General features: G+C 36.7%; 1 protein-coding gene across 2 annotated transcripts; it reads right to left on the bottom strand.

Moving 5' to 3' along the window:
• Window positions 1–224: 224 nt before the first annotated feature.
• On the bottom strand, window positions 225–33,486 carry SNX16 (sorting nexin 16). Of its 2 annotated transcripts, XM_072951769.1 has the most exons (9): window positions 33,334–33,486; window positions 31,404–31,651; window positions 31,177–31,316; window positions 25,911–25,997; window positions 18,794–18,942; window positions 10,599–10,668; window positions 3,670–3,806; window positions 3,025–3,144; window positions 225–2,269 (listed from the first exon to the last, which is right to left on the bottom strand). In XM_072951769.1, the coding sequence occupies exons 2-9, from the start codon at window positions 31,549–31,551 to the stop codon at window positions 2,173–2,175; spliced, it is 948 nt and encodes a 315-aa protein (XP_072807870.1). In that variant the 5' UTR covers window positions 31,552–31,651; window positions 33,334–33,486; the 3' UTR covers window positions 225–2,172. The 2 variants fall into 2 exon arrangements, with proteins under 2 accessions (XP_072807870.1, XP_072807869.1); XM_072951768.1 differs by having other exon boundaries at window positions 31,177–31,651.
• Window positions 33,487–60,948: the final 27,462 nt, after the last annotated feature.

Raw genomic sequence — 60,948 nt, 5'->3', positions numbered from 1 at the left:
TTATTAATATTGGTTACATTTGAAGTGCGCTGTCACCTATTTACAAAGACTTAAAATGATCAGTTATATAAGGTGCAAACTTAAAAAGAAAATCGCAGACTCATTCCACATCTGTAAATGCAGCAGTTAACGTTAATTAAATTTTCAATAACTGGAAAGGATAAGAAGAACACAGAAACTGGAGGAGAAAAATGGTATTCAAGATCCGAACAATACACATCTACTGTTGTACCGAAAAAATAATTTATTGAATCAGCATAATACTGGGAATAAAATGCATTATAAAAGTAAAAAAAGTAAAACCTAAATATAAATAATAGTGGTTTCCCTAATTAACAACTTTTTCTTCACTCATCCAAAATTTTAAATACAGTCTTCTGAAAGGTCAGATTTTGAAAGTGAACAGTTCACTTTAAAACAGACACGTATGTAGCACTGTAATATCTGGAATTTAGCAAAGCTCACCTTGCTTGATTAGACTGAAAGTGATGTTAATTTAAATGATTGTTCTTTTTAAACCTTTTTAAAGCCTAGATAGTATTTTGAAATGAACAAGTAGACCATTTTGTTATATACTCTTTCTGTCTCCCAGGATGGTAAACATATTTTTAATATACTTTGGGGAAAATATTCCGAGACAGAGCATACCCGTGCATTTTGATGAAGACTTGAAAGATTTTTGGTATTTAGGTAAAAAGCGGTCTCCTTCTCAGATCAAAGGTTAACCAGCCATTGTATCTGTTAATCTACATCAGCAGAATTTTAAACAACCACATCGTAATACATACCTCAAGATACTGATACACTTTTATGTAGTGAAGGGAAAAAATGGACATGGTTATTCTTTTTCCCTAGTAAGTTTCCTTCAGTTTTTAGAAAGCCTATGCAGTTCAATATACCAACTGGGATTTCAAAAATGCTAGCATGATTGCAATGCTTATTAACAGCAATACGCAAAGTAGTAGAAATATAATATAAATAAGTAACTTCATACTATAAAAATGAAACAAAGCACACTCCATAACTATATGCAAAGCAGAAATAAATTTTTCATATAGCAGACTCGCAGACCCTAGGAGACGTCTGTAAAAAGTGAAATAGTGAAGGCACTGCATAATTCTTTTTCCTAATTCCACTTACTAAAGAAATTCACCAATTAAACTTGGCACAAAAGAGTTTAATCACCATAAAGTGCATCACTTGGCTAAATACATTAAAAAGAAAATCAGCATCAATAATTATAGCGACATTTTCACATACACAGAAACAAAGATATAATGCCAGGAGTTGACATACAAGCTCTGCAGGATATATGGCTTTTTATCTTTAATTTTTTTGTACTACTGCCTATTTGCTTAGAATCTATATTTTCAACAGAGTATGCCTTGATTAGCAAAAAGAGGTAGTGTTCTGAAAAAGGCAAACCCACTGATTCTACGATAGAGCTTTAAGATAAAGATTATGTGGAAAATAAACAAGTATAATATATAATACACTGGTATACTTATAGTATTTTGATATTATTGAATTAGCTTTTAAAATCAAGGCTATTTTATCACTTTAGCTATATTATTACAGCTCTTTCGAAGAGTTTCCCTTTGGTACTAGAAAGTTTTCTTCTTTCAAATAGTAACATTCCAAATGAGCAACTTTCATTTAGAGATGACAAACATGTTAATATTTTAAACTCAGTTCATCTTTACCACTGATTTAAACCATCAACGAAAATATATCATCATGTCAGAGACACAAAGAAGTATATATCCAACCAGACAGCAACATGCAATTTATGTCCACTTAACTAATATAACTGTGATTTTAACACACACACACACACGCATGCACGTGTGTACACCCACATTAGTCTGGAGCAATATACTGGCAAAACACCAATATAATTTATGTACATTATTTAAGGGCCTTGATGGCAAAACTCTAACTAGACTTTTTTTTAGTGTATTAAATACAGTTTGTCTAAAAGACAATTAAAATAACAGTGAATATATTTCTTACCCCAATAACTTAAGAGAAACTTTTCTTTATGTAAACTTTATACATGTGCAATCTTGCTACTTTCTGTAATAGCTTCAGTCTCTTTTCTCTTTTTAAATATTTGCCACTCTACTCTACGTTTGCAGAAATGTAAAAATGGGAGGAACTGCTTGTGACGCATTAGTCTTCTTCGGCATTATATGCCACTTCCGCTACTTCTATGTCTGATACAGAATTTTCAGGCTCATGAGAACTTACGTATTGCTTATTATCAGCTCTGCAAAAAAAAGAAAAAAAAAAAAAGAGAGAGAAATAGATCAGTGAAGAGACTGGCTGCATGCTATTTCACTTCACTAGTACCTTTAAAATTTGTTACCTCATGTAAAGAATATTTAAATATTGAATGGAAAAATATTTAATAAAAAAGAATATTTAAGTTTTCAATCGGAAATTCATTATTTTAAAGTTGTCGCTGCCAGACTGCACCTTTGGAGATATATTTGCACCTCTTTCAGTTCTCTCAACTGCCATTTTTCAATAAAAATTAAGTTTGCAATGACCTTTTCCAACATAAAACCTCATACTTACAGCTTAACCACTACCACTGAAGTATTAATGGTGACCTTTTAATTTATATGTAATAAGAATTTGGTGTGCTTTCAAATACACTATCTTCTCATCATTCCTATTAGGTAAGCAGGGTGCTTGCTATTATAGTGTCCCACTCTTTGCAAGGAAAAGACTGACACTGAGAGAAATTGAAGTAATGTGTCAAGATAACAAAATTAAAAAATTGTAACTGAGTCACAGCTCAGTTAATACAGATGTTATCTTCAAAATAAGTAATAAAATTTAGAGCCTGGATGCCAAAGATTCATTTTAGGAACAGCCTAGAATAGCCGTGGTCTCTTTTTGCTCAGCAGACTCATGATACAGTAACACTGCGCTCATAAAAACACACTCTTAGAGTATTAGGACCATTTCCCTCCAGGTAGTCACATGATTAGATTATAACAAACCAAACCTATATACCTAGATTCTTCGTCCAAGACCTCTTGATGAACCTCAAGTGCAGAAGGCTCCGCCTTTAGGATCTGTCCACCTTCCGTTCCTGACATGAGCAGTGATTCTTCAGGTTCTAAAGATAACTCCCTAAAAGTAAAGCACAGCAACAAGCCCCTTTTATGAATAATAGGTGTGTATTTATCGCTGTGAATACACGTGGCTTTAGCAGCCTTCAGCTGTTCTTAACACAGTCATGCACCTGATAACCTGCCACCTCTGGGAGTCAACAGAGAAATCAGTGCTTAAGACTAATTTAAAATGATTCTTAACATCAATTCAAAATACGCTGACAAGAAGGCAAACCAGGAATTTCATCTGCGAAAAGTTGTCATAAATGCCTAGAAACAAAGGTACCATTTAAATAGGTTAAAATAAATCATATTTGTCTTGTTGAACACCTAGAGGTTTATTTTCCAGATGTTTCCTGTCCTTCAAATCTTCAGCCTCCTAAATAATCAAAAGCCAGACAATTCCCCCAATCTACAAGGAAGTACTCCAAAAGTCTAAGACTTTTAGATTCAGAAATTTCCTAAATTATATCAACATACAAAGGGCACGTATCCTAGAGCGCTGAGCTGAGTTAGTCAGACTAAAATCAGTGTCACAGCACACCTGAGTCTGTTTTCCAGCGTGTCTATATGAAGTTGCTTTTCACTGAGCAGTTTCTTCAGTGATTCCAACTCTTTCTGTTTTTCAAGTAGTTCTTTTTGGAAACGGTAGTTTGTCTCTTCTAAAGTTTCACAGAAAGCCTTAAAAACAAACAACAAATAAAAAACACAAGCAGAAAAATAAAATTCAATAGTTACACAGTATCTTTCTCAAGAGCATCACTGAAGAGTCAGAGAACACAGGTCAACAAAATAATATGAATACAATCCAACAATTTATTCCCTACCCTCATCTTTTTAGGTCTCTGCTATCTTAGACCCCACCTACTGGGGACTTAGAACGATATTTAGAACTACAAGTCCCCTTTCTTTAGAATTATTAAGTAGTAAGCCAGGGTGACTGAAATGAAGCTGATCTCTCTCCAGTGTATACTTGGGAAAAAAATGGGAAAAAAGATGACTGATAACCACTGTTTTAGTTTCTATTCTTCTTAGTCTGTTTTTGCCCAGTCCTGATAATTCAACTTAAAAAAAAAATTCAGCTATTGATTCCCTTAGAAGACATTCACTGTGATAATAACTTCCAGCAACATGTATAATGACCTTAAAGTATTTCTTAAAAGGCCACTATTAAAAAAATATCACTTATACTCAAGACAAGCCAATCAGAATGTCAAGACATGAAAAATATAGTTAATAACATTAAAATTGTAATAGAAGGATCAAATAATAGAATAATCCTCTCTGAAAATAATATAATAAACTACAGAACTAATAGTAAGCTAGAGTTACAAAAATTACCCAGAATGAAGCACACAGAGATGGATAGTATGAAGGAAAGGCTAAGACAGATAGAAAAGGAAAATAACTAAACAAACATTTGTAAACAGAATTCCAAAAAGAGAGAACAGAGAAAATGAGGAGAAGCAATACTCAGAAAACAGTCAAGAATTTTCAGAACTGATTCACAACCAATTCAGAACTGAAAACTAGCATTTTCAGATCTGGAAAGAATAACAAATACACCCCAAAGAAGACAAAAAATACCCCCCCCCCAGATACAAGACAGTAAAACTGCAAATGCCAAAATCAAAGAGAAGATCTCTGAAACACCAGGAAAATCTCCAGTTTATTATCAAGGGACAATAATGAACTGAGAATACATGTCTCATAGCCATAGTCTACGTCAAAGGCAGTGGAAAATACGTCAAAGTGCTGAGAAAAACAACTATCAAGGTAGAATTCTGACCCAGTTAAATCATATTTCAAGATGAGAGAAAGATTTTTAAAAATTTCAGACATTAAAAGCCTAAACACTGCCAATGATGCACTTTAAGAAGTTAACTAAACCCCAATGGGAAGAGTGACATGAAAAATTCATAATGATTAGGAAAGAGAGCGGCAAACATGCAGGTAAATCAAAAGCAGCACTGACTTAATAGAGCATAATGGTTAACTCTGGGGTGAGCTGTGAACAACTTGGTTCTAAATTATTTGATGAGAAAAATACATGACCCTTAAATAAAAGACAGTGAACACAGAGCTTAGAAACCAAGAACAGAGAAAAGAAGGAATGAAAGAAAACTCATTGAACATATAACAGGCAGGAAAGGAGAAAAAGTACCATTAGAAAAGCAGGGTGAATAAAAAGCACAAAATGAAATGGCAGAAATAAATATAAATATATTGGTAATTACTATATCCATAAGAATAAACTCACCAGTTAAAAAATAGATTTTTCTGATTTTATTTAAAAAAAAGATCTACTTCTCTGACGTCAACAAGAAACACACTGAAAATATAAAGGTTAAAAAATACTTCTCAGGCAATAGGAAAATCTGATCCTTCCCCCCAACAAAAGATGTAGTTTTCTTAGTATCAGACTGGATGTATTTCTAGGTGAAAAACATTATTAAGCACAAAAGGAGTCACTATATAACAATAAAAGGAATGATTCACCAGGAATACTTCAACTACAGAATTCCAAGGATAAATTTAATAAATACACAACCATAACCAGTGAATTCAATATACAACTTTTGGTAATCAATGGATTAAACAGAAAAAAAATTAGTAAATATTTAAAAGATTTGAACAATACAATTAACAAGCTTGATCTGATAGACATACACTGAACCCTAAGCACAACAATTTGGAAACATACTCTTTCCAAACATACGTGGGAAATTTAGAAAATTTATCACATACACGCAGATCATAAACATTACAAACCACGGCCTCAACAGTAACCATCAGTGTCATAGAACATATATTCTGTGACAAAAATGCAGGTAGATGAAGAAAGTCAAGAGTATAAGGAAAAAATTTAAAAAGCTTGAAAAATTTAAGAGAGTTCTGAGTTTAGGGGAAAGGAAGGTATTTTTAAAGAACACTATATAAAATATGAATGATAACAAAAATACTATTTATTAAGGCTCTTCTTAGGCCTCCCTAGTCCCCGAGACACAATAATATTGAAATTAGGCCAATTAATAACCCGACAATGGCCTCTAAGTGTTCAAGTGAAAGGAAGTGTTGTATGTCTTACTTTAAATCAAAAGCTAGAAATGATTAAGCTGAGTGAGGAAGGTATGTTGAAAGTCAAGACAGGCCAAAGCTAGGCCTCTGTATCAGTTAGCCAAGCTTGAAAACAGGGAAAGTCCATGCAGGAAGTTTACAGTGCTACTCCAGGGAGCCCGTGAACGTGAGACAGCGAAACAGCCTTACTGCTGACATGGACAGAGTCTGAGTGGGCTGGACAGATCAAACCAGCCACAACACTCCCTCCAGCCAAAGCCTAGTCCAGAGCAAGACCCTAACTCTATTCAATTCTATAAAGGCTGAGAGCGGTGAGGGAGCTGGAGAAGAAAAGTCTGGAGCTAGCAGAGGCTGGTTCCTGAGGTTTAAGGAAAGGAGCCATCTCCATAACATAAAAACAAAATGAACCTGATGTAGGAGCCACAGCAAGTTATCCAGAAGATCTAGCTAAGACAATTAATGAAGGTGGTTACATGAAACTACAGACTTGCAGTGTACATGCAACCACTCTGTATCGGAAGAAGATGCCACCCAGGACTCTCATAGCTGCAGAAGAGAAGTCAATGGCCAACTTCAAAGCTTCAAAAGACAGGCTAACTCTCCTGTTAGAGGCTAATGCAGCTGGTGACTTTACTGTTGAAGCCAGTGCTCACTTACCCTTCTGAAAATCCTAGGGCCCATCGGAATCATGCTAAGTCTACTCTGCCTACGCTCTGTATATGGAACAAAGCCAGGATGACAGCGCATCTGTTTACAACATGGTTTACTGAATATTTTAAGCTCACCATTGAGAACTACTGCTCAGAAAAATTCCTTTCAAAATATTATTGCTCATTATCAATACACCTGGTCACCCAAGCACTCTGAGATGGACAAGATTAATGTTGTTTTTGTGCCTAATGATACAACATCCATTCTGCAGCTCATGGGTCAAAGAATAATTTTGACTTTCTTATTATTTAAGAAAGTCTTATTGTTTAAGAAATACATTTCATAAGACTATATAGCTGCCATTGATAGTGATTCCTCTGATAGATCTGGGCAAAAGTCTGTTGAAAACTTGGGAAGAATTTACCACTCTGGACACCATTAAGAGCATTTGTGATTCATGAGAAGAGGTCAAAATGTTAACATTCACGAGAGTATGGAAGAAGCTGATTCTAACCTTCATGAATGACTTTGAGGCGTTTAAGACTTCAGTGGAGGGAATTTCTGCAGATGTGGTAGAAACAGCCAGAGAACTAGAATTAGAAGTGAGCTTTAGCATGTGACTGAATTGTTGTAATCTCACCATAAACCTTTAATGGATGAGGAGTTTCTTTTTAAGAATGAACAAAGAAAAGTGGTTTCTTGAGACAGAATCTACTCCTAGTGAAGATGCTGAGAAGACTGTAGAAATTACACCAAAGGATTTAGACTATTACATAAACTTAGTTGATACAGCAGTGGCAGGGTTTGAGAGGACTGACTTCAACTGTGGGTTAAAATGCTATCAAACAGCACTGCATGCAACAGAAAAATCATTTGTGGAAGAAGAGTCAGTCAATGCGGCAAACTTCATTGTTGTCTTATTTTAAGACATCACTACAGCTACCCCAGCTTTCAGCAATCAGCATCCTGATCAGCTGGCAGCCATTAACACTGAGCAAGGCTGTTCACCAGCACTAAAGATTAGGACTTGCTAAAGTCTCAGATGATGGTTAGCAATTTGTAGCAATAAAGTGTATTTTAATTCAGGGGTGTACATTGTTTTTTTAGACATAATGCTATTGCACACTTAACAGACTACAGAATAGTGTGTAAATGTAACCTTTATACGCACTGGGAAACCAAAAAATTTGTGACTTGATTTATTGGGATATTTATTTTATCACAGTGGTCTGGAACCAAGCCTCCAGTATCTCGGAGGTTCGCCTGTATTCTGAAGTAGACTACTGTAAGATGCATACTGTAACACCAAGAGCAACTACTAAAAAATAACTAAGAAAAATTAAAAATTTCCAGAGAAATCAAAATGGCATATGAAAAATATTTATTTCACACAAGAGTAGGCAGTAAAGGAGGAAAAAGATCAAAATTGATGAGACAGAAAACAAACTGCAAAATGGCAGATATAAAAGGTAGAGAGGTCAGACTGAGTAAAAGACAAAGACCCAATTATATCCTATGTACAAGAGACAGACCTGAGATTGAAAAATACAGGCTGAAAGTCCAAGGACGGAAAACAGAGTAATGGTGAGAGAGCTGTAATAAATAAGACTGCAGTACTGGCATAAGGACAGGTAATGAGATCAATGAAAGAGAATTAAAAGTCCAGAAGCAAACCCTTTCTTTCATGTTCATTTGACTTTTGATAAAGGTGCCAATACAATCCATATGGGGTGTCAACACAATTAGATATCTATAGAAACTTAAGATCCTTACCTCACACCTCATAAAAAAATCAGCTCAGGATGGATCATAGACCTAAACGTAAGAGCTAAAACTACAAAACTTTTAGAAAAAAAAATACGGGAAAATCTTTGTGACCCTGTGCTGGGCAAAGAGTTCTTATAATATCAAAAGCATAAGCCATAAAAGAAAAGTGATAAAGTGAACTTCATTATAATTAAAAACATTAGCACTTCAAAAGACATCATTAAGAAGATAAAAGGATACATACAGACTATGAGAAATGTTTGCAAATCATGTATTTGATAAAGGAGTTATAAACAAAATAAACAATTCTTACAACTGAATAAGACAAACAATCCAAATAAAAAAATAGGCAAAAGGCTTAAATAGACAATTCCTCAAAGAAAACATGAATGGCAAAAAAGTACATAAAAAAGTGATTAGTGTAAAAATCACTATGGAAATACAAGTTAAAACCATAATGAAATACCACTGCACACATACAAGAATGGCTATAATCCAAAAGACAGAAAATATCAAATGTTTGTGAGGACAGAGAGAAACTGGAACTCTCACACACTACTGGTGGGAATGTAAAATGGAACAGCCACTTTAGAAAACAGTCTGTCTCTTGAAAAAGTTAAACACTATTTGCCATATAACCAAACATTCTACTCCTGGGGATCAACCCAAGAAACATGAAACCTAAGTCCACACAAAGCCTTCTTTGAAACTGTTCATAGCAGCATTATTCGTAATAGCACAAAACTAGAAACAATCCAGATGTCCCTCAAGCGGTGTGACTGGATAAACAAAATGTGGCATATGTATACAACAGAAAACCATTCAGTAATAAAAAGCAATGAAACACTGAGAGACCATAACATGGATGATGCTCAAAAATGTTAAGTGAAAGAAACTACATGCAAAGATTATAAATACTGTATACTATATATTATGCATACCATACACACGAGATTATATATATTGCATATTGATTTTACACTTACAGATACACACACATATGTGCGCGTGCACACACACACACACACACACACACACACACACAGTATGATTCTATTTTATGAAATATCCAGAAAAGGCATATTTTCAGAGACTGAGAGCAAGTCAGTAGCTGTCTGGGGCTGTGAGTGTGGAATGACTGCAAACAGCTTGCAGAATTTTTTCTGAACTAATGGGAATTTCTAACACTGGATTATGGTGATGGTGGCACAACTCCATACATTTACTAGAAGTTACTAAATTTGTACATATACAATGAAATAGCAAACAGTAAATTTTATGGATGAAAAACTGACTTCAATAAAGCTGTTTTAAAAAAGCTATGGCATTCACTCTAAAACAACTGACTCAGTTTAACTGAAAACATTACAAACCTACCAATTAAATCTGTTTCATTTAAACACAATTAAACATTTGAGGGAAAAACTTGCATAAAATCCTAGCTAATCTATTATTACCAAATCTGTGAATCTAGCCAATTGCTTCAAGAAATAGGCCACTTTAACACGTCAATTAGTGTAATCTGAGTATCATCAAGCTTGAACTGAACTGTTTATAAGACAATGATTTCTACCTCTGAGGATTCTTTTTTTTAGATTTGATTTTTAACTGTAGGTTCTTTACTTTGATACTTAAATGGAAGAAAATTCAGAATGCAAATAATACTTTTAAATGTAAAATAAATTTCCAAATAATTTATCTTCTCTGAAACAGTAAAAATAAAGAGAATAAATGTAGGATTTAATTTTAGAGCTTCATTGACTTTATGACATGTACAAATTTTTATTTTTTCACTGAATTAGATTCATGTGTTTCAATGAAAGAAAGTTTTGACTCAAACATTAAAAGCTTTCTGTGCAAAACTACCATGGTCTAAAATTATAATTTTGCTGTTTGCTATTGCATTCAAGAAACAATGCAGTTATTGTACTGTATTATTTGTTCCTCTTTTCATGTGATATATAATACAGCACTTACCCTGCTTTCTTCTAGGCTATCAAATGGACCTGGTGGATCATCCAGACAAAGAAATTCTCTCACTGCAAGGCTTTCAAAGGAAAAAAAAAAATTAGCTGGGGTACAAATAAGTTAACAAAAGATAGCAGAAAGCAAAAGTTACTCTGAAGCAATAGTGTTTGAAGCAAGTTGGTTCTGCTGATAAAGGAAAATAAGCAAGATGGGTTATGTGTTTTCACACAAGTAACCAAATACAAATATTAAATCTATGGAAGAGACAAAGACGTTAGGTTATTTCTAAGATCTTATAAACATAAATAGAGAGTGTGAATTTATGTTACAAAGGCGCTATACAACATAAAACATAATTCAGAAAAATGGTACAGGAGACCAACCTAAGTGGGAAACAGACACAGTATTACTTTCAAAGAAATATTAATTTGAACTAGTCTAAAAAAGTCATCATCTTGTTATGAAGAAACACAATTTCTACTTATACTCCATTTGTTTCTTCTTCAGGAGATAATTCTGAAATAACTAAAAAGTATTTACTATGAAACAAGTTAAAGATTTTTTCTTGCAATCATGTTTATTATGTTAATTTAAATATTTTCCCTAGAGAGTTCAAGAGAAAGAATTCTGACCATCCCATTTCTGAATTACTATAAATTTCGGAATAATGAATATGGTATTGTTATATTTATACTTTTCAATGATCAGAAACAGGTTTAGAAGGTAGAAAACAGAACTTCCTTGTTACAAAATACTCCCTTTCTTATAAGGTAGTTTTGGACTGAGAGACAACTCTGTGTGTACGTTAAAACACAAATGTGATGCATAAAGGATGATGATGACAGGGGATGGTCATAAAGAGATCAACAGGATTTTCAGTAAAATCTTTCCAAGGAGAAAAAACAACATGAGTCAATATAGGAAAGTGTTAAGAAAGGAATTCAGAAGATCCCACAGATAGAAAAGAGGAAAGAAAATTTCTGGGCTATAAAGTCTTCATAACACAGATAATAAAAAACACATTCAGGGAAACAGAAAAAACTCGAGTATTCACAATTATGAAATAATAGAGATGGAAGGGATATTAAAGAAGATCTAGTTGAACTACCCACAGTGTGCTGTTTATTTCTTTTTTATGTTCAGCCAAGAATATATCTAAGTACTTTCAGAAATAGACAATATTTCATCTCTTAAAACAAACCATCCTATGTTTGAATAATACTGAAAATTAGAGAATGATTTCTTCACTGAGCTGGAATTTTTTTCCCAGAAGCTTCTATTCATGAGTCTTAGTTCCACTTTTTGAGGTTACTCAAGGTAAGTCTAAATCCTCTTTCACATGATAGCCCTAAAATATGTCAAGAATGTTTTATTTACTCTAACCATATACCTCCAAGAAGCAATACTAGTACACCAACATTTCCTTTTCTTTTTTCATGTAACATAATTTATTGAGTACTTAAAGCCTAGATGGTCTACTGCATTCATGGAGCCAACATTGTCCCCCGGGTTAACTGAAATACGATTGACAATCAAAAACTGTATATACTTAAGGTATACAACTTGATTCGATATATTGTGTATATATTGTGCCATATGAATTGCAATCAAGCTAATCACCATATCTATTACCTCATATAGTTACTGTTTCTAACATTTTCGAAGCACATTGCACACCCCGGGCTTTCCCATATCTTATTTTATTCAATTTCCACAACAATCATGTGAGGTCAGGATAGGCATTATATCTCCATTTTTACAAACGATAATAAAGTTCAGAGAGGTAAAATGACCCACCCAAGGTCATAAGTACAAGTGGCAGAGCTAGACCTTAACTCTGCCTTCTGAGTGTAAATATGTGCCTTTTGCTACTTTTAAATTCTTTTCTCTTATGTTTTGGTTCACTTGGTTTTTAAATTTTTTTTAATTTTATTTTTTTAAATGGCAGTTTGGGGACTGAACCTAGGACCTCCTGCATGCTGAGCATGCACTCTACCACTGAGCTATACCCACACTCCTGTTTTGATTCTCTTGGATTCTTTCCCCTTGCTGATCACGTCTTTCTGACCACATTCAACTTCTCTGTATCTGCTTTGATCAAGGTCTCTAGAATACTGCAGTTGATCTTATAGTCCAAAAAAGAACAGGACCATTACACATCCTTTTGGTTTAGATATTGTACTTTCTATCTACTCACTATTTATATTGCAAAACCAACTAGGCAGGAATGAGTCACAGGAAACAATTTGATCGATCTTGGGGTTCAGAGGACAAAAGTTTGGATGAAACCCTGAGAGAACAACTCTTAAGATTGAAAAGGAAAAGTGCTAAGAAGCTTATAAAAGTGTTTTAAAATACTTTCAGTGTATGACAACCTCATGTGTGACATTATTTTCTCACAGATTTATACCCAGATTTCCTCATTCTTTGGCAATATTTTTAAGTTCACAATTACTCTAATTATTGGAACGCTACTGCTGAGAAAGAAAGAGGGTAAAGAGATATATGTATCTCTTTTTATACCTATCTAACTAAGAGAAAATCCCATAACCTGGAATTGAAAGGTAAGGGAAGAGTCTCTTTCTGTTCTCTTTTTTATGTAGAGTAACTTGTTCATGTTTGGGGGGAAACTCTATTTTAAAATTGTGATCAGTTGTTGGCTTGACTTGACTGAAGATAAGGAGTCCAAGATAGAATCCTTCAGTGTTGTTTTTATCAGAGCAAATCTGCCCTGTAACTTAAACTCTTCCTTTGAGTCTCTTGAAGAAGTTTCCTTTAAAAAGCATTTTACTGTAATTTTCAAACTTCTTAAAAAACTATTTCATCCAGTGAATCTTCACCTTCTATTTCATTATTATACCCTCCTTTTCTTCGTTCATAGACATTCGTCTACATTTCACAATTTTTAAAAAGACTAGTAATTTAACAGCTAAATGTTAACACCTTACCTCAAAATTTGTATCAACCCCTCTCCTAAAACTAATGTCTACATGTCATTAAAAGGTCAATAAAGAACTAAGTAAAAAAAGGTACTAAAAATACTAGATATGAATTCTGTCAAAACCAAATTAAGCACAAAAAGTCATCGCATGACACTGTTACTGAGGGATTTCAGACAGAGATGTTTTATCAGTTACTACTTCAGAATACTGGTAGTATTCTCTACCAATAAAAAGAAAATAACAAAAAATTGACATTAAAGACAACCCCGAGGATAAGGACTCAGGGATCAAGGTTGGTGACAGTGAGGGTCACAGGGCAGATGGGTTGGTGGGTGTGAGGCTGAAGGGCTCACGTGTACCCTCCTGTGGTGGATGTGAAGGCCTGGCGCTGGGGCCTAGCTTACACCCTGATTACCTTTTGCCTGGTTACTTTTAGCCCACATGTGTCCCTATATTCAGTTTTTATCCCTTCTAATACAGAATATATCAAAAACAAACATTTTATGTCAAGCCATCTATGCCTCCTCTAGCAAGAGGGAACAAAGCCAGGGTCTTGGTGTTGGCATAAAGGACCCGCGTACATTCAAGTTTAACTGCTTTTCCCATTTGACACTTCAGAAGCGGTACGCCCTCCTCCTGTCTACCACGCTGTCTCACGCCTCCACGCCTCTGCTCATGTTCACTGCTATCATCCCCGCCCATTCTCACTGCCCTCGCCTGGCTAACTCACACTCTTTCTTCAAGACTCAGCTCATCTTTGTCTCCTCATGGAATTTTCTACGATAAAATCGCTTTCCACTACACTCTCCTAGGTTCAGTATTGTTACATGTGTTACCATACCACCATAAAGAGAGCCCTTTCACAGGGCTTATTACACTGGATTATTTGTCTTGTCTGTTTACCTAGAAGTCTGCAGATGACAAGCTCCAGGACTGCACAGAATCAGAGTCAGCCACCACAACACGGAATAAGCATTCAGTAAACAACGGCCTGATTTGTAAAAGGTACGCAATTAAAAAGTTAATGAAACTACCAAGAGCATCAGAACAAATGTCTATCCACTCTTGCAGGTAAACAATATAGTACAACTCTCAAATTTAAGACGGATTTTAGTTTTCAATAGATATTCCTACTTCCACAAGAAAGGAAGCTGAGGCCAGCAACAAGGAAGACCAAACGCCTTAGGAGTTAAAAGAAGGTTAGAACCGGGCTGCTTCTGATAGTATGACTTCAAGGTTCATAAAGAAGCACAACAAAAAGAATAGGACATGAGAAACTTAGAGCTGAAAGGGGGTTTTGGAGACCATTCAGCCCAATGGTCTGATTTTCTAATTGGAGACATTGATTAAAATCAGTTAAGTAATTACCTAAAATTATTTCACTAAGTCCAGAAAACTGAATTCTGCATAAGGTTTCTGAGACCCAATTTAATTAGGTAAGAGTTTATGGGTATATGTATATAAAATATTTGGCTTTATTACATTTTAAAAAAACTATCCATAATTGAATGTCTACCAAACTGACATGTTGTGGTAAAAATCATCCAGCCAACCAACCTTAGCAATAATGTGTTCATTCTCATGAGCTGGCATTACATAAGATATTAGATTTATAACTAAGTCCTTTCATTTTATAAAAATGCTGAGGCTAACCCCTCTCCTATGACATCGTCACATTTAAAAACAACTTAGGAGCATTAATAAAATTTCCTGTGAGAAGATGTGAAAGTGTATAAAAAACAGTTTGAGTATTCTTATTGAAAAACTATAGATTTATTGAATTTTACAACTAAAAGAGACATAAGGACATCTAATCCAACATATCCCGTGTAATAATTCCCTCTTTAATACCACTGATAGTTATCTAGGCTAGTCTCTTCAAACACTTAAGGTAAACTTACTTTCTCAAAAGGCAGAACATTTTTATACATGACAGCTTGAATGGATAAGCAACTCTTTTTTATCTGAGCTAACAGAGGCTTCCTCTGACTCTGTTATTCCTAGTTCTACATGTTAGTCTTGCTATTCAAAATGAGGTCCTTAGGCCAGTAGTATCAGCCCCTAGAAACCTGTTAGAAATGCAGATCTTCATTTCAGACCTTGCTAATTCAGGATCTGTATTTGAACAAGATGCACAATACAGTTGGAGAAGCACTGCTTTAAAGATAAATATCATTTGATTAATCCTTTTCCCCATAACAGTCTCTCAAATACATGAAGACGGTGATCATCTCTCTCGAAGAACTTTTTCTTTTCAAAGGGTAAATATTCTCATTTCTTTCAACTGTTTCCTCATGCAAGTATCTGAATTATTTGAATACTGTTTTTATTTATTTTTTAACCATAAACTGCTGTTAATTCAGATCCATCTGAACTGTCTTTTCTTTTAATAGATGAAGAATTTAAAACACTGAAATTTGGCACTGAAGTCCTTATAGATGAATGGTGATATCAGGAAACACATGATTTAACACCTGTTATTTTAAGGAATTAAATAGACAGAGAAATTTGGTAAATCAGGATATATGCGTAGTAATCCTGAAAACAGAGAACAGTAAAATACTTGCTGTGCTGATTAAATGATATAATTATTTCAAAGTAGCCCAAGCCAGAATAAAACAATAGCTGTATTTTAACTGTAACAGATTGCACAATATATCATCTTCCCCCTCCACCCATCTTTACACATCCTTCGCCTTGACAAGCTGAGTTGTACGCTGTTCTGAGTCTAGGGCTGTGCCTACTTGCTTCTGCATTTGCATATAATATTCTCTCTTGTTTGGAAAGTCCTTCCTTACTTCTCTTTGTTGGTTCAAATATCATTAATTCTTTAAAATCAAGCTCAAATGTCACCCTCTTGGAAGCCACCTCTAATTCTCTCAGTCAAAAGTTCTCTCTCTCTTCCTCTTTTAAAAGAGATCTAGCTCTGTCCATTATAGTTTTGGGTGTGTCTTCCTCCTATTCAGTTTTCTTGAATAAAGGGTTAGTTTCTAATGCACCTTTGTGTAGCTGTAATACTTCATATACAGTAAAACCTAAATAAATATTCATCAAACAAACAAAACCAATAATAAATCCTTTTATTATGAAAATACTAACATTTTAACCTGTTTTCTTACTTTGTATTCTCTAAATGCATCTGAAAGTAATATTCTCTTAAAACACTTAAACCAACAATCCTTAATAACCCTTGGGTTCTCATTTCTTTCACTTCTGCTTTGTTACAGTTAGAGAAGCTGTAGTATTAAGTTCTGCCAGTTGTGTAACGGCATGCTGTTAGTCAACATGAAGGTTATGAAGAAACTGCGTTGTGAGGTGCTAAGGAATCAAAAAGGAAAGTGAAAGAACTGTATAAAGAATTAACATTAAATCATTACTTGGCCATATAAAGACAGTAATTTTCTACACTGCCATTCCAACTATCAGGATGCTGACAAGTGTTCCAACAGGTAATGTAAACTAACTGATATTTTAAGTAGTGATTCTTAAATATGTAGTTTCATGTTTTTATAAAGAAGTGTTGGGATTTTTATCTTTTCTCCTTTTCTCCCTTAGGAGACGTTCATAAATGGATGTTTGGCAACCTCAGATTTTCTAGATATTTACAAATTACTTGTTCTGACTTGTATTCACCCTCCTACTCATAACCTTAATCTAGCCTTCAGGGTTCTCAAATCCCACTTGCTACTTCCGGTATTGCCTGATTCATTGCAAACAGGACTGGTCTTTCCTTTCTCTAAATTCTTGCTACTTTCATTGTCTGTATCATACCAGGTAGCATTTTAAAAACTCCCTTATTTTGTTCAAACAGAAGCTTAATTTCTTCAAATGAATTTTAAGATAAGCCAGTATACCCTAAGCTTCTCTTATACCCTTTTTGGTATGACACAGGGCACACACTTAAGGTACAGATTAGTAACTCTTCCCTCCCTCAACTTACATTTTAAACAATAATTTATTAAGAAATGCTTAAATTGTGAAATAAAAAATGCTGCTCATCACCCACAAAAATGATAGTGAGTATCCTAGAATAAATAAGGCATAAACACTTCAGAGTTCCATTTAAGTTATCTTACTGCATTTCTTAAATGTCTGATATGATATGACAAAAAGAAGTAGGCAAGTAAATGTGAGGAACATAGATGCTTTCGTGCAAGACATTTTAGAATCTTTAATAGAATGTCAAATGAAACTTTTCCCTAACTTATCTGACCAAGAAACCTTTCCTTCCCTGAAACACCTATTTATGAATTGAGCAAGACCACTATCGCTGTTCTAAGGAATACAGCTTTAGAAATAAGATCTTGATTGTTTACCATACAGAGCTCTACTATCAATAATTAAAAAAAGATATATCTCAACCAAGATACACTTTTACTTTAAAAAAAATCAAGAAGTCACAAGAGGAGTTTATCAACATGGTTCTTATTTAGTATTTCATTAGATCAAAAATTTATAGAATAAATTTGATTTTAATTCATCATATTTTCATTCAGAGACACAAAGGTATAGCGAATAAAGAACAAGAGACTAAGAAAAAATGGCGGAAAAAGTGACGGTGGTTTTCTTATCTGTTTTCCATCCTTATGTGAAAAACTGCTAAAGACAGTTACAGACATAGTCTCCATACAACACGCTCTTGCTGCACTGCATATGCTAATTTTTTCAAAATGGTTCTAATTTATCTGATAATGTAACTTCCAAAATTAGATACCTAGATGATATTAAATCATACAGCAATTTTATTGTGTGTGTGTGTGTGTATATATATACATTCAGATACAAAAAACCCACACAGATCCATTCTCTCCCTTTTTAATGGTTTCCAGGATTTTCATTTTATCTTCCATATAAATTAACCTGACTTCATAGTTTATATATTTTTGCATTACTTTGGAGAAATACAAAATATCACCCTCAAAACTATATAGGGTCATATTAACCAAAAACCTACCTCTGTGTTTAAATTATTACTAACGTACTACAATCAAGTTTATAGCTAGGTGATATGAATATATGGCACACTGAATTTTCAACTTTGCTCAATTTTTGGAATTGTTAATATAAATCAAACACCAAATGAAGGCCTTACTGAAAAAAGAGGCAGGAAAATTACAGTTAGTGCTTTATTAAAAGAGGGTAAGTACTTATGCACCTACCCTATATTTTTGTGGTTGAATAAATATGGTCCTAGATCTATTCTTTAGTTTAAACCAGTTATTGGAATGCATTTGTAACCTCTTATTTCAATTTGTTACATACCAGTTAGCAATGTCCTTGTGAGCTACTAAGTTTTGAAGAAATGCTTGTAATCCTAATTGTCTATCTTCTAAAAAATCCGCATTGTAATTATCTTTAAACCAGCGTTTTGGTGGAAGTGCTAATCGAAAGCCTGGAAACATCTCTTTTAACTGAAAAAGAAGAAAAAAGAAAAATGCAATGTTCAACTCAATTATACCAATTCTACAAAACCTTTCCTGTTGACTATGTGAACCTATCCACAAAATAAGCTTACAATGAAAGAATTAAATTCAGCTAAGCTTTCTATGTCTTGTTTTACTTCTTGATTTTTACCAGTTGTGTTTGCATAGGAGTTAACAGTTGTTCCACACCCTTGCTAACACTCGGCATTGTCCACCTTTTTAATGGCCCTTCTAGTGGGTGTAGTAGTGTTTCACTGTGGCTTAAATTTGCATTTATTCATTGACAAATGGTGTTAAATATTTTTTCATGAGCTTGGATCTGCGTATCTTCTTTGGTAAATTATCTATTCAAATCTCCTGAATCTTCCTCTTAAAAAAAATTTGGGTTATTTGCCTTTTTATTAAATTGCCAGAGTTCTTTATATATTCTAGATACAAGGCCTCTGTCAGGTATATGTATGACAATATATTCTCCTAGACTGTGGCCTGACTTTTCATTTTACAGTCTTAACAGAGAATTTTTAAAAAGTCTTAATGTTATCTAATTCATTCATTCAATTTGTTTTCCTTTTACGGGTTATGCTTTTTTTAGATACTATCTAAGAAATCTTTGCTCACTTCAAGGCTGCAAAAATTTTCTTCTATATTTTTTCTGGATGTTTATCGTTTTAGCTTTTACATTTTGGTTTATGATCCACTTTGCATATTTGGCTCAAATTTTACTTTCTTAGGGAAGACTTTTCCACCTTCTAAGGTAGGTTAGATTTCCCCTTATATACTCTGATCAAGTGACTATAACTGGATAACAAGTTACCTCAAAACTCAGTGGAATAAAATAACCATTTATGAGGCCATGGACTCTGTGGGCTGGTAATTCACACAGGGCACAGTGAAGATGGCTTATCTCTGTTCCACAATGAATTAGAACCTCAGCTGGAAGACTTGAAGCTGGGAGCTGGCATCACCTGAAGTTCACTCCCACATATTCAGTGATGCTGCTGATTGTCAGCTGAGACCTCAGCTGGGGCTGTTAGCCACAAGTCTAACATGACCTCTCCATGTATCTTGGACTTTCTCACAACATAGAAGCTGGGTTTCAAAGGGAAGCATCCCAAGAAAGCAAGCTAGGATGAAGCTGTATACTCTTATGATTTAGCCTTGTCACACAGCACCTATTAGAGGACAGTTCCACTGTCCTCTGTTGTTTAGAGTAGTAACAAGCTCACCCAGGTTCAAGAGGGAGGGGAACAGATTCTACGTCTTGCTGGTTAGTGGCAAGATTCTGGAGGAAGAGCATATAGGACTGAGAATATCACTGCAGACACTTTTAGAAAAGACAATTTGCCACACATTCTCATATCATTATTTTTTAAATGACATTTATCATGATGTAAATAATGCTTATTTAATTTTGGACTCTCCTACCAAACCAATCATTCTCAACCTCGGCTGCACACTAGAATCACCCAAGGAACTCTCACACAGTATAAAGACTTGTGAGGGCTCAATTGGGGAACAACTCTCTCTTTTCTGAGGATGATTAATCATGACCTTATATTAATGACTGTGTCCTACCTCTGACATATCTGGATTTAATTAGTTGGGGTATGGACTGGCATTGTAATTTTAAAAAGCTTTCCAGAGAAGTCCAAAGTACAGCTCAGGTCAAGCACCATTTTACTACACTGCAACGATTACGTCTTAATCATAGTTGCAATCAATGTCTAGCATAATGCCTGCTACATTACCAACAGTCCACAATCTATGTCCAATAAATGGATGAATGAAACGAAATCATGTACATTCACATTTCTATACTTAAATATAAGACGTTTCACAAGGTAAGAAAAAAGACTAGCAAAAGATGAAATGTTAAGTAAAGACATAAACTATAACATTCTGTCTATATTTCTAAACTGAAAACTCCGATTTCAAGACATAGCTAGGTATTTTCAGCCTTGGGAGTCTTTTGTTGTTTACTATGTTTGCAATGAAAATAATAAAAGCCAGGAGAAGGAAATAAAAAGTTCTTTTTAAATTAATTTTAACCTTTAAAATTTAAATGTTACCTATGTTCACAAGCATGGTCAGATTATTTCTTTCCCCCGTAAAAAAAAAAAAAAAAAACAGAGGGAGTTGTTCCACAACTGAGCTCTTACAAAGTCTTTCTATTATGGGCACTTAACTCAGTAATTTTACTTTGAGCAAAGTACAACCTGCGGACTATACATTAGCTTAAAATAACTTTAATAAATGCTGGGTTTTATGTGTCATTAAATGAAACAATAGATTTTCTGGGAAAATGACATAAGAGGCATTTGATGTTTCTTTAAACAAGACTTTAAAAAAAGTAATGCACATGTTTTTGGGATTAAGATGGAGAACTGAGCCCACTCATCTAATTCTGTCTTCTGCAGCCCCACTAAAAGTACAGTGAACAGAAACAAAAATAACAATGACAAAAAAAAACATACTGGAAACTAAAACCTGGAGAGGAGAGTGGTAACTGACTCAGGAGAGCCAAGAAAACCTGAAATGTATGAAAATCTGCACCAAGTTGATACTTACAGAGACCTCGAATTGCTCATGAACTGGCAGCACAAGGCAGGAGATTGGAAAATATTTCTCTGGAGAGTTTGATCAACCCAAGAGGAATGACCTACAGATCCTGACATCAGAAGTTCTCTAACAACCCTCCCCATTCTACAGCGAATCTTCAAGTAAGCCTCATTCGTGGAGTAAGAGATTCCAATCAGCTTTTAGTACCCAACTTTTAATCATGACCAGACAACCAAGAATTACTACACACTATTACTCAACATGGAAGACAAAGATAAACAGATAACGGTAACTCACAGAACACAGCCAACACTAGGAGAAAAAAAAAACATAAAAGAATAAAAAATCATATAAAAAACTGCTAATACATTCAGTGAATTAAGATACTATATTCAAGAAATAAAAATAAGATGACAAAAAAAGAGACATTCAGAGGATAAAAAGCTGCTCTTAGAAAGAAATAAGAGAGTCTCCAGCAAAACAGCAAAGAAGAAAAAGAGAGGGGAAAAAAAAAAAAGAGGAGGAAAAGATAAGGAACCAGCCCAAAGGTCTATTTTACAAGAGAGGTTACAGAAAAAGAAAACTGAGAATACAGAAAGGAGGAATTCATTAATAACGTAATTCAAAAACACTTCTCTGATCTGAAGTTGCTGACACGATGTTCAAGATAATGAAAGAAAAGAAACCTACAAAATGGCATTGTGAAATGTCAGATTACTTATACAGAGAACATGCAACAGACTTCCAAAGAAGGAAAAAATAGGCGATGAATGATCAAGAGAAAGAACAGCTCTGGACTTCCCAACAGCAACACATGACACTAAAAGCAAGATGACAATAGCTTAATGTCTTGAAAACTTTGAAGAAAGGTATTTCCAATCTAGAATTCTATATTGAGCCCGAATTTCAATCAAATATGAAGACAGAATGAGAATATTTTTAGACATGTGGGGTCCGAAAGAGATTGCCTCCCATAATTTTCCTCAAGAAGCTACTAGGGGAGGAGTTCTACTAAAAGGAAAGAGTAACTCAAGTAAGAAGATGTGAGATAAAGGACACAAGACCCACCAAAGGAGAAAAGTGAAAAAAAAATCCCCAGAAAGACAGTGAGAAGCAATCTTAGGATGCTACTTATGAACTACATGCTGTCAGTCAGTTCGGGACAGTTAGGACAGTGTGACCCAAAAGACAGACTTACTGAGGATCACCACTGAATTTCTCTGTAATGGGAAGATTAGCCTAGATTTTCATATGAACTGGGCTTGTCTTGACAGTGATCTGGTTATGGGTCTGCTCCTACTCTATGTTCTTCCACCTGTAATCAACTGAGAATAATCGTTTTACCTCACAGAAATATTCAGCTTTGACCTACTTCTGTGACCTGGAAGTAGAAAATAGCGAGCTTTTAAGCAGAATAGATAGAAAACTCCATTTCTCATGGCCATATTTCTGCAAACCATTCATCACCAGTCTGCCTTACAAGCCTGCCAGATGCCTCAACCCTGAAAAGCCTTATATATTCCAGATTTGCTATGACTTTGCCCTCTGACTTTCTCGGAAGAAGCTCTTAAAAACTCTTAGAGAAGCTGAAGCCAGATTACAACCCAGGAGATTAAAAAAAAAGAGGAAGAAAAAAAAAGATTAGTGTTCTATAGAAAATTTTCTGTTTCTAACCAGTGTTATGTTAAATAATTTTCATTTTGTCAATTGACTATTTTTTCCTCACTACTAGAGACAAGAGGGAAATGTAAGCTCCTCAACGTTAGAATCAGATCTATGCAGTTTCTATACAATACCAAATTCCCAGTGCTGAACTCAAACTACTCATTTCGTAAATACTTCAAGGTTGGTTTCAGAAAATGAAAGATCCTAAGATTTTAATTTATTTTTAACAATTATAAAAATAATAACTACCATTTAAACTCTGTGGCTGCTGGTGTTTTACACACATTTTTGATTCTTGCCAGTAAAAGCAGGGGTTTGCTGCTGTGATGGGTAGAGCTCTTTCTGGTACCTAGAAGACTGACACAGACACTTATTAATTTTAAGTGCCCAACTTGGAGTATCAAAGAGATAGTTACCAGATTTAAATTAAACTCCTACTAACATCTTTCTTCAAAAGCTTAAGAGCTATCTAAATCTCAGCTTACCTAAGATAAGAAACATTTTAGCAATCAAGATGAATCTAGAGAGATAAAGGGAAGTCAACACTAAATAACAGTTGAGTCCTGAAAAGAAAAATAAGAATTCTTAAGGGATTAAATAGCTCTAAATCAAAACTGCTAGAGATTAGTCTGAATGAACAAAAATTACAACAATTTTCATAAAAAAGCTAACAATTCCCACTTAAGTATCTGGTAACTTCATGAATTACTTTAATCTTCTTGTTCAATGTTTAAAAAAATGAAGAGATGTAAAGAATCACATGTTTTTAGTCATCAGTTTAAAATAAGAACTCAGGAACAGTAAACAAAATTTATAAATATTGGTAGAAATACATTAGAAATGATACTTTAAGTATTTTGGAACTGTAAAATGTCATCTTAACAATACATTAATTAAGGACAAAATAGTTTAGCATCTTACATTTTACCTTTTCATTCAAACTGAGGTTTTCAGAATGGCAGGAATTTTTGGCAGACAGGCAGTTGCAAAGTCACATAATGAGGTTTCCCACCACCAAACATTTTAAGACTATATCAACTTGAGAAGTTCTGGTAAGTTCCAGAAGAAGAAGGGGGAAAGGTGGCGAATGGGAGAGGATGGGACCAGTAGAGTTTCCTCTACCAAACATCTGTCACAATTAGGGAGCAATTGCTGGTTCAAGGTCATGTTACTTGGCCTCTTAGAAGCATCACAAACCACCTGCTTCTTTTGGAGAAATGGTCTTTCTCTTGGCTTCTTAAATACCTACTGCCTCACCTGATTTCCCTCCAGCTCCGTGAACACCTCAGTTGCTGTTTTATTCTTACTGCAATTTACTAAGTCAATTCCCTATTGTTGGAAATTTAGCTTAGTTCTCATTTTTAACTATTAAAAACAAAATGTGGATGAAAACAGTAAGTAAAATGCCATGTTAAGTATCCTTAGGGCTAAATCTTGCCCATATCCATAATTTCTTATATAGGAGAAATCCCAGAAATGTGATTATTGTGTCAAAATTATGCACAGCTTTAGAGTGTCCTCCAGGAAGACTGATTTTCCAACAATGGATTATACCATTTAAAGCCTATCAAAGTGGTTTCTTAATTTTCTTTTCCTGGCATATTTGTCATATTAAATGTTCTCCAAATTTATTGGTCGTTTGTATTTCTTCTGTGGATTACCTTGCTCATATCATTTACTAAATTTTCTACTTTCCGGTTTACTTTTTTTGTTGGTTGTTTTTAAGGGTTCTAAATGTATTGAGGTTTATTATTATCCTTTCTGTTTCACATGTGCAGTGGGCAGAATCTAGATGGCCCCATGACCTTTGCCCATGGTGCTGCCTTGTGACTTTTGTCATGTTACACAGCAAAAGGGATTCTGTAAGATGCAATCAGGGTTACTGCTCAGTTGACCTTAAGAAAGGAAGATTATCTAGGGGAGCCTAATCTTATCATATGAGCCCCACAAAGGTAGAGCTTTCCTCCTAGCTGGTGACAGAAGAGAAAGTCAAAGCACAGGCGATATTCAAAGCACAAGAAGGACTTGACCTGCTGTTGCTGACTTTGAAGACAGAAGGGTCCTGTGCAAGGGCAGGAGAGTGTTCTCCATGAGCTAAGAACAACTTCTGGCTGAGGACCAGCAAGGAAACAGGGACCTTGGTCTCACAACCACAAGAAACCAAACTCTGCCAACAACCTGAATGATACTGGAAGCTGATTTTTTCCCAGAGCCTCCAAATTAAGAGGCCAGCCAAGACAATACTTTGATTTTGACCTTGTTTGATCCTAAGCAGCAAACTCGGCCAAACAGTCCAAATCTAGAGATAATGAACAGGTGTGTTTTAAGCCACAAAGCCTGTAATAATTTGCGATAGAAAACTAACACAATATGCTAATTTTTTCTTGTTCTTTCTTTGTAGGCATATGATTTAGGAGGTCGTATTATACATAAATATCTTTTCAAACTCACAGATTATAGAAAAATCACTTATTTATATTTCTGCTAGCAATTTCAAGGTTTTCAAACTTTTATATTAAACGTGCTTGTTTGTTTCTAAAAAAAAAGGAAGTTACGTACAGAGATGAGACTTTGGCCTATTAAAATTAATTTTCTTAGAAAATTGCAAAGATTTGACTTCACTCAAATAATTGTAACAAGGGAGAAAAAACACAACTATAACAGCGTAACTGTCAAGAATGGATAATAATTCAAAATTGAAAAGTCAGTTTTACATTTATTAAAGTACTTACTTTGTCATTAAGCCTAGAGAAGTCAGTGTATCTTCTAAAAACTACCCAGCTTTCTTCTGGGGTCTTCTTTACTAGTATTTTATATACCTATGTAGAAAGAGACAATGAGAGAGAATAAAAACATATATATGTAAAAATAATTAAAAATTCAAACCAAATAATTTAAAAACTTTTACTTGACAACTCAGATCATAAGCAATTATGTAAAAAATACCAAAAATTATTTAAACCATCAAATGTACAAACAATTGATGTAGGCACCGAAAGCAAGTTTTTTTCTTAAGAAACATGACTGACAAATTTGAGACAAAAATGTTTTTTTAGTGCACACTAATAAGAAATGAACTCATCGGCCTCAAAATATTTTATGCTAGTATATTCTAAAATTAATAAAAGAATCAATCATGTTTGAAAAGCTATAAAAATAGCCACTCTTGTCTTATATAATCAGTTTAATTTTTAAACTCAGTAACTGCGAAGGAAAGTTTTCAAATAAATTAGATGTTGTTTGAATCTTCAAGGCTGAAATATAAGGTAAAAAATACCCATATTAGATAAAAGTTTACATTTCTATTATCTAGCCTATTAAATAGAAAATTTTGGTTGAGGCAAGTCAGTATTTTATAAAAAGCATATAGAAAAAACCTAGATTCCATTTTTCATAATTTTAGAATTTATTGAGAAAGTGCTATTTGTAACAGAATCTCAGAGAAACATATCCTGGTAGTTTCTGGTACAGTATTTTGGGCCAAGCTAAATAGGAGACACATAAGTACTCAAAATCTATCTATCGAATGAGTGAAACTCTCTTAGAAAGAATAACTTTTTTTCTTAAAGTCTACAATCCAATAACTTTCAATTGTAGCTTGTAGCTTCAAAGCTGCACTCCAGCCACAAGTGGCTAACTGAACACTCCAAAAGTGACTAGTCCAAACCGCCGTGTGCTGTGAGTGTAAAATACACAGCAGATTTCTAAAAGTTAGCATGAAAAAAGATGTAAAAATACTTCATTAAAATGATTTTATACTGGTTACATGTTGAAATGATCATATCTTAAACATATTATGTTATATAAAATATATTATTAAATATAATTTCATCAGTTCCTTTTTATTTTGTTTTAAACATGGCTATTAGAAAAATTTAAATTACAAATATGACTCATATTATAATCGTACTGGATGATCTAGAAACAGTTCACTATTTAGGGACTGTAGATTGTCCTTACCATTTGATTTTTCTCCCTTACAGACTTCTCTTTCAGCTTTTAAGGGAGAGAATCAGCAAGGGTTAAGGATGAATCCTTAAGTTGTGAAGTAAAATAAGTGATTTATCTTGAAACATAGAAAGGTGAGGAAGATTGTCTAGATATCCTTTAAAGTCTCCAAAAAGTCCTGATATAAGACAGTCACAAAGGGGATACAAAGGGAACATTCTTCTTACTATTCAGACAAAAGGGATAAACTGACTTCAAAACTTTTGACTATGAACCACTGATGCATGATAAAAATCAATCTCATAATGATTATTTGGTTGATCTACATATAATACATATTAACTTTATTTTGCTGTTTTAAAAAAAGAACCCTCTAGTAACTAACTTCTCTTCACAGGGGTCTCTGAACACTCCTGTTTCTTGAGGAAAGACAACTGATTTCTGTATTTTATGTTTTTGAGAAAGCTCTCCTGTCTTTCTACCAGTTTAAGGAGTGTTTCAATGAAAACTTTATGGACAGTAGATGGCTGCCTCCTCTATGTTCTAACAGCACTGATTGTCTCTACTCTTTATTTGAAACTTAGTATATACTACTTTGTGCTGTCTATCTTTTTATGCTGATTTTAAGTAAACAATAACAAATACAGATGCATACACTGAGTCATAACATACATACAGAAAAACACAAAAATCTTAAGTATACTACTTAATGGATTTCCACAAAATAAACACACTATGTAAATTCTACCAAGAGCAAGAGACGAAATATTACCGAAGAAGCCCCACTTCATAACTCATTCCCAATCCTACTCACCACCCTTCCTAGTCACTTTTGTTTTTAAACACTTTTCAAACACTTGCCACTCTCTGTATAAAATCTTGCCAGTGCATCCTAATACTTTCTTAAGAGATCGATTCAAAGAAATATACCTAGGAAAAATTGTTTTACAAACCTAAGACTCCCAAGCTTGTTAATTCCATCTCAGATCTCTCCCCTAGACTCAACACTGAATATATACACATATATTACATAAACACGTGCACACACTCACATGCACAGATGCACACACATACCTGACACCTCCATTTTGATGTCTAACAGACATCTCAAACCCAGCACATCAAAAAATAAAGCCTGATCTGCCCCTCAAAATCTGCCATTTAATTAAATGGCAATCCTATTCTTCACACTGTTTAGGCCCAAAACTTTGGGATCATCTTTGATTTCTCTTTTCCCCACATCTCAAGGTTCTACCTTCAAAATATATCCAGAATCTGGTCACTTCTTAGAACCTCCTCCACCATCTGGTCCACACCACCATCATGTCTCCCATAGATTACTGCAGGAACCTCTCTTCTGTTTCCATTCTTCCCCCACAAAACCTAGTTTCAACTCAGCAGAAGAATGAGCCTTTAAAAAAATTAAGTCAGATCATGTGACTTTTCCCTTTAAAGTCTTTTCAAAGATTCCCATCCCATACAGGGTAGTATCTAGAAGCCTTATAGTGGCCTGTGTGTTCTACCTGATCTGGGTGTCACACTCCCTCACCTTCACTTGTTATCCCGGTTCCTACATTTCTGTCCATTGCTTATTCTGCTGTCAGCCGCGAAGGTCTTGGCAGTGGTGCCATCTGTCTGCAAGCGTTCTCCCCAGACATTCTCATGGCTCATTCTCCCTTAGTGCTGACATCTTTTCTGTGAGGCCATGACTGACAACACAATATAAATTGCAACACCAGTTTCAAGAAACTCTATTTTCTTCAGTAATACTTATCACAATGTGACATACCAGCATTTAAAAAAAAAACATCACTTATCTATCTTTTATTCATTCAGTCCAGCTGCTGTACCTTACTACCTAGAAACGTGCCTGGCATATGATAGGTACTCTAAAAATGTTAAAGTAATAAATGAGTGACTAGACCTAATTTCATATTTGTCATTTATTTCTTCCTCCATATTGTCTTGAAAGACTATCTACCACTGCCTTAAATTTGCCTATGAACTTTTTACACACATCACCTCAAAGAATGCTCTCTCTTTCACACAGATGGTAGGTCAATGTAAGGAAATGAGCCACCAGCTTATTATAATTTCCAAAAATCACTCTTAAAAAAATCAGGTCCATGCAGATTTTCCATCACATCATCAGTCTCACAATATTTTAACTCTACAGATTGCCTCTTCATAAATTATTTTAATTTTTTTTCTTGGTGGTCCTTCCATACTGTCATTAATTTACAGCATAAAATGTTGAAGTAAACATGAAAACGTTACTTTAAGAAAATCCAACAGAAAGAACAAACGATTTCAACTTCTAAGTTAATTTAGCAAGGTCACTGGATACATAAACATATAATAGCATACAATACTAAAATATATAAACTAGCAACAAGTAGAAAACATTAGAAGACACTGAGAACATCAAATAACATTCATATCCAGAAACAAACCCAACCAAAAGATGTAAGACCTCTGCCTTGAAACTACAAAATATTATTAAAAGGAGTTAAAGACTTAAATGGATTAGGTTTGTAGATTCAAAGACTCAATACTGTCAAGATGTCAGTTCTCCCTAGGTTAGTCTAGAGATTTAATACAATCCCAATGCAAAAGGCCAAGACAATCCTGAAGAGGAACAGCAAAGCTAGAGTACTTAACCAGATACCAAGACCTACCACTAAGCTTTGGACAGTGTGGAATTGGTAAAGGAGGGAAAAATGGAACACAGAAACAGACCCATACATTTATGGTCTCCTGATTTATGCACAGACAACAGTGCAAATGCTAAGGAGAAAGAGTTGTCTTTTTAATTAAAACTTGATTACTTGATCCCATATAGAGAAAAAAAAAGTCTTGACCCCTACCTCACACCATGGACAAAAGTCACAGATTATCTACAGATCTAACTGTGAAAAGTCCACCAATAAAGCTTTTAGAAGAAAATACAGAATAACGTATCTGTAACCTGGGAGTAGGCAGATTTTTAAAGGTGCTAACCATGAAAGAAAAAAATTAATAAACTGGGCTACATTAAAATGAAGACCCTTTGATTATCAAATGCATCCTTAAGCAAGGGTAAGGCAAACCAGAGTGACAGGTGATGGTCGCAATACGTGTTCTGAGAAAGGACTTAAAGTCCAACATGTATAGGACACTACAGATCAAAGTGCAAAGGGTTTCCCAAAAGAAAAATGAACAAAGGCCTTGAAGAGACACTTAGAAAAGAGAACAGCCAAAAAAGGAAAGTCGTATATGCAAATTAAAAGCACAACGCGATATGGTTCTACCCACCAGAAGAGCTAAAATGAAAAGGAGAAATACCATGTTTGGAAGATGCTGAGTAAGTGGAACTCTCTGACACTACTTAAAAGAGTATAAATTATAACAGCCACTCTGGTACATTGTTCATCAGTATCTTCTAAAGCTGGGTGTACGATCCAGCAATTTTACCCCAGGCAGCTTTCCAACCGAAATGAGTACGTGTGTTTACTGAGTGATAGGTACTAAAAGGTTCATAGCAGCGGTATTTGTAGGATATTATCCAATTTGTAGGAAATTATCCAAATGCTGTTCAACAGTAGAATGGATATATAAATTGTAGTATATTCACATAAAGGGATAATATGAGCTACCTGCAATTACGTGCAAGATCAACGATGAATCTTACAAACATCATGCTGAAGAAGAGAGACCATGTCTAAGAGTACTGTAATTCCACTTACATAAAGTACAGAAACGGGCAGAATTAATCTAGGCTACCAGGAGAGCGGATGCTGACTGACAGAGAGCAGGGGGGAAGGTTTAGGATGCTAGTAACGTTCTGTTCTCGATTTGTGTGCCAGTTTCACAGCTGTGTCTGGTTTGTACGAACTCATTCCAGTGAAGCGAAAGTTCACTACAGCATGACAGAATTTAAGGGGCATACACCACTTGAATTTTATGTTCAAGAAATTACATGTATGGGCTAACATCATTTAACACGAGTTTAGAACACAGATTAATCAATTTTTCATCTTCTACTGATGTACGGTAGAAGTCAGTACTCACAGTAAATTTAGCTCTTTCTTCCATCACCTCATAACCCAGGATAGTAGGCGTAGAAGGTCTGTCTTCCCAGTTCACTGTTTCAGGATTTTGTTCGTCACTTTCTCTTGGTCTAGCAGAATATTCAATGGAAGAGTCTGCACCTGTAAATTTAGTCCTAATGAGGGGACTGCTACAGACAGACGAAGCACTATCCATTTGATCAGGTACACTTGTCTGTTTAAAATTACCCATATTTGCGTCTTCTAATTGGCCTTTGGAAGAGTTTGAGCTCGTTGAAATACTCCCAAAAGAAGAACTTCTTTGGTTTCTGCTGGTTGTAAAACTGGATGCAGAGTTCCCTATGGGCATTGGAACTGGGACATAAGGAGTTGCCATCTTCTTTTGGCTCTTGAAACAAACCTGCACACGTCCGAGTCCAAAAAATTAGAGAACAAGTAATAAGCAATCCATTATTTTCTTCTTAGGAATTCACTACCTAAAAATGAGAAGAACATATTGGAAGATTAGTTTTTAATCTGAAGCATTATCCAAAAGAAAACAAAATACTCAAATCCATTTCACTAAATTTTGTGACACTGTTATTTTATCTGGAATGAAAACACTCTTTCTTTAATCCTAAAATATCACCTCTAAGAACTCCCATTTGCAAGGAAGAGAGCAGAACTACTCCACACTTTCTCTTGAGACTCACATTACATGTTATCCTTTTTTCCCACTTTATTTCCTTGTGATAGATTTCTGTAATGTTCATTGTTACCTGATCTCACTTATATAAAAGAGTTGGAAAGAGAGAAAGTGATAAAGGCCTTCCTGAAGCTTTACTCTCTACTTACGGTCCTGAAACTACTACATACAGAACAGGGAGGGAAGGGGAAAAGGAAGGAAAAATTATTTAAATTTCTTTTTGATTTAGTTCGTAAAAATAAAAAAAATTATCCACAGTAACCACAGTGAACCAGAAACTTAGATGCCTCAGGATAAATAACAACAGCCATTAAAGCAACAGTTTATTAAACTAGGGATCAAAAAACACCTTGGTCAAATTAAGTTAATCAAATAAACACCAATGAACGTTAAACTTATATCCAATAAGATTAAACGATTAAAGCTTAAATATTCTTCAGTTTCCAATTGTCACTAATTCTGCTATGCCATAAATTCTAGGTTTAAATCTCCAAAAACTCATCCTCAGTAAACTCTGTTGTCAAAAGAACGAGATTAGCTTGTCTCAGAATAAGTTCAAAATACAAAGAAAAAAGGTTTGCTACTAAGCTGCTAAATAATAAACGAAGAAAGGGCAATAACTAAAGACCAGGAAAACGGCACATAACAAGGCGTCTGTCTATTCAACTACGTCTATGCAACACCCCTGCTGAGAAGGGTAGGAAACAAGCTGCTCAAACTTGGAAAGATGCTGAATTAAGATTTTCAACCCAGCACGTGGCTCTGGGCAACCTTCCTGATCATCAAAGATTCAAGAAACTTGAGTTGCTGATTCACCGCTCCTCGGTTCCGCCCGACGGCCTTCCCAAAAAGAAGTAAATAAAAGTCTGGAATCCCAATCTTCTGAAGGCCAGTGGGGTGGCCCCGCCCTTCGCCACTCACTACCTGAGGCCACTGGGCTCGCGGGAGGACTCAGACCAACACAACCGCTGACCTTGCAAGGAAGTGAGCGCTACCCAAACGTTAAGAAAACGGGCTGGGCTCATTAAGAACGTCTCCACTTTTGCCCGGGCATCGACATGCTCTGAGGACGAACATCGTGGTCCTCTTCTGGAAAACCTCGGGCAGGTGAAGTGGCCCCAGCCTGAGCAACGCCGTGGGCGAGAAGTCGGTGGCGAGAGGAAAGCGGAGAACCCCGGGCTTAGCTCGAGCCTAGGAGCGTCTGGTTGGTGTCTGAACAGGCCAAGGGGCTTGGGCTCGGGGGATGGCGATACCCACGGCTCCCGGGGCCCCAAGACGTTCCCACCTCCGCCTCCCGGTGCAGCGCCAGCGCCTCCCGGACGCGCGGCGGAGTCGGCGGTGGCCTGAGGCTGGCCCGGGCACTCCTGTCCGCCCCTCCACCCTCCCGGGGAGCCGGCCCGCCGCCCACCAGCCACGGGGGCGCAGGTGTCACCGCACGAGCGCCCAGGACAGCGCCCGCCGCCGGGTCCCTACCTCAGCCTGCTCCGAGATCCCGTTCGGGCGTGCTTTCCCGGGACGGTGAAATCCGACCCTCCTTAACCGCAGCTTTTGGTCTCCACCCACAGCACCCAGAGGCCTCACGTGACCCCCCGCCCCAAAACCAGCTGCTCCCCGCCTCTGCTCGCCTCTGCCCTGGCCGCCGGGCCGCGGATCCCCGCGAGGTGGAGGGAGGGGCTGCGCCCGGTCGCCTCGCCAGGAAGTGACGTCACGCCGAGGGCGCCCGCCCCTAGAGGCGCGGGCTGCCGCTGTGCGGCCAGGCGGGGCTCTTGGGCGCCTGAGGTGAACCTAGGTTTGTGGTAAGAATTCTACCTTTTTCATAGCTTAATTATTTTATTTTATTTTATTTTATTTTATTTTATTTTATTTTATTTTATTTTATTTTATTCTATTTCATTTTTTTATTGAGGTACAGTTTACAATGTTGTGTCCATTTCTGGTGTACGGCACAATTCTTCAGTCATACATGAATATGCAGTCATAGCTTTACTTTTGTTAGTTAACTTTTGAGAAATGGAGGCTACGGGACCTAGTTTGCCCGACAGGTGACGAGAAAACTACAGTTCCCAGGAGGCACTACGGCCAATGTTGGCCCGGGATCCTGCTTTGCATCTTGGGACTTGTAGTCATCACCAGCTTGAGCTGGTTCTACAAGGTTATATAGATTGTTTTCCAGAATTAGCAGCGCTTTAAGGGATGACAATTGATTCTAAGAGTGGGAAGATAGAATACGGCACTACAGTCTATTCGTCCTACATAATTCAGAAGTGCTCATTAGCAGAGACCTGAAATTCTTCAGTGTGGCGGTGGTGGTTTTTCTTTTACTATCTCGAGAGCAATTTTATCTCAGTATACAGTATTACGCTTGTTAGATGTGCGGGTCTAAAGACCTGTAAGATGATCAGGAAAGTCGTTCTTTGATAGTCAAAGACTAAAATTCAGACCAGTTTACAGGCCTGTTTGTCATTAGAGTTGTGCAGTTTGATTTGAGGTGGCAGTTATATCCACGAGTTCTGTTAGTGGATAAAGGTATAGAAAGAAAAGAAAAGAAGATTGAGCTTGGAATGTTTCCCTAACTCTTGCTCAGGGCTGCAGGTAGTAGCGAAATATATGTTTGATGCAGAGAACCTGATAGTCTAATATCAAGGAAGCCAACGAATATTGAACTTTCAAGAAGTGAAGATGTGTAGATATTCCAGTTAGGACGAGGATAAAGATCTAGAAAAGGTTGTTGAGATTGTCTAAGAAGAACTTCCTTCACAGATTACTGAAAGGAGCATACAGGGTATGCATACTATGTGTATCCTTTATCTTTCAGAATGCCTGATATTGATGAATGTCTAGATTTTACTTTAATAAAATGAACTGAACTTTTCTTAAAAATATTTTTAAAGAGGTATAGTTGACATATAACATTATATTAGTTTCAACTGTGCAGTGTAATGATTCAGTATTTGTGTGCACTGCGATCACCGCAATAAGTCTGGCTAACACCTGTTACCATACATAGTTACAATTTTTTTTATGTGGTTAGGACTTTTAAGATTTATCTCTTAGCAACTTTCAAGTATGCAATATAGTGTTATTAACTATAGTCACCATAGTGTATATTACATCCCCATGACTTATTTATTTTATAACTAGAAGTTTGTACCTTGTGATCCCCTTCATTCATTTCACCCACACTTCGCACCTCGGCAACACTAATCTGTTCTCTGTATTGATGAGTTTGGTGTTTTGTTTTGTTTTGAATTCCACATACAAATGAGATCTTACAGTATTTGTTTTTCCTCTGTCTGACTTATTTCACTATTCAAGGTCTGTTCATATTGTTTCAAACGGGACAATTTCATTTTTATGGCTGCATGGTATTCCGCTGTATATATATCACATCTTTATCCATTCATTCCAAAGATGGATACTTACGTTGCTTCCATATCTTGGCTATTGTAAATAATGTTGTAATGAACGTGGAGCTGCCTATATTTTTCTGAATTAGTGGTTTTGTTTTCTTTGAATAAATACCCAGAAATGGAATTTCTGGATCATATGATAGTTCTGTTTTCAAGTTCTTAAGAAACCTTGATGCTGTTTTCCATAGTGGCTGCACTAACTTGCATTCCCACTAATAGTGCACAAGAGTTACATTTTCTCCACATCCTTGCCAACACTTGTTATTTCTTATCTTTTTGATAATAACCTTTCTAACAAGTGTGAGATGACATCTCATTGTGATTTTGATTTGCATCTGCCTGATGATTAGTGATATTGAGCATCTTTTCATGTGCCTGTTGGCCATCTATATGTCTTCTTTGGAAAACTGTCTGTTTAGATCTTCTACCCAGATCTAATGCTTTATCAGTTTACGTATATCATTTGAAAACTGAAGGTTATAACCAAACCAATATCACAACCTGATTAAGATCTATACAAAGTATTAGACAGAACAAAAATAAGATGAAAACCAAAAAAAGCTGAACTACCAAAATTAAACAGACCAATGAATCAGACATTATTGAGTCTTTGTCTTAATTAAGTATGAGATATGCAGCAACTCCTGGTATAAATATGGAGAAGGAATTCTGTTTTCTGAGGTCCCAGTGCCAGATTTCAACATCCCAATGTGTAAGAGATCCTTACCAAGAAAGAAAAAAAAAGTTTTCAGGGAAAAAAGTTTAGTCTTGGGAAATACAGCAAGTCTTTAGTCCATCAACAGCAGGATTCCTGCTCACCTTTTAGATGAGGTATCAGTCAGCCTCTTCAGGGAGGGCTTAAATCATCTGGGTTCGCTGTGGTCTTTTTTTTTTTTTTTAGCTTTTTTTTATTGAGTTATAGTCATTTTACAATGTTGTGTCAAATTCCAGTGTAGAGCACAATTTTTCAGTTATACATGAATATACATATATTCACGCTGTGGTCTTTTGTTTGGATTACTTATAACGTTTTTTCATCTGTAATATGTGACAATCAGAGTCCTTCCTCACAGGGTTGTTGTGAACAATAAAAATGATCTTGTTCGGTAAGTGCTTAGTACAGTGCCTGGCGAAGTGAACAGTAGCTATTATGATTATTATCTTGAGTCAACTAGGTAGCTCAACTACTTTAAGAAGATAGACAATATTAGTAATAGTGTGTGTAGCTATTTGCTGAATGAATGAATGAATGGTAATTAACTATGAGCAGAGAACTGCACTATTGATTTTATTTACATTAATTTTTTTAATCCTTAAAATAACTCCATGAGTCAAGTAACTACTATTATAATTGCTACGTTACAGATTGAGTCTCTAAGAGGCCAAATAGCTTGACCTTTGGATATGAAAAGTTATTCTCTGAGAGGTTTTCTTGTTTGGAAAGGTTGGGGCTCAAGCCCATTCTGTCATCTCTGAAGCCCATGCTCAGATTTCTCCTCCACCAAACTTCCTCTGTCACTGCAGGGGGTGGAAACGGAGCCTAGACCCTCAAAGGACCACACCTGGCAAGACATTGGTTGGAAACCAAGTCTTTGGACTTAGTTCCAGGAACTCCTGTGTTCCCTGCTTCATTTGACGCTATGGTAGTTAGCCCAAATGATTTCGTTTCTTTTCTGTTTCTCTTTGACTCCTACCTAGCTCTAGTATAATGTCTGCTTTCTAGGTTTGGCTCCTAAAATAGTTTGTCTTAATGAACTGAGGTCCTCCTGTGCCTGTTCTGACCTCAGCTTCCCTATTGTTATTCTGATTTGCTCTCTGATAATTGGTTCTGATGTCTCATTTTTTAAAAAATTTTTAAAAATTGAACTATTGTTGGTTTACAATGTTGTGCTAATTTTTGGTGTACAGCATAATGATTCAGTTATACTTCTATATATATTCCTTTTCATATTCTTTTTCATTATAGGCCATTACAAGTTACTGAATATAGTTCCTTATGCTATATGGTAGGACCTTGTTGTTTATCTATTTTATATATATTAGTTAGTATCTGCAAATCCCGAACTTCCAATTTATCCCTCCACTGCCCCCTTTTCCCCCCTGGTAACCATAAGTTTGTTTTCTATGTCTGTGAGTCTGTTTTGTAAATGAGTTCATTTGTGTCAGTTTTTTTTAGATTCCACATATAAGTAATATCATATCATATTTGTCTTTGTCTACTTACTTCACTTAATTGAATAATTTCCAGATCCATCCATGTTACTGCAAATGGTGTTATTTTATTCTTTTTTATGGGTGAGTAGAATTCCATTGTATATGTATACCACATCTTTATCCAATCAACTGTCGATGGACATTTAGGTTGCTTCCGTATCTTGGCTACTGTAAATAGGCTGCTATGAATGATGTCTCACTTCTTTCATCTTCATTGTTGAAGGACTGGATGGACCAGAAAGACTGGGAGGGGGTTAACCAGGTTAAGTATGTGTCTGGGTGGGAACTGAGGGGTGTAGTTGGGAAGATGTACAACCTGGGCAGAAAGACATAGAGGATTTACAGAGAGACTGCTTAATAATGGGAGACAAAGTTGTTTGAATTGAAATAAAGACCTCCATACATACAGTTTTAATTTTTATGTGGTATCAAATAGCCTCAGTTCTCTGAAGAGCCAGATCTTCCTATTCATTCAACAAATATTTATTGCCTGCCTACTGTATGTTCCAGTTATTGTTCTAAGCCTACAGGAATTTATTAGTAACAACATATGCAAAGCCACTCTTCTCATGGAGTTCACATTTAGTAAATGTTTATGTGGGGACAGACAATAAACATAACAAAAAATAAGTCCTAAGAATGTAGCTAGGTTTATATTCCTTGAAGACAATAAAATAGAGTGATATGGTCAGAGTGACTGGGGTAGGGGAAGTATCGCAGTTCTCCACTGGAGCATCAGATCAGACCTCTCTGAAAATGTGTCATGATTGCTGAGATTTGGATGTCTAGAAGGAAACAACTTTGCAAATATCAGGTGGCAGAGCCTTCTAGAAAAGCTCCCCCTGTGTTCTGTAGGAGGAAAAAGGAAACTAGTTAGCAGAAGGACTCCCTCTTTCTTTTCCGAAGAACTCTGATTCCAGGAAATAAGATTGCAGATGTTTCTCTAATCGCATATGTGATGCATATGTCTCTGAGACATCGAATGTTAACATTAATACCCAGATCTTGCTAGTTTCAAGCTCCCACTTCATTTTAAGAAATTCTAGTGTCTTGTAAATTTTTCCTTTTCAACAATATCCTTAAACTCCCCAAAAGATATCTTCTGTGCTCCAGGGACTCTGTTCTGGTTATTGCTCCCTGTCACTCTTGCTGGATGAGCTGCTGTCACTGCTTTTGCCGCTGGCGGAGTCGGGCTTGCCTTGACAGCTCCACACTAGCCTTTCCACTAACAGAGGTTAGACATTCAGTGTCACTCTAGTAAAACTGTTACATCATGGATGCAAACTGGCGATCTTCCAGTAAATACCACCTGCCTCTGCTGAACTGGAGACCCACAGAGCAGCAGTCTGCTGGCAACTGAAGTGGAGAACTTTCTTTCACTTTTGCTTGAATCCTGAAGTGTATCAAAGTTTGGTGAGCACACCCTTTGGGTTTTGTTCACGCTGTCCTCTTTTCCCCAGGGAGCAGCACACCATGTGGGTGGCTGAGTTGGCAGATGCTCCTGTAACAGTTCTGCAGTGGACCTTATTGGATGCCAGCTCTCTGAGTCTCTTTTTGTGTCTAGGGAATTCCTGCCCTAAAAATCTTGGCTAGAGGTCAGAGCCTACTTCCCACTATAACATTCTAAATTGCTGTGTAGTTGTGTTCTCAGCCTCCATTGCAGCTAGGGTACAGAACGTGTCCTCGGCATTACTAATTAGATGAATCCTTTCCCATGCCTGCCATGTTGGTCATCTGAGATACAGGGTCTAGTGCTCAGTGTAGCAGCGTCCTCACAAGACTTATTTTATGGCTTGGTTTTGGGCTTTGTTCCTGGCTGCGTTGACCCCAAGCTTCCCAGAGATTCTGTGAGCTAGTTAGTATCTTTAAAAAAAATTTTTTTTTCTCAACTTGGACAGAGCCACCTTAGGGATGCTTGCTACATAGGCAAGTGGAGAGAAAGGCCAAGAGAAGGGCCAGGAAAAGGAAGGATTTAATTCTTGTGCTTGGGAGGAATATTCTCTTCTTTGCACTTGGCTATGAATAAGGAAGCGCAAAGTCCTGACTGCCATTGGCCGTCATCTGGCTCCTGCAAGGGACTCACTGTGAGATGGAGCCTGGGTGAGGATGTCAGAATGAAGTGGGGGAGGCATCTTGATGATGGTGTGGCTCCTTTGACTTTACTGTGCCTAGAGTCTGCTCTGCTTCTGGACTTGAACTTATCTGAGATAATAAATTTTCTTATTAATAAGCAAGCTTAATTTGGGGCTTACTGTTATTATTACCTTTACTGCAATAAATACAAACAGTAATGCCTAGACTTTACCGAGAATATAAAAAGTTACAGGTACTTTTCACTCATTCAACAAATACTCATTAAGCATCTACGTATATTAACTCATTTAATTGCTATAACCACCCTAATGTTACAACAACATAGTGTTATTATGGAGCTGGATGTATATATTTATGCATAGTTATATGTGTGTATCTATATCTATATCTATATAGACACAAGGCATATATGGGTAGTTACAGGTATGGTTATGGCTGTGGGTGTAGATATAGATATACAGAGAGATAAGATATGCAACTAGATGATAAATGAGATTTATTACCTATGGCAGCTAAATTCCAAAGATGAGGATACAAGTTGCTAAATACTCCGCATTCTAAGGATGTAGTACACAGGTAGTCGGGGCCAGGAATCTTCTCCACAATTCTTATTGAGGGGTTCCAGTTCAGAGAATTATTGAGACATGCCACCAACATCACCCAGGTAATATGAGAGAAGGCCAGAAGAGAGAGGATGGTGTGCCTTTTGGAGAATGTAGTGTTTGTGAGAAGAGGCTGTTTCTTTTCCATCACAACAGCTAACAATTTAACTAACAGTTTTTCAACCTTATTATCAGGGTGGCCAATTCCTCAGGCTGGGATATGCTCTGGACCATGCTTTTGTCATTCAGCTCATTTCACGTTTAGGTTCTGAATTAGTATGACTTGGGGGCATAAGTGATAGAAAAAATGGCTCATACTTGCTGAAACACTAAAAAAAAAAAAATGTATTGACACAATGACCTGAAAATCCAGAAGTAAGATGGATTTTAAGTTTGAGTGATCTGATGGTTCAGTGGTCTGTTCTGTTTTCTGTGGCTTTAGGCTAAAAAGCCTCATGATACAGGACAACTACCAGTAGTAATGAAGTATATGTTTCCTTGTTAATTCTTTTGGGAAAAAGAACTTCCATCTGAATATTGCAAGCATAATTTCTGAGCTTCATTCTGATTGACCTGTTTAAGTCGCATGCCAACAAGGTACTGGTGACTATGACCAGGGTAAAAGAACATGTTTGCTGGCTTAAGTCTACCAGGGTCTATCCCTGAGGTAGGCGACTTTGAATCAGCTTTATGCAAAGTACATGGGTTGCAATGGGGTAGGAGGTGTATGTCTGAATAACAATCTGGATGCTGTTAGGAAGGGAGGATGGGACATGGATACTGAAAACTGATCAATAATGTTCTCTGCAAGGGGAGTTAATGATATAATGAGAGGTGATCAGTGATGGGGATATATGTAAATCCTAAAGAAGAGGCAGAAGAACTTGGATGGTGTCCCAATTAATGGGTAAAGATGTACAGTTCTTAAAGAAAGCTTGGGGTAGTTTTCAAGAATTATTTCTCAGATATGTGCCCTCCAGTGCGCATAGCAGCACTATTTACAATATTCAAGACATGGAAGTGACCTAAATGTTCATCAACAGATGACTGGATAAAGAAGATGTGATTTTATATATATATATATATATATATATATATATATATATATATATATATATATATCATGTGCAGCAACATGGATAGACCTGGAGATTGTCACCCTAGGTGAAGTAAGCCAGAAAGAGAAAGAAAAATACTATATCAATTATATGTGGAATCTAAAAAATAAAACAAAACAAAAACAAAAAACGAGACAAATGAACTTATTTACAAAACAGAAACAGACTCACAGACATGGAAAACAATCTTATGGTTACCAGGGTGGAAAGGGGTGGGAAGGGATAAATTGGGAGTTTGAGATTTGCAGATACTCACTACTATAATATAAAACAGATAAACAACAAGTTTCTACTATATAACATAGGGAACTATATTCAATATCTTGTAGTAACCTATAATGAAACAGAATATGAAAAGGAATATGTATATGTGTGACTGAAACATTGTGCTGTACATCAGAAATTGAAACAGTATTGTAAACTGACTATACTTTAGTAAAAAGAAAGAACTTGAAAAAAAGAGAAATCTTTCTCAGTAAAGATCAGCTTGTGCTTCCACTGAGCTCTGTATTCATTTATGGAAAGTCAGGTTAGGTGGTGTGTAGTACAGACTGAGAAGTGTGTCTCCCTCACCAGCGATCCGCAGGGAGAGGCACCCACTTCATTGTGGCTGCTCAGTGGTGAGGAGCAGCTGCCTGTTGGCAACAGTCCAGGTGGAAAAATGGTAAAGTTGACCCCCACCCCCGGTTTTTCCTTTTCTATAAGTGAAGAGAACAGAAAAGGAGGGAGCGTACCACTCAGGCTTATTTCCAAAAGCTGGTTGAACATTTCTACTTGGATGTCCCATCATTACTTGAACGTCATTATTTCTCCCATGTCCCCCTCTTCTCTACCGTGATGTTCCCTCCCTCTCTACTTTGGTTGGTGACAGTACTCCTACCTACTAGATCACCTGAAGCAGAAAACCTAAGAATTGTCCCAGATTTCCACTTCTCCATTCTGACACCGTGTCAGAAACAGCCTCTGTCAGTTGTTTCCTAAATTATCTTTCAGAACTTTTTTCTCTTCAGTTCTCACTATAAATGCCTTCCTTTGGGCATCCACATATATTGCTTTGGACCAATGCAGTTGGCTCCACATCGGTATCCTTGCCACCATACATTCATTCTCTACTTTTGTTACTAGAGTGAGAATTCTGGAACACGGATCTACATGCATTATAATTCACCTGCTCAAAATCCTTTATTATTACTCAGTCACTTATGAGATAAAATGCAAAACTCTTTAGCTTGGCAGCTGGCACTGAAGGACTTTGTGATCTGGCCCCTGCCTACCAGTCTAACCTCCTGATTTTCCTGATGGTCCTTTTCTCTCTGTTTAGTCCATAGACTGGGTGAATCACATGTCATACCTGCGAAATGTCTCCTTTCCTTGGTCCATGCTGTTTCTTCTCTCTGCTTTGAAAGACTGCATTCGTAAAGCTCACATTTTAAATGCTTTGTGTGTTTTTTTCATAAGTTTCCCAAGCTTTGTTGGCCTTTCTTCCTCTGTGCTCCTGTTTGTCCTTCATGTAATTTCATCCTCTGTCACGCTCTATTGAAATTATTTTCGTATTTGTCTCCCCAGTTCTTCAGCCAACCTTCATTTCTTGAGTACGTTGTATGTGTGAAGTATAACTCCAAGTGGCCATTTAAAAGTGAATACTTTGTACTTACTGATTTCACTTAGTAGTTAAGTGGAGATAGGAGTTTAACCAGTAAATATGAACGTGGTCTAGATTCTAGGATGGATCTCTCAACAGAGGACCTGATCAACATAAAGAGGAGAGAGGCAGTTTGACTTGGAGTCAGGTTCCATGCTAGTCACTTTCCATGTATTAGCTCATTTATTCTTTTTGCCAATAATAGATATTTATCGAATACTTATGGTTGCTGTACTCTGAACCGAGAGCTACAGAGGTAATACAAACAGAGTTAGTTATTGCTCTCATGGCATTTACAGTCTAGTTCTAAGGAGACCGACCAAACAGACAATTACAGTACAGCTCAGTAAGCACCGTAATTGGATAATGTAAAGGGTGTTCATACAAAGGAGGTGTGCAAACCCAGGCTGCCGGGTGGGTGGTCTGTGATGACCTCTTGGAGGAAATAACATCTACATTCAGACCTGAAGGGTTATTAAAAGTTAGGCAGATGAAGGGAATGGAGATCGGAAGTGGGAGGAGGGGGGAGTGGGCTTTCCAGACAATACACTATTTCCTAAGGTCTGGAGGTGAAAATCAACGTGGTAGAGTCAAGTGCATTAGGGGCAAAACATTATGAGTATATGAATATGTGCAGTTTCCATATGCCCTTGACCTTAAAGCAGACGACTCAATCTTGCTTATTAGGTCCTTTGCATGATATGGTAATGGGCTTTTTTTTTTTTTTAATAAGTAGAGTGACCAGGAGGGTAGCAGAGACTACCTTTCCCAGGGATTTCCGTGTGTGCTTCCTTTGTGAGAGAAGTCTAGGGGTCTGAACCTGCTGGGTTCTCTGGCTGTTTGAGACCATCCTAGGATGTATTACCTTAGCTATTGGGCTTGGGTGGAAGACTGGGGACCAGGAGGGGTGCATGATGCGGATAGGGTAGGATGGAGGGTGGAGCTACCTGACTGTGAGAGAGCCACATGGCGAAAAAGATTTTTGCCAGCTGCTCAGGATGGAAAAACCTTCCCGGGAAGGAAATTTGTATAAACAGAATGCTTAGGTAGCTTCCTGTGAAAATCTGTGTGAAGCTCCTATGTCATTTCTTTAATAACTTCATGGTTAAGATCTACCATGTCCTTCAAGCTTTCAGATGTCAGGCTCATATTTCTGGGACTGGAACACCACGGAGAGACTGGACTGGGAATTCTTTGGATTTCAGAAGGAAATGTAAGAAGGAAAATAGAAAAAGTTCAGAGAGCAAATACCTCAAAGTATAGAGTCGGGGAAGGCGCAGAAGGAGGAAGAGGCAGTGGAAGACCAGGTCACAGAGGCTTGGAAAGCAAAGTGAGGAGCATGGCAATTTCCTGTTGGGAAGACAGGGAAAAGAACTCAGGATCAGATTGGCATTTCAAACAGATTACTCTACCTCTGGTGTCCAGAATAAATAGAGAGGCAAGTCTCAAGGTAGGGAGGTGATTTGCTAGTTAGGGTATGTAGCAATCCTTAGTGGGCATGTATTATTACATTGATTTTTCAGATGCAGAAACAGGATGCAGGGGGGTGTTTGGCAGTAAACAGAGAGAATTAGGACTCCAGACTCTGGCTCCAAAGTCCATGATTTTTCTAGCTAGGTCATACTGTCCCCGTCTACTAGACTGTATTATGCTTTGAAGGAAGAAGCTGGGTCTTCTTATTTATGGGTAACTGTGCGTGTTCTGGTTATCTGTTGATGCATGACCAACCATGGCAAAACTTAGTGGCTTGAAACAGTAACATTTATTTTGCTCCTACCTCTGCAATGTAAGCAGAGCTTGGGGGAGACAACTCAGCTCTGCTCTGCTCAGCAACACCTGGGGTGGCTTGAAGGCCGGGACTGTAATCACCTGTGGGCTCGTTCATACACCTGTCTGCCAGCTGATGCTCACTGTCGCCTGGAACCTTAGTTGGGGCTGATGGCCAGAACACCTCCATGTGGACTTTCCTTGTGTCCTGTTCCTTGTTTCCTCACAACATGGTGTCTGGGTTACAAGGGCGAGCATTCTAAGAAAGAGTGGACCATGTTGAAGTTTATATTGCTTTTTTTAAACTAGCCTTGGAAGTCACTGCTTGTTGGGAATGCCTCACTAAGGCTAGCTTATACTTAAAGAAGAGAGAATTGGACTTTTGATGAGAGGAGTGTCAAGGAATTTGCTGATGTGATTTAAATCAGTTACAGTGCCTGATAATAATAGCCAGTATTTATCAAGCACTTAAACATAGCAAGCACCCTTTTATATTGTTTTACTTGTATTGAATTATTTGATCCTAATGAGAGCCTTATATTATTATAACCATTTCACGTGTGAGTAAATCTAGGTGCAATAATTAAATATTTCACCTAAGATGACACAGATGGTAAAGGGTGGAACTACCATTGGACCCTACTCAATTTGCCTCGAGGGTCTATGTGCTTAATCAGTCCACTACACTGTACTATGTTGTCTACTGCAGAGTCTGGAATGTAGTCAGGAGCAATATATATTTGCTGAATGAATGAATATTTTGGGCTTCCCTCAAATGCTAGTAAAGACACACCTTAAGTGAATGATATTTCACCGTGTATCTGACTTTGAATGAGAGATGTACTCCTGTATGAGTGAAAAAGGTTAAATCATAGATTTCCAAGTGAGTGGTGAAAGAACCTATTCATGGTACCTTTCATTTGGGAGATTCCTTAGGTATTCCATCCAACTACATTCAGGAGCCTGAACATCTTCCAAATAGATATGGTAACAGTTTCTCTCTCACTCACACACACACTCTCTCTCTCTCTCTCACAAACACACAAACACACACACACACACACATTCACAGAAAGATCATTGAAAGAGCATGTAGTTGTATGTATTACATTTTTTTCTTTCCCCAACCAGGCTTTATCTCAATAATATTCACTTTAAAAGAACATGTGAGAGATAATATATTCTCTATGGAAATTGTTTTTTAGTACTACTTTTTTGATAATTTAGAATCTAGGAAGAGCCACCTTGTGGCAAAATTTAGCATGTCACAGTAATAGAATTTACAGAAAAAATTGTAAGCAACTTTAAAATTAAGAATCCACTGTATAGCAAAATAAAAGGTATTGGTATTATACACAAGTCACTTAATATGGTTTCTGAGATATATAGTTTGATTTTAACATTAACAAATACTGTCCAAAGTTATTTATTGAGAATTCAGAAAGCCTAGAGTAATTCCTTAGTGTATTGCATGCACTGATAAATTTGTATTTAAAATGCTCATTTCAGACTTTCAGTTGTTCCCTAGTACACTCAGTTTCAGCACTAATTTGGACCCTAAAAATGGAACTTTACAAGTATGTTCAATTAGATATTTCCTTAATATTTAATTATAATACAGCTTAAATTTTATGATATATTTCAATATATTTATGTAACATTGGTTGTAATCATGTATCAAGAATATGAAATTTTTTTGGTTCAATTATTTACATTGACACCTTTGCAGTTTTTCCTGAATTTCCTTCTTACACCCCAGCGATTCACTGAATTCACCTTCTTTCAGTTAATTCTCACATTTTCCTGTCTTTCCTAAAAGCTTCCCCATTTAGTTGAATGTGATAGTAAAGAGTTTTGCAACTCTTAATGAGTATTCATAATGTATACTCAAGTATGAGTTACCACACCAGTGCGGAGCTTCCTCTCTCTCCTCCTCTGGCACTTTGAAGATTTGCTGGAAGCTAAGAGGCTAATTTAGCATCTTACTCTGTTTCTGTTCTCCTGCAACTTCTCATTTCCTTCATTCTTGTTCCCCTGATTTTACCTGACAGTCTGGTTTCTGTCTGGCGGTGGTGGAGTTGAGATGGTGATGGTCTGAATATTGGCATGGAGATGTAGCAGAGATCTGCATCTAAATATCAGAGTCTAGAGGAAGAGAAGTCAGTGAGTTGGACCGAAAAGGAGAAAAGGTGAAAACACTGGGACATGCTGCATTTTTTTTTTTAACAATAAAACCCTCTCTTTCTGGCTCTTGCTTCCCTTCACGTTTCTAAGTATATTTATCCCTCTCAAACCTCCCAGGATGTATGGCTTTTTGAGGGGCTCGTTTTGCTTATGTCTGTTGGCATTTCTGGGTTGCCAGTACTTCAACTCCAAATTTGGGATGTATGAGGTTAAAAGAAAACATAGGTAACTCACTGCTCTGTGGTTCCTTGGGTCTCCACGTCCCTAGCTGGTTTGCCTTCTCTGCACTTTTCAGAGTCGTCTTATGTTTGTTTTATATACAGTATCCAGGGTTTTCAGTTGTATTTAATGGAAGAAGTAGGGAGAAGAAGATTGACTTTTTCTTCTTGAAGAATCCTCAAATTACTTTTTTTAGTTTTCCAAATGTGCTTTTTATGAATCTCTTTTGTTATTATGTAGAGAATAGATTCAGAAGAGAAGGAAATAGGTTCCAGTCCAAGATGGAGGTGTAGGAAGACCGTAAGTGAGAACAGAAAAAAAAATTAGAAAGCAGGTTTTTCACCAAGGAATTTTAATATACTTTGTCTGCTCTTGGTTATTCCATCCACTCCATGACTGTTAATTTCTGCCTTCTGAGTTAAAGTTTACTGCAAGGGATTAGGGGTGTACAAACTGCCTGCTAAAACCACCTAGCTCCTTGTAAACTGAAGTCTGGTTTAATTCTGGAGTATCTATAGGGGTTCTATTTCAGAATGAGGTTTGACTTTTCTACTAGAGAGGTGGAGAGAGGAGGCAAAATAATGTAAGGTGCAGCAGAGAGGACAGTCTGTGAGGGGGATTAAGGTGGTTAGATAATTTCCATTTAGTATCTACAGTGTGCCTAGTACTGTACTAAATGCTTTATATTGGCTCATTTAATCCTCAAAACAGCCCTCTAAGTACTATTCTAATTCCATTTTTCCAGGTAAGGAAGCTGAGTGTTCTAGTTTCTCTTTGTTACAAATTACATCAGAGCAACCATTTATTGTGCGGATGGATTTGTGGACCAGGAATTCATATCAGGATGGTTTGTCTCGCTCCACGGTGTCTGAGGCCTCAGCTGAAAGACTTAAGTCTGGGTCCATGATCATCTAAAGGCTCATCCACTCACAAGTTTAGTGACTGATTGCTGATGGATGCTGAGGAACTTTATGTCATATTTTCACATGGACTAGTTTGCGCTTCCTAAAGGATGGTGGATGGATTTCAAAGGTGAGTGTTGATAGTGGTGAGAGAGGGAGGGGAAGAGAGAGAGAAAGAGAGAGAGAGAGAGGGAGGGAGGGAGGGAGAGGGAGAGAGAGATCATTTTTATGACTAGCCTTGGAAGCCATGGTAGCATTAACTTCTGCCACATTCTGTGCATTGAGTGACTATGTGACTATGAGGAATGCCCAATTTCAAGAGGAGGAGAAGTCAACTTTTCCTCTTGATGGGAAGTGACAAGGTTCTGAAGAGCAATGTTTATGTTGTCACTTTTAGAAAATACAGTTTACCACACAGGGGCTCAGGTTAAATAACTCTCCCAAACAGCTGGTAAGTGAGCAGTCCCAACACGTCAGAGTTATTTGTCTCTAACTTCGTGTTTTTGCCCCTTGGTCCCATTGCACAGTAGAGTGCTGTAGGATCAATACGATCTTAAGAGAACTACTGTGAGTAAATAAGGAAAGAGAGTCACATGAACAACTTGAATTCAGAGTTTTGAATCTTACACAAGATCCTCAGGCTTCAAGATTTGCACATCATTGAAACAACAGTTTGTACCTTTTTAATGTCACTCACTTTTTACCTTAAATTATGTTATTTGTGCATGTATCTTATAACACACTACCTCTCCCCAAACGTATCGTCTGGTTGCTTATTTTATTCAGAGTAGGATCTTTGTCCCATCTGATTCATCTTCCTACCCTGACAACACCTATTGTGAGATGCAGGCTCATAGTAAACCCTCCACAAATGCTTGCCAAGTGAATAAATATGACTTTATACAGTGTAAAATGGCAGAATAGTTTTAACTTTGTTGTTGTTGAACTACCCTGGGATACTTGATTATGGATGTTGTGAGAACCAGATTAGGTAATTTGAATGAAAGTGGTTTAAAAATGGTAAATGTCAGATGGGGTTTATGATGAACATGGAGGTGGTGGATTCAGTCCTGGACCTCCGATAGACCTGTGACCACTGGATGGTGGGAAAGTCTCCTTCTCAATATATTGGTTGGTCTGTCTGTCTGTCTATCTATCTATCCATCTGTCTATCTATCTATCATCTATTTGTAATTTAACATAACTCATAAATAAGATGTTATTTGTAATATTCTATTTTGTTTTACTGTAAAAAATATATCTTACAGCTCTTTTTATGTAAGTAAATGTAGATTTACCATAGTCTTATATTGGTATATACAGTTTTGTGGTGTGGGCACACTCTGATGTTGAAATAATTGCGTATTTCTGGACATTAGATTGATCCTACTTTTTTGTTGTTGTTGAAATTATAGATAATGTTGCAATGAAACACTTGTGCATAACAAGAGTTTCTATAGGGTGGATTCATGAATGTGAATTACTGATATGCTTTTTTATGTTTAAAATTTTGATAGATACTAGCAGATTATGCTCTTAAATGGCTATGTGGATATACTCCTACCAATGTTTTCCTATATCTTTCCAATGCTGGCTTTGTTGTGCTTTTGTCTAGGGAGATTGTAGCACAGTACTGTAAAGAATCTTCACATCAGTAAAGGAAAGATTCTTGAATTGATGTCTGGTTTGAAATTCTTATTCTGCCACTAACTAGTTATGTGATCTCGGGTAAATTACTCCTTTTTTCCTAGCCTCAGTTTCTTCATCCATAAAATACAGACAATGATAACAACCTTCCTGAATTGTTGAAAAGAGCTAATGAGGTAATTACATATATAAAGTACTTGGTGAAATTCTTGGAGCTAAGAATTCTAATTAAATTGTTTTTCCTTTCCATCAAATCTTTATTTAAATATATTACCTCAACATGTAAGCCATATTTTGGCCCTTACACATCTTGTTACAAAGTCCTGCTTGCTTACTAAATTTTCAGAAGAATAGCATTTCTTCTGAAATTATAGTTTAAATTATATATGCACGTGCATTTGTGTGTGTGTGTGTGTGTGTGTATTTGAAAGAATGTATTTTGATTTCCTGACTTTAAAAATCCACACACCTGGTGATGTCATTTTTTTTAAACTTCCTTTTAATTGCTCTCTTTGACCATATAACAATTGTTTCTTGATACATTTGTGTCTTACAAAGTGTATTTTAACGATGCTATATCATACTAATCCTGAGAAAAACTACAGTTTTCCTATATATTGTTTTCAGTGCAGATGTACTACCTTAAGGAAATATGTTTAAAAACCTGGAGTTTCAACCTGTTAATGTAAAATGGTCCCAAGAAAAAGATAAAGGATAAAATTAAAAATTTACAATTATACTATAACCCTTGATTGTGTTTCCAGGAGTTGCCTAGCCTGGATGAAATCATTTGGTTTATAATGAGTTTTAGAAGAAATGAAGAGAATGGAGGTATTGGAAAATGAAATATGTCTCTTAATTGAAGAGAGACTATGATTGTTTCTTTGCAATCTAAATCAAATTATTATGACAGTGGTTTCAAGCAATTGAAAAGAGGAATTATTCTCTGGAAATAATGACTTCATTATATAACCTAAAAAATATAAGCTAAAAAAAACTTTTAGTTATCTTTCTGCTGAAATAAATGATTTAAAAATGAAAATATTGTTATTCTTGTTCCTCTGTAGAATTTAGTTTTTCTCAAAATAATATATAAGCATTGGAAGGCAGGTGTCTGATTCTATACTGGAATTTTTATTTGGGCCACTAGGAGATGTAAACTACCTGGGTAAAGGAAATGGAGCTATATATGTGCCATATATACATATATATATGTACACATTCAAAGGTATATAAAACGTTTATGAGTTTAATTGATTTCATAGAAGTTTCAAGAAGTTAATTTTTAAATTTGCTCTTTGAGGTGAATATAATTTACATTTTCAAGAATATAATTTGCATCTTTATGTTATACATACAAACACATAAATAATCCAAGTACATGAAAAAAAAAACTACATTGGATGTAGGATGCCCCAAATATTGATTTTTACAAAAGAAGTGTGATAAATTCACTTTCCTCACATTCTGAGAGAAAGAATACTTTTAAGTATTTATTTTCTACATTTGAGGGAAAGTGATCTCCCCAAACTCCATTGCTCACTAGATTTTTAATAATGTGAAGTACTACCCGGTTTCAGCCTTAAGAACAAATACTAATTGTCCAAATCCAGATGTTAGAAATAATTACTAAAGCCTTCAGTCATTTTCCTTTTCCCATTTACTGGTACATGGACCATGCAAATCATTATTCAGGCATAGCCCTTAAACTCTTGGAGTCTTGATTAGGTTCTCACATTTTGGAAACTGGGAAATTTGGTAAAGCAATGTAATAATACTTATCTGCCTGTCTGTGTATCTATTCATTTATCTAATTAATCTCTCTCTCTGTCTACCCTACGAATGTATCTGTCCATCTCTCACCAGCTTACCTACACTACATGTTATTAGGTGTATTACTCTTTCTTCTATTAAACATGCACTGTCTTCTTCTGTATATATAGTTACATATATAGTAGTTAGTTACATTTCTTTTTTTTCCCCATTTTTGTATAACAATAGATTGACTTTTAGAATCTAGGCATTTGGAAGCAAATCTTCATAGAATCACACTCTTGGAGAGTTGTAATTGTTTGAAAATTCTTCCTTGTTTTGAATTGAATCTTCTGTCCATTGGGCTCACTTCTAGTAATGAGCAGCATGCCCAATCTTTCCTGAAACACTGATCTTGTTTCATAGTTCGTAGTTCTTGTTCCTTTCTCCTTTCATCTTCAGCTTAATCCTCTCCTACAGGCTGTCACACTCAGCTTTGGGACTTTGTTTTAGATACATACCTCTAGACAAGAAATGTTTATACATACAACTATATGTATGTACCCCCTCTCCCTGGTTACTTTCTTTTTCTGAATTCTGATTGCTAATCTATTATCCATAAATCTCAGTTGCAAACAGTCCTGGAAAAGGTCACCTATGTTCATACCAATGTGAAGAGTTAAGGGCAGTTGTTACAGAACTCAGGTCCAGTTGCTTGCCACTAGAAGATCAACACCTGAGAAGCAAGTGTTGCTAGAAAGGAAAGTTGCTTTTAATTAGAATGCCAGCAATCTGGGGAGATGGTGGACTCATTGTCCCCAAAAACCAACTCCAGAAATTCTGCTTGGCCATGAAAGTTTTAAAGGGAAAAGGGAAAGTAATCTCAGTTAATTATTGAGATGGGGGTCAGAGTCATCGTCATCTCCCACTGTGTGCAGGCTTGTTGACTTCCTATGGTCTTTCCTAGATACCATCTTATTCATACAGTTTGTTCATGAGATTACTGAAGGGGAAGCTAGGGAGGAGATCTGGTCATCTGTTAATTACTTATTCTTCATTTCTACTTCTTTGATCTACGGAAAGAACCAACAGGTTAGGCAAGGTATTGTATGAATAGAAGATTCAAAAGGAGTGCTAGGGCCAGAAATGAGTAGAGCGTGGGGGTGTCTGATATAAAAGTAGTTACAGTGTAGCTTTTCTTAAATTGACAAGAAAAGGGGTTTCTTGCTGAGGATGGTTTCCTGCAAAGAGCTGCTTACATAACAAATGTAATAAATTTGAGATTATAAACTAGTGTGATTAAAAAAACCTCGTAAGTCGAATTTTGATTCCTTCTGTATGCTACTCTCAAAGATAAATCTTCTGAAAATAAGGCTTACTCAAATCAGTATCTCAAAATGATACCATGTACAGAATGAAGTCTGAATGCTGTATCGAGGCACCGCAGACCCTTTAATCCAGTTTGCCAACTTTATCTATAGCTATTCTCTCATTAAAAACTTTAGTAAAATAAATCTGCATATTATTCTTGGATAAACAGTGTATTTCGAAAGGCCAGTCTGTTTGTGTTTAATTCCTGCTCTGCTGCCTTCTCACTGTATAGCTTGGGTAAATTAATTAAGTTCTCTGTGCCTCACTAAAAAGGAACGAATAATAGTATCTACTACATGGGGTTATCATGATGAGTAAAAGTGTTCTTACACGTGAAAATCACAGAAAATCATACATGACACATGGGAAGAATTCAATATATATCAGCAAAAAATGACACATATGCTTCATTGAGTTTATTTTCACATACCATTTTTTTTCCTATAAAATCATTACTTCTTTCTTTTTATTGAAACCCTCCATTCCTTCAGGACACATTTCAGATCTGATCTCCATCCTTCAATGATGTCTCCCCTTCTGAAGTTGTGTGTTTTTTTCTTTTTTTCTTTTTTCTTCTTCTCCCCACCTCTTTTTTTTTTCTTCTGTCACTGACACAGTGCTTAGTTTGGGTAACCAAATTATTTATTGTTCAAGTTGGGACTTATTTTTATAGTGACAATGAGTACTGTTGATTATGCCACTGGGATAACTGGCATAAATTGGGACTGACCTAGGCAAAGAGACAGATGGATACCCTATCAATAGGGGAGTCTTAAGTTATCAAATCTGTTATTAGCAAATCAAAGCAAACTTTGTACGCAAATTGTTGTGGCAGTTCTCCCATCAACTTACATGTCAGGAAATGAGATCCATTAAAATGAACCTCAGCTATTTCTGGCCATTCCCAGAGTACTGCATCTCATCTGTTCAGGCACAAAGCCCTCAGGTTCTACTGCTCAGTCTTCTTTGATCCTAGTGTTTCTTCTGCCTTCCTGACCACTGATCCTTAGGAGATAACCACTCCATCAGTGTCCCACCCCACTGACTCCCTACATTACCCCTCCCCACCCGCACATCCCTCTCCAGGCTCTGGAGAGGGGGAACTGCTCTCACTTGTATCATTCCTTCCCACAATGCACACGCAACACAACCGAGACCATGATAATCCTTGTCTAGGCACCATGGATAAAAGAAAGGAGTTGAGAAGTTCAAGTTAGAAAATTCCTAACAACCACTGTTTAAACCTGTGCTCACACTTGTGGTCACTTATAAGCCCATTCTTTTCCCTTTTTTCAGCCTGTCTTCTCTGACCAGGGACAGCTCAAGCCCCACTATTAGAACCACTCCAGAATTCTCAGTCATCTTCATGCGTCAAATGTCTCTACCCAGAAAAGAGACAAGTTTCTTTTATACCCAGGTTCTCCCACACCCACCCTTTCCACTCCAGCCCTCTGGTTTAACATCTTTTAGGATGACTGGCAATAGGAAAGTCCCTTTCTGGGGAAACCACCTCAATCCTCAAGGATGTGGTCCGGTTCTGTTCTCCTGTTAAGATAATCCTAATAGCCTGACATTGTTATTTCCCTAAAACGAGGATATTTAGTTTTATTCATTATCACCTGTTATATAGCATCTGCTACTTTGCTATGTTGTCTTTTCATAAATATGTTCTGCATCCATAACTTGATTGTGTGTTCCTTGGGAGCAAGTATTTCCTTTGCCTAGCAAAGTTCCTGACATAGCAGTGGTGCTCAGTGAAAGTCTGTGGTTGATGAGTGTGGGTGATGTGGTAACACAGAACACTCCTAATTTATGAAATACCCATTCCTTACTCCAATATCGTTTCCTTCTTTCAGAAGTAGTTCATGTGTAGAACAACTTTCCATGAATTTCTGGGTTCTCTTGGTGGAACCATGTTGCCTCCTGGTCTACTCAGTGCATTCTCCTGGTCCATGCTTCTTATGTTGTGACGTCACTTCCTTTCTGGGACAAGTTAGTCTTGTATTCTTGAGATCAAGCACAGGCCAGCTCAAACCTTGGTGAAGGGTTTTCAGGAAGTGAAATCCACAAGAGATATGTGCCATAAAATCACCAATATTAATGATGGGCTCATGGAGGAGATTTGTGTTAGGAAATGTCCCCACCAGCACTATCTTTTTCTGAACAGATCTGTCAGTAGAACCTCAGGGGTCTGCTCTGGCATCTCTTCAATTGTTTAATACAAATATTCCTCTCAAGTATACATTTTCCTCTTTTCAACTCTTACAGTTTTCACATAATAATATATCTTTGTCAACCAACACGTTCTATCTGTGCTCCATTGGATATCAAACATGACACAAAGCAAGGAAGGTCTTACTCTTTTATCAGTGCAATGTTTTTTTCTATCTTTTGCGCTGACCTGGTGTCAGCAGCTATTTTGCTAGAGACCATCATCAGTACTTACAGTTAACCACAGAGATGTATACTCAGATTTTGACCTTTGTTCTACACACTGAGGACAAAGAAGAAGGAACAAAACTGATAGTTTATCTGAATAGAAAATGATGGAATAGTCAGGAAAGGTATCAGTAAATGAAAAATTCTACCAATTATTATAATTTGGTTTTATGGTGGTTTGTAAGATTTGCATATTCATTTCAGCCAAATAAATTGAACTCTTCCAAACAATGGAAGATCTGTTATTTTTATTATTTCACTTACTGCTATACAGTTTAATGCTTTGCATTTTTGCTGGGTATTATAGCATCTACCTGGCTTGTAAACAAATAATAAAATTACAATTTAGTCTTTGGTAGTAGGTTCATAATATTAATTATCTTATACTTTATGCAGTGTGCAGTAAACTCAGGGACATTATATTGGCAAACTATGGAATCTGGTCTGAGAAACTATAAACTTAGCATTTGCTGGAAATCAGTGAGGGGGACAAATAAATGCTACCTCTCTTCCTCAAGGAGCAAGGCAAATGGAAGTCCAAATATTAGCTCTATTTTTCATAAAGCTAATATTTCAGACGAATTTCCTTACCAAGTCATAAGTGTCTGGATTAAGGCAGCCTGCTGCACGTACACCACAAACCAAAGGGTGGGAATCTGGCTGGAGCCTGATGGATTGCCCGCTTGCTGTAGACAGGGCCTTCCTAAGAGAATGGATAACCTAGAGGAAAGGGTTTTCATAACCCATGTTCTCCTTCTGGACTCAAGTCATTTAGGGGATGGTGAATGAGGAAGTAGAGAGAGGCCAGGAGTGTTTTACTGATAAGATTCCCTCTGCATCAAAGGAAACATCAGAAGTGGACATTAAGCAACTGTCACCATGAAAATTTCCTGGGCTTTTGAATTTTAACCCATTTGGCTTAACTATTAAATCTTTGGACAACCAAGGTTATAACCATCCCACTGAGAAAGGGGAGCAGGGGTCTTTCAGGATGGCTCTTCCCCTGAGGCTGCTCTGCAAGTTTCCTAGTCCCTGTTCCATTGAGTACCTACCGGAAACACTAGTAGGCGGTATAGATTTTACACCCAAAAGGCTCTAAAATAGATCATAACAGTAATCAGTGAAATAAACTCCTCCAAGGCCACTCTGCATTCAAGGCTGAAGTTCCCTTGTGTGTTACTTATACTGTATGTCCAGAATGGCCTATCAGAGGTTCTTCAGAGAGAGCAAATGACAAGTCACAAAATACAATCCTCTCCTTACTATCATCTTCCCAAGGAGAAATGAAAGTTGTAAAGTTAATTCCCCTTTCAAGTTGTATCCATCAAGTTCTGGTAGGAAGCAGATGGTACGCTCAAACTGGGCAATTGAGAATTAATAAAAGGACTGTTCACGCCAGTGAAAACAGAGTATAGGGAAATCAAGAAGGATGGGCAATATTCTGGGTTATCAAGAGGGAATACTTGTCACCACCCTGGCCTGAAGGAGTACAAGGAGGGAGAGAGCCTCAGATTCTGGAGAAAGTAATTGTCAGGAGAGGGCTGCCTTCAATGGAGGGATGAAACTAACTTGTGGTGACCCCTGGAGGACAAAGGGAATAAACACCCAGACCTAATTTTCCTCTTCTGTTACTGCTTTCCAATGGTTGAATCCAGTGGGGAGTCAGAGGGCCAGGCACCTGTGCGACCCTTGAAGCACCAAGTATACAGAGTGATCTGGAGGAGCAAGGAGAAGATAACTAGCTCATAAATTCAAGTTTAAGAAAGAGGGCGAAGAAAATAAAGTCTAAAATCAAATTCTGTTGCCCTTGTGTTGTAAAATGCCAAAGAAAGTTAAGTCCCCAATCCATTCTGTTTAATTTAATATTCTGCTCAGTCTCAGCGAGAGTGAATTTCTCAGTGCCTGGCAGAGTTGGATGTCTTTTAAAAGCTGCAGGCTGGGCTGTCTTCTCCTGGAATGGGTGTAGATCCTTCAGGGCCTCAGAAGTTGTATTAGCTTAATGCCACATGTTTTGTGAGCTACACTTTTATTTGTTTATTTAGGTTTTTTGGTTTTTTTCCCCCCTTTTGTACTGTTTAGTCTTTCTGTGAGCTACACTTTTAAACTGACCACAGAGACCAAGGACACATCAGATTGTATCAGCTTTAGGCGCAAATTCTCAAATGACCCACCCAATCCCTAGTCCCAAGAACCATTAAATGAGGCAAGATAACATTTCCAGAATCCAGAACCCAGTATCTAGTCTAACCAAATACTGGTTGTCAAAGACCACAATGTAGGCGCAAAGATATTTAAATGAAGACGCTCAGAGAAAATATTCTTGATCTAGCCTTGGTATTATGCCAGGCAGTCCATTCCAGTTGGTCCAGAATTCATAAACTCAAATGGGAGAAATCAGTAAGAGCTTAATTTTTCCTTTATGCATATATGGGGGAAAAATCCACCTGTGCACAAAGTCCTCTTCCAGATCATGCATTTGAGACAAGGCTGCTGTTTTTCAAAATTTAGAAATTTTTTTAATGGTGGAAGCTCCATACGGAAAATCTTATTTGAGGAGACATTCTCTTTTATTTTCTATTTATTTATTTTTAAGCTTTTTTTGGGGGGGGGAGTGAGTCATTAGTTTTATTTATTTTTATTTATTTACTTTTTTTGGTGGAGGGAGGTAATTACATTTATTTATTTATTTTTTAATGGAGGTACTGGGGATTGAAGTCAGGACCTCATGCTTGCTAAGCACACACTCTATCACTGTGCTATACCCTCTTCCCACAAAGAGACCCTCTTTTCCATCCCATGTACAAAGTCTCTTACTTTTGCATTTCTTCTTTGGACTGGGATAGAAAATCTGACATTGAAAATCTAAACTTAGAAACTTACTAGTGTAGTGTAGCACAGGTAAAACTCGGGAAGAGCATGCGTGAAATCCCTTCAACATAATAGAAACAAATATTCCGTCTCCTGTCTGATTTTAGGAACTCTGTATAAAAAGACTGCTTCCTGTGGTTGAATTTTGTCTCAGCCACACCTGCTTAAGGAAGCTGCAGCAGAATCCCGCCTCCCGAGCCTACCAGGTTAGCTCTTGATCCATTCTTTGAGGAGGCCCACAACCCTGCATTCCGTATGGCTATCATCCTGTTAATCCTGGTGCATGTGGCATTGTCCCCCTAAAAAAGCCTGTTTAAGTGGTGATCACCAGCAAGTGAAAAAATACCATGGGGCTTAAGGCTTAAGTCTTTCAAGCCAGGGCAGAAAAAAACCCAGCTGCATAATTATAAACTTCAAGAGAGTCTGATAATGTTTCCACACATGGTCAAAGTAAAAAAAACTGAAACCATGAATCGTAGCTCCCCCAGAAGCCTCAGTCATGCCTGGTGTTTCAGTCCCGAAATATGAATTCTCCCTTCTGTTACAAAGATCCTGGCCCCATGTAGCAGATACTGATACTGATGCTCCCTCAAAAATAAGCATAGTCCTCCTTACCCACCACAGAGTAAATCTTATGTCCAGACCTGGAGCAGTAAGGAGTATAATCTTCTGTAGGGCATTTGGTTCCCGAGAGAAAGGAGAGGGGAAGGAGCCAGATAACACGCGCTCAGTTTCTCTTTCTGTGGCAACCAGGAAAATGCACGGCTTGCATCTTCTGCAGCAGGGAATGTAATTGACTGACTGCCCCAGTTGCTACCCTTCTGAAGCCAACTCTGCTATTGCTCTGAAGCATCTGGGGTTGCTCCTATACAGTGACCAAACATGGCTTGGGGACAGGTGCCAGCCCATTCCTCAGACTTTTTGAATGGGCAGCCTAGGTGTGAGGTCCTCATTGGCCTTGCCAAACCTCTCAGAATGGCACCACAGTCTGAGACTTTTACTGAGTCTCCTTAGCAGATACCAGACCTGCATCGCATTGTGAAGGCTCTCGCCTCCCTTCCTTGGCCCCCTTCCCCTCATCCTTCATAGGCATTTCTCCCAATAAACCTCTCACATGTCTAATCCCATTTTGCATCTGCTTCATGGAGGACTTGAACTAACATACCTTACAAACTCATCAACTTGATGGGTAATTCTGCCCATCTCCCCTAGACTGAGTGAAGGCAAGGATGAGAGTGTGAAGCTGAAAAAAAAATATCCTTCCACATGGAGTACGATATCAGGATTGGAAAATAAGCTGCAAGCCTTATGGTTTCATTACTAGAAGTTAGGGAAACTAGACTGTATCCAGTCTTAGTCTGTTTCAAATATGTCCACATCAAAGTATGTCAGTGGAGTTGCACAGTTGCCAGGAGCAGAATATTGAGCTTTTCATTGTGATGAGAAAATATAACTGGTTAATTTAACTAATTGAATAAAAATTAATCAGTTATTTAGTTTTTAAATTTCAAACTTTGAGTAATTGCTCTTGTGTCTTACACATGCTATGACCTCCTGATTCTTTTTAGTGCATTTCTATTTGGTTAAAATTGTCAGCATCCAAACCAACTATACTTAAAAAAAATTGTCAGCATCCAATCAGTTGCTCAGCCTAGAAATTCTGATTCAGCTCTTTCTTTATGGTCCATAATTAACCCATTGTCAGAGACTTTATAATGTACTGTTCAAAGAGATCCAGAATCTTTTCCCTCCTTTCCATTTTTTTTCTGATACTGTTCTTGTCATCAAATTTGACTCATTTAAATAGCCTTGTCTGTCTTCAGACTCTTCGTTATTCCAACTGAATCTTTTTTTAATCTATAAACCAAATTCTATTACTTTCCTGCTTAGAAATTACTTTCCATTACCTGTAAGATGAGGTTCAAACTTATCATGATGCAAAAAATTCTTTGTAATTTGACCCCAAACTCTCTTTTGAGACTCATACTAGCAAAACTTCCCTTCTTCATGTCCCTTGCTCTAGCCACACAAAATCATTGAATGCTCCTTATATTTGCTACTTGTTTCACATCGTTGTGTAATTGTGAATGTTTTCTTTAGGGCTTGAGTTTTATTTCTTCTTCCCACTTTCCTTTCTCTGATGACTTCTTCCACATTCTTTGAAGCCTGGCTCAAAATTACCTCTTCAAAAAGGACTTTGAAGATTTCCCAGGCAGAATTACTCATCTCTAATATTTGCTCTTAAAACAAATGTAAAAAAATTGTATAAAACTATTGGGTGTAAGATAGGCTCAAATATGTGTTGTACAACATGGGGAATATAGCCAATATTTTGTAATAACTGTAAATGGAAAGTAACTTTTAAAAATTATAAAAAATAAAAAAATTAAAGAAAAACCACATTGTATATATAAATCTACAATGGCACTTTTCAGTTATATTTTTCTCCCTATGTGTCTTTGTCGCTTTTGATTGTAAAGTCCAATGAGGGTAGGCAATTCTGGGTGGCACAAAATAAATTGAATTTAAGTGAAAATTTCAAGATATAGAAAAAGGGTCTAGAAATAATCAACACTAAAATGTATTTCTCCTTTAACATATATTTCTGTTCAATAAATAGTAAACAAATTCTAATTAATGTATATTTTAAGTAATAGAAAATAGCAGAGCCTTGCTACAACCTATTTTCAATATCATGAAATATTTAATATTTTGGTTTTCATCAAGAAGGCTGTATGTAATAATGCAGTATTACTTTAGTTATATTATTGCAACTGAGTGTCTCTTACATCATTAGCTCCAAAGAACAGTTTTAGCTTAGGGTATACTGAAGTCATAAGTCGAAAACTGATGGAAAAT

Source organism: Vicugna pacos, chromosome 29 (assembly GCF_048564905.1).
Source record: "Vicugna pacos chromosome 29, VicPac4, whole genome shotgun sequence".
NCBI classification, from domain to species: Eukaryota; Metazoa; Chordata; class Mammalia; order Artiodactyla; family Camelidae; genus Vicugna; species Vicugna pacos.
This window is presented reverse-complemented; position numbering and strand designations above follow the sequence as displayed.

What these genes read in the sequence shown, in the direction of transcription:
- SNX16 (XM_072951768.1), bottom strand. Translation starts at nt 31,551, where the DNA reads ATGGCAACTCCTTATGTCCCAGTTCCAATGCCCATAGGGAACTCTGCA. An exon ending in AAGAAAGAGCTAAATTTACT is followed by an intron (nt 25,998 to 31,176) that starts GTGAGTACTGAC and finishes CTTTCTACATAG; the next exon opens with GTATATAAAATACTAGTAAA. An exon ending in GTCTTGGACGAAGAATCTAG is followed by an intron (nt 2,270 to 3,024) that starts GTATATAGGTTT and finishes TTTTTTTTGCAG; the next exon opens with AGCTGATAATAAGCAATACG.